At 32.2% G+C, this 66,150-nt stretch overlaps 4 protein-coding genes across 9 annotated transcripts; 2 read left to right on the top strand and 2 right to left on the bottom strand.

Annotated features, from left to right (window-relative positions):
* Window positions 1–16,071: 16,071 nt before the first annotated feature.
* Window positions 16,072–17,977, bottom strand: LOC118030205 (protein MIZU-KUSSEI 1). Its single transcript, XM_035034209.2, has one exon. The coding sequence runs from the start codon at window positions 17,548–17,550 to the stop codon at window positions 16,807–16,809; it is 744 nt and encodes a 247-aa protein (XP_034890100.1). The 5' UTR covers window positions 17,551–17,977; the 3' UTR covers window positions 16,072–16,806.
* A 543-nt stretch (window positions 17,978–18,520) lies between these two features.
* On the bottom strand, window positions 18,521–22,952 carry LOC118030206 (protein Dr1 homolog). 2 transcript variants are annotated; one of them, XM_035034211.2, is made up of 6 exons: window positions 22,687–22,952; window positions 22,531–22,603; window positions 21,664–21,772; window positions 20,011–20,105; window positions 19,370–19,438; window positions 18,521–18,952 (listed from the first exon to the last, which is right to left on the bottom strand). In XM_035034211.2, exons 2-6 carry the CDS (start codon window positions 22,546–22,548, stop codon window positions 18,788–18,790), a joined length of 456 nt encoding a protein of 151 aa, XP_034890102.1. In that variant the 5' UTR covers window positions 22,549–22,603; window positions 22,687–22,952; the 3' UTR covers window positions 18,521–18,787. The 2 variants fall into 2 exon arrangements, with proteins under 2 accessions (XP_034890102.1, XP_034890101.1); XM_035034210.2 differs by having other exon boundaries at window positions 21,664–21,753; window positions 22,687–22,940.
* An 8,055-nt stretch (window positions 22,953–31,007) lies between these two features.
* On the top strand, window positions 31,008–38,558 carry LOC118030204 (G patch domain-containing protein TGH). Of its 3 annotated transcripts, none has more exons than XM_035034205.2 (16): window positions 31,008–31,333; window positions 31,409–31,499; window positions 31,569–31,663; window positions 31,762–31,865; window positions 32,335–32,396; window positions 32,491–32,565; window positions 32,715–32,869; window positions 32,975–33,050; window positions 33,160–33,246; window positions 33,396–33,473; window positions 34,046–34,190; window positions 34,434–34,926; window positions 35,142–35,426; window positions 35,505–35,633; window positions 36,538–36,744; window positions 37,692–38,558. In XM_035034205.2, exons 1-16 carry the CDS (start codon window positions 31,199–31,201, stop codon window positions 38,364–38,366), a joined length of 2,892 nt encoding a protein of 963 aa, XP_034890096.1. In that variant the 5' UTR covers window positions 31,008–31,198; the 3' UTR covers window positions 38,367–38,558. The 3 variants fall into 3 exon arrangements, with proteins under 3 accessions (XP_034890096.1, XP_034890097.1, XP_034890098.1); XM_035034206.2 differs by having other exon boundaries at window positions 31,202–31,333; window positions 31,414–31,499; XM_035034207.2 differs by lacking the exons at window positions 31,008–31,333; window positions 31,409–31,499; window positions 31,569–31,663; window positions 31,762–31,865 and adding an exon at window positions 31,902–32,151.
* Window positions 38,559–49,456: 10,898 nt separating this feature from the next.
* On the top strand, window positions 49,457–58,032 carry LOC118030202 (putative phospholipid-transporting ATPase 9). Of its 3 annotated transcripts, none has more exons than XM_035034202.2 (12): window positions 49,457–49,587; window positions 49,991–50,554; window positions 51,186–52,537; window positions 52,851–52,961; window positions 53,438–53,714; window positions 53,980–54,068; window positions 54,154–54,262; window positions 55,263–55,472; window positions 56,093–56,218; window positions 56,327–56,425; window positions 56,696–56,887; window positions 57,033–58,032. In XM_035034202.2, the coding sequence occupies exons 2-12, from the start codon at window positions 50,162–50,164 to the stop codon at window positions 57,663–57,665; spliced, it is 3,591 nt and encodes a 1,196-aa protein (XP_034890093.1). In that variant the 5' UTR covers window positions 49,457–49,587; window positions 49,991–50,161; the 3' UTR covers window positions 57,666–58,032. The 3 variants fall into 3 exon arrangements, with proteins under 3 accessions (XP_034890093.1, XP_034890092.1, XP_034890091.1); XM_035034201.2 differs by lacking the exon at window positions 49,457–49,587 and adding an exon at window positions 49,608–49,746; XM_035034200.2 differs by lacking the exon at window positions 49,457–49,587 and having other exon boundaries at window positions 49,682–50,554.
* Window positions 58,033–66,150: the final 8,118 nt, after the last annotated feature.

The raw sequence follows: 66,150 nt of genomic DNA, 5'->3' as shown, positions 1-66,150 counted from the left end.
TATCCCTATTTCTTTTAGTTTTTGTGTTATTTCATCATTGTCATCATTTAAAACTTAGTTGTGGCAAAGTTTAAAAGGAAAGATTATTTGTGCTCTTGTTGTCTATAATTAACAACAAAGAAGAAATATCAAAGAAATAACATAGAGGGAAAAGGTAGGGTTTAAGTTGTAAATATAGGTTTTTTTTTTTTTTTTATCAAGTCTTGGATTCAACAACTCAAATATGAGAATTATTGATTCTTGGGAAATCTTAGTGTCGTATCTTGATTTTGAGATTATTTAAACATACTTTGATGGTTTATTTCTAAGAATTATATATATAAAAATATTTCATAATGAGTAGTTTTGTGGAAAAAAAAAACTCTTTTGTTGTTGATTTCGAGTTTGCTACACAGAAATTAGTTTAAAAATAAAGTCTTTAATTAGTTTAGGTTATTTTAGTCTTATTTCATTAGTATTCTTATTCTCGTCAATTTTTTTATGTCTTCGTATCATTCATATTTCGCATAAATTTGTTATTTTGCAATTTCATATTCGTAGGTTTTGTATTGATAGGTTTTGTTTTGTTTTGTTTTTTTTTTAAATTTCTTCTTAAATCTATATATTATTTTGGAATGTGCCGCTAAGTTGTTAAGTTTTTTGATTTGTTATGAATTAGTTCCTTAAAGAACTAAAGTTTTTAAAATTGAGTAGTAAAAGGCAAAGGACGAGCTTATTGTAGTAAAAAGCCAAAACAATTTATATATAACATAAGAGGAGTGATATTTATTAAATATGAGGATATGTGTTCTTAATACATACATGATTTTTAGATCCTGATAATGGCAACCAAAAGTGGATCACCACCACCAAAGGATAAGAATAATCTAAAATGAGTTTATTTGGCTATGGAACAATAATTGGTGATGATAAACATGAGGTTTGGAGAGGTTATGAACAAGATAATAGGATTAAGAACCAATTTAGCTAGCCATTGAGATGGGTTAGTCTGTAAGGATTTCGAGTGTAAAATGCCTATGAGATGAGCGTTTCCACCTTTTGAGTTTATAGCCTAAAATATAGATGAAAAATACAATCTATAATAGAATCTAATTCAGGTTTTATGAAATTTGTTTTGGAATTGAGTGTTTTGTATTAAATTTATGATGGTGACATGAGATAGGTAATAACTAGAGTGAAAACATAGAAATATTAAAAGTGAATTAAAAGGAGAATTACTCATATATGGGATGATGTTGAGGAGAATTGACACGATCAAAGAGTTGATGTCTTATCTCAAATGCAGGAGTGTCAAAGTAATAAATAACCCGGCAAGATCGAAGTCGATCCATAAGGAGGTCAACTATATAAATTATAAATAATATATATATTTTAACAAAGAGTTAAAGAGATCTTTAAGATGTAAGATTAATGTGAGGATTAAACAATGATAAAAATAATTGTCAATGTTAGAGGATCCACTAATAGTATTAGAGATAAATAAAATATAAACTCTTTATAAATTATCAACATGATCATATTAATCGTCTTATTTACGTAACATTATACTTTTAAACTTTATCAGGTATTCATGATGCTAACTTATGTTGACAATAAATCAAGTTTCTCTCATAACAACGATGTTGGCCGAAGGCTATAAAGGATCAAGCACTTGATGTATCAAGTGTTATACAACACAAATATAGATTAACCATTTAACAAGCAAGGTATTAAGAATTGATAAAATAAAAAGATAAGACATGTTAATATTAAATTTTCTTGGATATAAGCATTTAAGTTTATATTGAGTTTATATTATACTTATTTTAATACTATTAGTGAAACCTTTTCACCTTGACATGATAAACTTAGATAAGAACATAATTAACTAAGTATAATAAAGGAAATGAAAAACATAAACAAGAAACTACTATAACATGAAATAAAGCGTAAACACTACAAAAATACAAAGAAAGCAAGAACATGATATTGATCCAAGAACCAAGATGCCTAAATGAATGGAAATTTAGTGGCCAATGACACGACCAAAAGATTGATGTCTTCTCCCAAGTGCAGGAGTGTCGAAGTAATAAATAACCCGGCAAGACCGGGGTCGAACAACAGAGAGGTTAATTGTATAAATTCTAAATAATAAGACAACAACAACAACAACAATAACAACAATAAAGCAGTAGTAGTAGTACTCAGTACGTGGCGTTGTTATATCTGAGAATGATCTAAAAGATCGGGTCACAGGTTTCCAGCCTATATACTGAGTTTATGAAAAGATCAAAAAGATATATTATATAATAATAATAATAATAATAATAATAATAATAATAATAATAATAAAAGAAGAGGAAGAGGAAGAAATTAATGAGAACTTTGAGATGGAAGATTAATGTAAGGATTAAAATAATGATAAAAACAAATGTCATGGTTAGAGGATCCACCAATGGTATTTCAAATAAGTATAGTATAAACTCTTATTACTCAATTTGGAAACCACACACGGAGGAGGTTCCAATCGGATGATTTATCATTAATAGCTCATTATAAATTATTAACATGATCACATTAATTATCTTATTTACATAACACCAAACTTTTAAATATTATCAGGAATTCATGATATTAACTGATGTTAACAACAAATCAAGTTCCTTTCATAGCCCAGGTGTAGGTAATACCATACGGTTGGGCTATGAGAGTGCCAAACATTTGTTGTACCAAGTGTTATACAACACAAATCTAGATTAACCATTTAACAAGCAATGTATTAAGAATTAGTAAGATAAAAAGATAAGACATGTTAATATTAAACATTAAGGTCCATGTTGAGTTTACACCATACTTATTCTTACACCATTAGTGTTACCTTTTCACCTTGACATAATAAACTTAGCTAAACATAATGAAGAAGAGAAACATAAATAAACAAAACAATAACATAAAGAAAATACAAGTTAAATAAGGAAAGGAAAGGAAATGAAAAGCATAAACAAGATATTATTGAAAGCAAAACTTAAGAATTACAAAAAAATATAAAGAGAGAAATAAAGAGCATGAACTTGATCTGAACAACCAAGCCCCCAAATACATGGCAAATGCCTTCTTTTATAGGCCACAATTCAGAATTATTGATTTGATGACTAATTGTTGAGTGGGTGACCAACTTTTGACTTGGTGAAAATCCTTATCTTCTTGTCTAAATAAAACAAAAATGATACCATCAGAACTAGGTCTACTGGAAAACATGAAAGTTGTAGGAAATTGAATCAGCTTTTCAGGAAAAAAAATAGAGGTCATTTGGACTTTTAGAACTCCAGATATGGGCCAAACACTGAACAGTGTTTGGGCTGCAGGACAGATTCAGACTTCTCCGTTGTTGCTATAATTTGGATTGAAAACGGCCTTCTTAGATCTTGATGAAAACATGAAAGTTATAGGCCTATGTCTTACTGAATCTGTGTAAAACTTTGAGGTCATTTGGACATCTAGAACTCGAGATATGACCCAATTACCGAACAGTGTTCCAATTTGGACTGCACCAACATCTCTTTTCTAAGTTTGGCCCTCTCTTTGTCCTTTCAATTTCCATACTTGAACTCATCAATCAATCCTTTATTTTATGTGATAAGCCTGCATTTAAGATGAACATTTACCATATATTAAGGCATTTTATAATATTAGACTTGTTATTATAAAACATGCTTTAATTAAGGAGTTATTGATACTTTAAGTGCAAAATGATGATATAAACCCTTGATAAACATGCACTTTTAAGTACTAATCAACCAACTACTGATTATTGATGTAGTGGCCAACTATTGATTTAGTGGACTTGGTGGACAACAACACTCAAGCACTTTGGTTGGATGCAATGATATTGATGCAATCAGAATTTGGCAAAGTGTTCTTCATGAAAGTTGTTGGAAATCATCTCCTCTTTCCACCCATAATATTTTAGAGTATTTAGATCACTACAAATCAAGATATGGCTAAAAAACTAAGTAGTGCTTCTTGTGGACATGGAGGATAGCCCTAAAGCTCTTTTCTAAATGAAATGTCATTGCTAACATCAGAATTTGAACAGGTGGTCTTCATTAAAGTTGTTGAAATTTGTCTTATCTTTTCACCCACTAAATTTGACATCATTTTGCCTTATGGAACTTCAGTTATGGGTAAACTTCTTAGCAGTGTTTAGGTTGAATTGCAGGACAAATTCTGACTTCTCTTTTATGGCCAAGCTTTGAATTTGAAAACTGTATATTTGGGTCTTCCACTCTTCATGACCATTGTAGGCCTATTTCTTAGCTTTTCTAGCCATTATAAACCAAAACCAAAATCCAAGAACTACAGCTCCAGATATGATCCAATGACTGAACAATGTTCCTATTTGAATTGAATCAGCATCTCTTTTCTAAGCTTGGCCTTTTCTTTGTCCTTTCACTTTCAATAGTTAATCACATCAACCAATATTTTAAATTGTGAGATATGCGTGCATTTAAAATGAGCATTTACCATAAATTAAAGCTATATTATATTATCAGACTTGTTATTATAAAACATGCTCTAGTTAAAGAGTTATTGATACTTCAAGTGCAAAATAATAATATAAAATCTTGATAAAAATACACTTTTAAGTACTAATCAAGAACTTGGTGGGAGATGGAAAATTGTTTTGAATCTTATAATATTGCATGTTTATTTAATGAGTAGGTATGAGAAATTGTGTTTGGGATTTAACTTATGGTTGGTTATGTAGATTACATGTTATATGTGTGTGAGGGGAAAATGTAAACATGGAACCTTGAAAACCTTAAATGTGTATGTATGTATTAGATTGACATGGAATTATAGGTTAAATATATAATGCATGGAAATTAAGAATTGAGAAAATTTTAAAAGTAAGCATGATTACTATATTATGGAAGTAGGAAAAACTATTCTAATTGTATATGAAATTATTAGAATTTTATATGTATAGTGTTTTGATATTAAAGGAAAGATGTATGGATTACAAAATGTGGATATTATGATAAAATTATGAATGTTGTTAACAATTGATCAAAATATTAATTTAGTAAATTTTGAAAAATTTTGAAAATGACCTTGATGGCTTGGTTAAATTAGTTGACCTTTAGGTCACTTATTAATATTTATATATTTTGATGATAACAATTAAATAAAAATAGACTAATAATATGCCTAGTTGAGATTAATTTTAAACAAGTTTATATGAAGAATTAAATAAATAAAAAAAATAAGCAAGTTCAAGATACAAAAAAAATGAAGACTTAGTTCTTGAAGATTCATGTTAGTGCTAATTATGTAAATCTTTATATCTTGCTTGATAACACAAATTAAAATGAATTCACACATTTCACATTGCATGTATTGTAGGACTAATATGCATTAAGTCGATTCAAAATTTTTCAAGTTTAAAACTATCATATCAGGGTTTTAAGTTGAACCAGACGACCGCATAAAAAATGAACACCTAGGAATTTATATGAACAGACCAACTGATTTTCCTGACCAATATAAATCGGTTGGCCATTTTATCAAGGTTATAAAACGACTGGTTTTTGCTATATATATATATATAGCTTGTCTAATTGAAGAATTAGGTATAAAATTTGAATATATATCATATACAAGCTATTTTAAGAGCAAAAACATTTTTGAATCATCAATCCTAAATCATACTCATATTTATACATTAACACCTTTATATTCTTATACAAGAATATAAATTCTCACATTCAATACATTTAAACACCTTCATACATTCTATGTGCTATTGAGTGAGCTATAAAGATATAAGTTTCAATTTTATTGTCCAACTTTAAGAGAGTGTTGCTACATTTCAAATAATTGTAATCGTTCAAAAGTTTGAGTGAAAAACTCTTGGTCATTGGTGAGGTATATAACTAAAATGAAAAACTCTTAAACAGGGTATTTCTTCAAGTTGTGAAAAAAGGTTTAGTGAAGATTCATTAAGGACATTGTAATCTTTGGCTTGGATAATGAAGAATACAATACTTAAGACCGATTTGGTGCTTGAGGTGTGACTATAGGTTTGCCGAACTACGTTAAAAACCGAGTTTGCAATTTCTATCCCTATACTATTTACTTTAAGCACTTTAATTTTATTGTTTGTTAATTGTGTTTATTGTGTTTAATTGAGTTAATTATAATATTGGTTATTATTAGTGGAAACAATATTATTATTGCCTTAATCCTAAAATAACAAAATTATGCTATGTTAATGTTGTATGTGTGAGGTGGTGGTTATGAATAAGATTAGATGAAATTATTATGAAAAAAAAAAAAATTTAAGTGTACAAGTTTGGAAAAATGTACTTGTCAAGTTTAATTGATTTTATGTTAAGCTAAGTTGTTAATCTAGTTAGATTTGAAATAGGTCTTTTTGAGATTTAAATTAAAAAGGATAGCATGGAAGTAAGTTAATATGTTTTGGGAAGCTAGTGATATGAAATGTTAGTATTTATAAGGTGTGTATAAAATAGGTTGATACGTGTTAATATGACATATATGGGGAGATTGTGTATGTTTGGATGGGAATTGGTTATGGTTAAGGTGTAATGACATGCAAAAACTAAGAATCTAGTCATGTGAGATGTGAAGGTTCTATGTTTAAATGTAAATAGGTGACAAAATGACATGCTAAAACTAAGAATCTAGTCATGTGAGATATGAAGGTTCTATATTTAAATGTAAATAGGTGACAATGAATAATTGGATTGATATACATTGATATGAATATGTGAAATTGGATGTATTCAAGCATAATTTGGTGATTTGAGAATATGAAAAATTATATGTTCAGAAGTAAGGATATATCATGGAATATTAATTGTAAGTATAGAAATTTGATAAAAATGTGTGAGTTAAGTTATTGAAAATTAGGATTTATTGTGTAATTGGATAATTATGGCCATGTTTTTGAAAAATATGGAATTTGAAATCATAAGTTTGATATGGTTAAGATGTTTATTAACTAAAGATTTGATTAATATATGTTGTTGCAATGTTTTACATATTTGAATTTGAATGTAAATAGAATATGGTTGATTATTTATATGTGTGGTGGCTAAGAGAAATGGAAAATTTATTGATATAAGTGTGGGAATTTGTGTGATTGAATATAATTAGAAAGTATGGATATTTATATGGTTAAGTTTTAATTAGTGGTGTGAACATTAATAGTTATTGTTTGAGAGTTGTGTTTGGTGTGGGACCTAACTCCTCAAGAGCTTGAGTAGTAGGAATTCAAGGTAAAGATTGCCCCTTTGTCTCTTTAATTCTTTAAATTTATTTCAAAATGTTAGAATGTAATAAAAATTATATGTATGTTGTATAATTGTGTATCATGAGAAAATGTCTTTAGGATGAAAAAATGATATAAGAATACAATTATGTCATTGGAGCGGGAAAATGATATTAGAAAGAAATTATGACTTTGGGGTGGGAAAAAAATAATATCATGTGAATTATAACCTCGAGGCAAGAAAATGATATTAGATAAATTATATCTATAAGGTAGGAAATCAATTTTATGTGAATTACTCCCACCGGACAAGAAATAAATGTTAAGTAAATTATGCTTATAAGATAGGAAAATAATATGATGTGAATTATGCTTTTAGAGCATTAGATTCATATTATATCATTTATGCCTTTAAGGCATGGTAATAACATTAAGTGAAAATACATGTAGGAGGAGGGGGGAATGATTAGAAAAGAAAATAATTTCATGGTAGGAAATTAATATTTTATGAATTAAATGAATCACAACAAAGGAATTTAATATGTAAAGTTAGAATTAACCTCAACGATGAGATTTAATTAATTGCATCGTAACAATGAGATTTAATTAAATGGACCACAAAGGTAGAATTTAATACGTGAAATTAAAATTAATTATAATGTTGAGAATTAATTAAATGGACTACAAGAATAAAATGCAATTGATATTAACCACAATGGTGAAATTTAATTAATTAGATCACAATGGTGGAATTTAATTAAATGGACTACAACAATAGAATGCAATTGATATTAACCATAATGGTGAAATTTAATTAATTAGATCACAATGGTGGAATTTAATTAAACGGACCGCAAAGGTGAAATTTAATACCTAAAATTGAAGTTAACCATAACAGTGAGATTTAATTAAATGGCCCACAACAACAAAATTTTATATGTTTAAATTAATTCAATCACAATGACAAAATTTTATATTGTAAAAATTAAATTGACCACAACAATGAAATTTAATATGTGAGAATTAAGCGGACCGCAATGACAGGATTTAATACATAAAACTGGAACTAACCATAACAATGAGTGTAATTAAATGTACTGCAACGGTGGAATATAAGATTAAAAAAAATTAAATTGATTGCAACAATGGAATAGAAGATAAAAAAAAAAAATTAAATTGAACAATATGTGATCTTTGACCATAACAACGAGATTTAAAATGTAAAAGTTGGAATTGGTCGCAACAACGGGTTGAAACTGAATAAAACAAATATTTGAAGGTACAATAAATGGGCACGGGGAAAATTTAAGATGGAAAAAGAAAATAGATGAGCCAAAATAATTATAAAACATATTGAGAATTGAAGAAATATATGGATAAGCCATATTTGGACCAAAAATATTTTGAGCTTGAAAACAAATATATATATATATATATTGATAAGCCATAATAGGCATGGAAGATGTTGAGATTGAAAATTGATATTGGTGAGCCAAAAATAATATAATAGGCATTAAAATGAATCAACAAAATCAATTGACCAGAAATAACATATTAGACATTTTGAAAGGACTAAATATGATTGATAAACTCAAAGTAGTATTCATAAATATTGAAGGTATTGAATGGATTAATTATAGAATGAGTTAAAAGTATTTGCAATGATTTTATAAAAGTGTTTAAGTTATAACACAAACAAGGACGACTATGATGTTATTATGAATTTGATCAATTCAAAAACACAAGTGATGATTGTAACAAGATGGGTTAAGAAATATATTAGAAATGAGAGAATCATTATGATTATGATGATAATAGCACAATGATTATAAGAAAGAGAAATTTAGGAAGATATAAATGAACTTCCATGTATGAAAGTAGTGGATAAAGGTGATCATTGTATGTTTGTAAAGTAAAAAAAATGGTTAAGTGATATAGGAATTGAAATAAATCATTTGATATTATTAACATATTTATTCTACAATTAGTTTGTGATATGCAGCTACTTCTTATCAGTTGTCGCAATTGTAATTGCTTACTTTATAATTTCCTAGTATAACATTATTTAGTTATAACTCTGAAATAAGTTCTAATATGTATATTCTAGTTGTGTAACCTTCAGTTAAGATAATACAATATTGTATGGAAAGAAATGGTTATCTTGATGTGTGGATAATTTAAGGATCAACTATATGTGATCTTTGTTATTGAAAATATTTGATGTGTGATTGTATTTGGTTGAAATGATGGATGGTGGTGGATTATATGAGCATAAGACGACATAAGCCAAACATGAGTTGTATTGTTGTTTATATTGCAAGTATTAATATGAGACAAATTTTGGTATAGTGTTTATATAGAAGAAACTCTGTTAAATTTTTGTTAAATTGAATGGATTCGTTATTTAAATGGAAAGTCTTACAATGTTAAGATGCGCCCCTTTTATATATATATATATATATATAATTCACCTCATTTTACACATATAGTAGTTGATGCTAATATTATTTTCAAGAAATTTCAAGCCATTACACTAATTAACAAAATTTTCATATACATGATTTAGTATTATTTTCTCATTGTTTTAATTTTCCATTCATAAACCCTAACTTAAAATGTATTGGAAATTCCAAATCACATAGACATTCAACCAAATCTTGACCAAACATCATCCTTCCAACTATACACACTAATTCACATATCCTTAATGAGAATTAAAATCAATTAAAACAACTTCCTTAAAACTACACTAACGGCCGACCTTAAGGTCTTTTTTTTGTTATCATGACTTTTTTAATTATTCTTAATCTCACATCAATCATCAATTATTTCACACCTATTTTATTAAGTTATAACAAACTACACATTTCCCTCATAAACCCTAAGTAAGAAATTTAGGAATTTCTCACTAAATTAATAAGAATTTAATGGTCTAAGATATTTTACCAAGCAACTTTAAAACCAATTTGTCATTTTCTTTGTAAAGTTTTCTTTTTTATCTTCTTTCTTCACCCAAAATTTATATTTCTCTCACTAATTTCTAACTTTCTCTCTCCTAAAATCCTTTCAAATCTCGTATTAAAGTTTTTATTCTCTACTAATCACCCTTATCATACCCTCAAACTCTTATTTTAAAGGAGATTTGAGTAGCAAAGCAAGAAAATAAAAGAATATATATAGAGGGAGACTAGAAGTTTGTGTTTATTTATAGTTTTGCCATTCGAAAAAGCTTTCTTAACTATTTTAAATAAACTTTTCAGCTATTGGTACAACTTACATCGTAAACTCATTAATTAATTATATTTCACACTATCTTCTTAATAATAACTTCTCCCTTAAATTTTGTGAACAATCTATAATCATTCTTCCCAATCTAATACATATTTAAATTCATTATAATATTTTAATCACATTCCCAAAATTTCTATCCCGGAGTTTACAATTGTAAACCTCCGCTTCAAAAATGGTTAAACTGGTGTTATTGGGGAAATCCTCAATTTAAAAATAGTAAATTAAGAAGAAAAATTATTGTGATTTGGGATGAATATTTCCAATAAATTAACTTAAATTTTGGATGAGATAAAGTAATAAATTAATATGCAAAATGTCAACCCAATGACGAATCATGTAAATTCCTCAATCGGGTAAAATAATTATTTAAATAAATTTTTTTTTATAAATTGGGGTAAAAATAGTTAGACGACAACAACAACAACAAGAAGAAAATAAATTTTTTTTTGTTATCATGACTTTTTTAATTATTCTTAATCTCACATCAATCATCAATTATTCCACACCTATTTTATTAAGTTATAACAAACTACACATTTCCCTCATAAACCCTAAGTGAGAAATTTAGAAATTTCTCACTAAATTAATAAGAATTTAATGGTCTAAGATATTTTACCAAGCAACTTTAAAACCAATTTGTCATTTTCTTTGTAAAGTTTTCTTTTTTATCTTCTTTCTTCACCCAAAATTTATATTTCTCTCACTAATTTCTAACTTTCTCTCTCCTAAAATCCTTTCAAATCTCGTATTAAAGTTTTTATTCTCTACTAATCACCCTTATCATATACTCAAACTCTTATTTTAGTGGAGATTTGAGTAGAAAAAACAAGAAAAGAAAAGAATATATAAAGAGGGAGACTAGAAGTTTGTGTTTATTTATGGTTTTGCCATTCGAAAAAGTTTTCTTAACTATTTTAAATAAACTTTTCAACTATTGGAACAACTTACATTGTAAACTCATTAATTAATTATATTTCACACTATCTTCTTAATAATAACTTCTTCCCTAAAGTTTTTGAACAATCTATAATCATTCTTCCCAATCTAATACCTATCTAAATTCATTATAATATTTTAATCACATTCTTAAAATTTCTATCCTGAAGTTTACAATTGTAAACCTTCACTTCAAAAATGGTTAAACTGGTGTTATTAGGGAAATCCTCAATTTAAAAATAGTAAATTAAGAAGAAAAATTATTATGATTTGGGATGAACATTTCCAGTAAATTAACTTAAATTTTGGATGAGATAAAGTAATAAATTAATATGTGAAATGTCAACCCAATGACGAATCACGTAAATTCCTCAATCATGTAAAATAATTATTTAAATGAAACTTTTTTTTATAAATTGGGGTAAAAATAGTTAGACAATAATAAATAATAATAATAATAATAATAATAATAATAATAATAATAATAATAATAATAATAATAATAATAAAGTAGAATTCTAAATAAAATAATGTATGTTTTTACGCGTGATTAACGTTAACTGTTGATGGAAAAAATTTGAGGAAGATTTTATTATGATTATGGATGGAGTCTCCAATGAATTAAGTAATAAAATAGTGTACAAAAATACCAATGGCCGAGTAAAACAGTAGAAAAGAACATAAGAGAAATAAGAAGTGGTAGACCTATAATTTTATCCAAAATTCCTCTCCTTCTATAAATAAATGGCCGACAACCATGGACAAAAGAGAAAGTTTCATTCTCTTCCTGTTTTCTTCAAAAATTCATAATATTCTCTCTAAATGATGAGATTTGGAGAGTATGGAAGTGATTTTTAATGAAAAGAAACTAATAAAAAAGGGATTTAGGAGAGAAAACAAGTTGGGAGCTTAGAGTTCTAGAGAAAGTGAAATAAGAAATTTGAAGAAGGAAGAAGAATTATAGGGGGAATTTGAAAAGAAACCTTGTAGATAATGAATATGTAATTTGTTACCAACCGCAACAACGAACACCCACCGACAAATTATAAATGATTCCAATGTCATAGAGAAATATGTGATTTTGAATTAGACCCTAACAATGAATTTAATAAGGATACATAGTCGACTCTTGTGATGAGAACTATGGACTTAGTTGGTCAAGGATGACAACCATATAAATTTCTCAATAAGGTAAAATAATTATTTAAATGAAACTTTTTTATATAAATTAGGGTCAAAATAGTTAGACAATAATAATAATAATAATAATAAATAAAGTTGAATTCTAAATAAAATAATATATGTTTTTACGCGTAATTAACATTAACTGTTGGTGGAAAAAAATCAAGAAAGATTTTATTGTGATTATGAAAGGAGTCCCTAATGAATTAAATTGAAAATCTCATTGAATTAAGTAATAAAACATTGTGCAAAAATACCAATGGGCGAGTAAAACACTGGAAAAGAACATAAGAGAAATAAGAAGTGGTAGACCTATAATTTTATCCAAAATTCCTCTCCTTCTATAAATAAATAGCTGACAACCATGGACAAAAGAGAAAGTTTCGTTCTCTTCCTGTTTTCTTCAAAAATTCATATTATTCTCTCTAAATGATGAGATTTGGAGAGTGTGGGAGTGATTTTTAATGGAAAGAAACTAATAAAAAAAGGGATTTAGGAGAGAAAACAAGTTGGGAGCTTAGATTTCTAGATATAGAGAAACAAGAAATTTGAAGGAAAAAGAATTATAAGGGAAATTTGCAAAGAAACCTTGTAGTCAATGAATATTTAATCTGTAACCAACAGCAACAACATACACCTACCTACAAATTATAAATAATTGCAATGTCATAGAGAAATGTGTGAATTTAAATTAGACCCTAACAATGAATTTGATAAAGATACATAATCTATTCTTGTGATGGGAACTATGAACTTAGTTGGTCAACGATGACAACTAAAGGATCATTGATTACATAGTCAACCCTTGTGATAGGGATTATGGACTTAGTTGGCTGGAGATGACAACCAAGAGAATATTGATTTCATAGTCGGCCCTTGTGATGATGATTATGGACTTAGTTGTTTGAGGATAGCAACTAATTAGGGATTGGTGATTAAAATTTTCATTGATAATAAGATTTTGTTGGCTTATCCATTCATGTTTAAATCAACGATGAATTTATCAATGGATATAAAATCATCGACACGACACCAACCGACGACATTGTTCCTCCGATAAATCCATCACTGATATTTTAACTGACGGAAACAAAGCTTACACGCAGACGAAATATTTACTGCCACAATTTGGGATTCAAGAAAGCATATCATAAAAGTCATTACTTCCAAGAAACCTTTGGAAACTAATTGAATCTGTCCCCATTGAAGATCAGATTAGTACTTTGCTAGGTGCTTCTTCATGGATGGTAGCAACTTCTTTTTGGACCTCGGTGATTGAGTAAAGAGGTGACAGAAAAATGGCACTCAGTGACCACCTTTCACTTGCTTATGCATGAAAATGTGAGTCACCAGCATCTATGGACCAAAGAATCTGCATTTTTTTTGTCTCGGAAATTGAAGGAAAGTAAGTGCCTTTAACAACATAGGTGCTGTTTCAAAACATTTGAGTTTTTGCAGATAACACACATCTCTTAGCTCACTTTATGCAACTTACTTGTACTGACACTCTGAAATATCCTACATGTATGTATTCAGGTACGTACATCCATGCTTTCGACCTCAGTAAAGATCAGAGCAGGCAAACTTGTTGAATTTTTATTTATTTATTTACTTATCTTGTCAATCTGGATAATGAAGATCACGCGGGCTCCTCTTTCTTGTTCTTGGCTGGGAATAAACCAACGAAATGCAGTTCCAGTTTTAGGTTGCGCAGATCAAACTTGCTGATGCTAGGAAGTCTTTCAGTTCTCGCCATAATACCAAGCACACACCTCTCTTTTTGCCCTTCATTTTAGGGCAGATTCCCTTTTATTTCTGGCCATTATCTAGCTATTAAGTAGCAAACACTGCGAAGTAGGCATGCTATAATAAGCCCCCAAAAACTAGACGTGGCCTACAAGTAGCCCGAGCTCTTGCTGTGGGCTATTTTTTATAGCATAATTAATGGTGTAATACCATATCTAAATACTCAGAAAACGCATTGATGATGTTATAGCATTATTGCATATAATAATGCATTAATCAGAACCATCAATTTCCTCCCCTCCTTTTATCCTACTTATAGGGACAGTCTAGAAATACAAAATAATAAACGCAGTGCAGCCACCCCGAATGGTGGGCTTCGAGCAACTTACGAGCCACCTTTAAACCAAAGTTTTGCAATTCAGTGGAGTTATAATGGCATAAAGCAGCGGTGGGATTGCTTTTGTGCATAGCAAACAACTTTTGAATCTTTTGAAGAATGATGAGTAGATGATGCGAAACATACTTTGATATTCGTGTAAGGTGATCTTAACGGATTGTTTTTGTCCCAGCTGTAACCCACAGCCTCTGCCATGCCCCCCATGGCCCTTCCTTCTCTTTTACTTCTTTCTTTTCTTTTCTTTTTGCAGAGAGAAGGATGTCATAAAGCCTTGAAACTTGCAGAGAGGGCCGTGGGAGACACTGGAACAGTGTCGCAGACTACAAACTAACCTTTTCATGGTGGCCGTATTTTCCCTCAGGTTAAACAGCCAAAATAATGCAGGATGTAACAGTGAAGCTTTAAATCTTGTACGAGAGCATCTTGCAGAAGCCATATGGAAGAGCAAAATGGTTGATATAGCTTCTTGAAAACTGTAAATATGGATTCTTCTTCTTTTCTTATATACATTCCAATAGAAGAAGTCATTTTAACAATTTATTTGTATTTTAATATATTTAATATCAATATTTTTTGCTTTTTGAGAAAAAAATTATTGAAAAAAGTTGAATTGATGTTTACATAATTTATTTTAATGTTTTGGTTTCATTTGATAGATATTTAGGAATGATTTCTCTGCATGTACTTTTCTTTTTTTAAAAAAAAAAAAAAGAGTTATTTTAGCTGCTCTTCCAGGGAAGAAAAGTTAAAAAATGATTTTTTTTAATTTTTAAATCTTTTTTATCTCTCCCATTAGATATGCCTAAGCATAAGGAATCAAAGCGGCAAGGTGAAAAAAGCAGTCAACAAATGACAAAGGCCTAATCATACTGTCAGGGATTGGATTTTTTTTTCTTTTTATATTTTGCTTTTGATGACTTCTATGATTAGGCTTTAATAAAATCTCTTGGAATCAATCCACACAGAATGTAAGCGCTAAGAACAAATGATTGGAATAATGAATTTAAAAAAATAAATTATTATTAGCATAAATTTAAAATAAATTTGGCAAATTAGATATCACGGTTGCTGTGATTTTTTTAAATATATAGTTTTTAATTGTGGTTTTTTAATAGCTGTAATATATATATATTTTTTTTTAAATGGTCTGTGATAGAATTGCTTATAATTGATGTACTCAAATCTCCTTCTCAGAGAGAGAAAAAATACAGTTCTTCAGTGAAACGCCTTCTCTGCCATGAAGGGAGAAGGAAAAACACCAATCTTATTATCTGCAGAGGTTATATATAGTAGCTTAACATGCAAGAAAATGAAATAATATATTAGTCCACTTACTGGTTTCTTGTTTGAGAATCAAATTCCCAATTAAACACACACCAGAAATGCATTTTTCGAAGAAAGAAAGATTATCCAGATGTATTCTGCAGCTCGTCCCTTGAGCTTAAGATTGTCGAATGTAGAGTAGAAGAGGTAAATTGCTTGTGATTTGTAAAACAGATCGATTCAAAGGTGGAAAGGGAACGCATGCGAGCAGCGTAGCTACTGCTGTTCTTAGACAGTCGTTGTTTTTTATAGCGTTCCTTCCTTGGAAATTCCACATCAATACGAGCATGGGATGGCAATAATTGATGAGAGAAGTTAAACAAAATGAGAAGACTGCCATGGTTGCTGCGGTAACCCCTTGTCTCATCACTTGCTAAAAAAGAGAGAAGAAAGACTACACATATACACCATCATTACCCCACCTATCCATATCCATCATGTTATAATGTATTGCCCCCTCCACCTAAAACTAACAAAATACAGGTAAAGCTCACTTTCCCATTTTCTCCCAAGGAGAAAAAACGAACAGAAAAAGAAAAAAAACGAAAAAAAAAAAAAAAACAAAAGTTTGAGAGAGCTAGACCTCCATTTTCTTGCCCAGGAAACCTTAAAAAAAGGGAAGAAAAAATACAAAGAAATATAGATAACCGGACTTTTAGACTCTAAGCAGGTAGATGCTGAGTTCAGGAGCTCCATTGCTATCAGGGTTCATCATGTAGAAAGCCTCAGAGTCTCTAGACCCCACAATTCTTTCAAACTTAGCTCTCATATACATGAGTTCACCATCAGCTCCAGCCTCTGCTGCAGGCAAAACACCTGCACCCATTGAGATTGGCTCTACGGCTTTCAGTACCTTCCACTCTTTATGCCCACATTCCTTCCTCGTGGCAAAACCACATCGCTTTCCATTGCAATAAGTCCTCCACATTGGCTCTTCCAGCAATTTCACAGCTTTCTTTTGATCTTCCTTCTCTTTGTCACATTCCAATGCAATTCTGACTAACCCAGATGCCATCTCTCTAACCAATCCACTTATTGGTGTGGCCAGCTCAATGAGGAAAGTAGGAGGTGAATTGGGATCCCTTTGAAATGCGAAATGGACATGACCCCGGCGATATCCAAAAAGGGTACCAACCACTCGGGATCCAAGCCCCATTGGAAGGCTTGATCGGTTCTTACCAAGGGCTGCAAGAACCGACCGGAGCCTAGCAACTGCTACTGCTGGTAGTCTTTTCTTCGGGGTTGGCATTGCGACATGGCTCTTAACATTTTCATTCTTGTCTTCTTCGTTGGGGTTTGAGGAGGACTTGATGCTTGGAGCTTCAACATCCTCGTTTCCAACCTTTTTGGTCCAGTGGAAGTGTCTCTTGGAGGAGGAGTCTTCAGAGGTTCTAGCCATATAAGTTGTTGATGACTTCAATATGTGAAAGCAGAATCAAGGGGAAGGTTAGTCCTTATAGACGGTGAGGCAGAGGTAGTTGAGGCTTGAGAGAGAGGGGGGGAGGAGGATGATTCTTTCTGGGTTTTGTAGCTTTTATTATTTGTGGGGCTTCCATTGAATTCCTTGTTTCTAGCCCATAGTTGTAGTGCAAGAGAATCCTGACGAAAGAAACACAGGCCGCCCCCACCAAACTGATCTAGGAATGAGAAAGAGATTTTGAAAATAAAAAAAAGAGAGGAATCTGAGGGAACAATGGGGGTGTTATTTCACTTTCTTGTGGGGGCAAGGATTTGGCTTGACTGACTCTTTTGACTTGGAATCCAAAAGCAGCAAATAGGGTGAGACGACGCGAGAACTAACCCAAAAAAATAAAAAAAAACAACCACAGTAAACCAAAGCCAAAGCCATCGTGCTATTCAATCATAGACATGATCTGCGCCAATGTTTTCTAGTGTAAACTCGCTCCAGGGAGATGTTGGGTTCTGAAGAGTAACTCAGGTGAAGTGTCCACGTTTTACCTACCTAGGAACTGACACATCATTGTTTGTGGGACCTCTAAAATACCCCTTCCATTTGTCTGGTTTCGTTTGGCGCAGTGACATGTTTTCGGGTTAATATAAAGCTGCTTTATTTTTATTGTTTAAACCTCTCTCAAATATGGTAAAAATTTAGTTTGAAAGAAATTACAGACATACATTTACACGAAAACCCGGACCAGTTGGGAACCCCCCTCCACTTGTTCAGGTTTCACCACAATATGTCCACGTGGCGCATCCCCATTGGTATCAGATATGGGTTTACCTTTGAGCACAACGGCTGAGATTGAAATTTCAGCTGCCTTCGATCATCCAAGCAGCATGAGAGGCGGAGGGCCTCTTCACAAGTTGTAAAGGCAAAGACCAACATGATTGATTGAAACACAAATGAATAGTGCAAACAAATAATTTGATTATAACTAAACATGATAATCACCGTCGCTGGTACTGAGAAAGGGGGAGATTTGGACGAACTTGCACTAATTACATTTAAGTTGTAAACATGATCCATAAGATAAACAAAGAGTACAAATCGAAGTGGCATATCCACAGAGGTCACTTCTTGCACTTTGACTTTGTACACTGTATATGATAAGACTTGTCGTGCAAAGGGGAGAATTGATGCTTGCCTACGGTTCAAGAAATTAAAGTCCCTAAGGCTAGCTCTCTAAACTTTGGTCAGTCTCTGGTTGCTTGGGGGCACTGACCACACCATTCATTCTTGCACGCGCCTCATCAAACATCCTTTGCTGCGCCGCCGCCGCTTCTTCCTCAGTCATCGCCGCTCCAGTGCTCCATTTACCACCACCTTTTAAAGAGTCATGCTGGAAGAAAAAAAAGATTTTATTAAACTATAATTACGTTGTGCTTTACAAGCCCGACTGTAACAAAAGATAATAAAATATCATTTTGTGCTTTCAAAGCTCAATTCTATGTGGCCAAATCAACTAAAACAGTGAATCTACACAATTCGAAAAAAAATAAAAGATGGAAAGAAGGCTCGATAAAGCTCATAACACCGATGCATTGTGGCAAAAAGAAATAAAAGAAAGCAGAAGTTGAACCGGCTGGAATAATCAGATACACTGCTTTGTCATGTGGAGAAATCTAATTTAAAATAATCTTGCGAACTGGCTACACTATCTTAATTTGTTACATGGCTTTGACACGTGGAGAGATCTGATTTAAGATAATCTTCTTACAGAAAATGAAAGTGCAGTTGGGGGGGGGGTATAAATTACCATAGTCTCCAGCTTGTGTTGCTCATATGCTGTATAAACATCTTCAATGTACTCTCCAAACCCGAGAACCTGTAGATCAGACCATATATCAGATTGTACTTGCAAATAACAATTGTAAGACCTTAAACCCAATCATTCTTTAGTATCAAAATTGCAGAATGACAACCAGAATATCTTGAGAAGGCACATGGATTTCAAATGCTGATTGCCAACCAATTCCATTATAAAATACATTTCCTTCAAAAAAATAAAAACCGAGAGAAAGAGAGTGATGTTGGAGGCATTTACAGCAAAACAGCTTCTCCGAGTTAGAAGGTAACTCAAGGATTATCACATGGGTTAAATGGTCTATGAAACTTCTCAGTATGTGAATTGATAGCGGGAAAGTAAGTTTCACCAATCATTCTGAAAACAACATGAGAGATGAAAGCATAAAGGACAGACGGGTGTTAGTAATGGAAGAAATAAAACTAGGTTAAATTGGCATTGCACAAAAAATCTTGCTACCAGTGAATGTTAAGATAGAAGAGAGAAAACTATATGTTGATACGCAAAAGGTCCTATAAAATAATATAGAAGACACGAGAAATTATGCACGTCAAAAAAGCACACACTAGAGAGAGATTGGATTAATCAAAGACCTGTAAAGCCTTGAGTACATGCTCAGGTGCAATTGTTCGCTTGTCCTCTCTGCTGCATACTTCATTGGACTCTGATGATACAAGGTTTATAAATTCTGCAAAGAAACACATTCCTCAGTAATTGTTAAAACTCTACTCACAAAACCATATTAAAAAGTAGACTATTTGGCAATCAGAGAGAAGAAAAAACAGTGATGCCAAAAGAAATCGCTGAAGTACGAAAAACATTCGACATTTATGTGGATGGAATGACTTGGTTTTAAATGCTATATCAGCAACCATTGGAAATAGTATTGAACAAAGCCAAACTTATAACCAAATAAACATTAGGAACTTGCATGTGATACTATGTTGGTTACATCTAAAATATTCTAATTTTGACATCCTGTATCATATCACAAATATTAAGTTCAAAAATCTCAGACCACAAGTTGGATTAAGGAAATTAAAGAGTGCGGCTTAACACATCATATAGGAAAACAGTTTTTTTTTTTCTTGGACATGCTATCATCAAAAGAAATGGTGCCAGAGGCGACCTTCTAAATGATATTGCAACTTAAGTATTTAAGTAGGCCAGTCTTAGCAACAGTTTCCTGAGAGGTTATCCCATAAAAAGTAAGGGCAAGATACAAAGATGTTGTTCAATATTTATAACTTAAATTTATTATATTTCTGCTTATTATCAAGATCATACCTTACGGCCTAGTAAGGGGAAGTTGTTTTCACCTTTGAAAGGTAGGTTCCAAAAAGTCAGAAACTTACACATATTAACAGTCATTTCCAAAATAAAAAACAGCCTCTCAATAATCCAACCAATGTCAATCCAGTAAGCATTTTGATTAGTGGAAGCTTAAAAGAAACTTTTCATAGGGTTTCTTAGAGAGATTTCCAATACCATCTAGTGAACCACATCTTGGAATAAAAAATTCTAGCCATGAAATGGTTTTTGAAGGCATGTTGTAGCTGCAAACATGCGAATGAAAGATAAATTATTTTAGAAGAAAACAAAAACACAATCCCCCAGATGAGAACATTTTTAATTTTTTGGAATGGACCACTAAGCTTTTGTTAAGGTATTTGCTTTGTTGCAACAGCTCCAAACAATCAATTGATAAAGGTACATCTTTGAAAAATGTCATGTGGAAATGCCTGTAGCAAAATCAAAAGGCCAAAATTGAAATTTAAAAATATTATTATTTAGTGTTTTATCTTAGGCTAAGAATAAGTAATTCATAAATGAAGCTTGCTTCAGAATTCTCATTGGCTTTGGATCTTTAGCTCCAGAGGTCCTGCCTCTCTTTCTATTCATGTTCCCTTATCTTTTCTTTTCTTTACTCTTCCTTTTCTTCCTTCCTTTTCTTTCTGTCCTTTTTAATAAGGTTGTGTGTGTGAAGTGGACAATGACATGGTCTGAAGCGGTTGGCCATTTAGATTTCATCTGATCAAACTAACACAAGTCTCATAAAACAAAGGACCAGAAATGATTTAAAGGACCACACTCATTCACTCTTCAAATACATGATTTTTTTTTTCCGATGAAATTTTTTTCCTAGAGGTGTATTAATGGGGAAAAAATGATAATCTATCAATACCAATAATATGAAAAAAAAAAAATCAAGATAGACAAAAGCCACAAAATTACATTAGTCTCACCTACACAACACTCAATTAAAAGATCTTGAGCATCTCTGGCAACACGAACATCTGGGGGTAACATCTCTTTAATAATTTTCGTCATGGTTGCTGGAAAAAATTTCCATAACTACCATCAGAAAAACAGTCAAATAAAACACAATATGAAGTAATTTTCAGCTACATAGTTTAAGCATCAGAGCTGACTCAAAATCAAGTATAACTCCAAACTCTCACACAGGTGTGCACACCAACATCCATGATTATGTGTAGTGTTTCTGCTATTTGTCCAGTTCAATTGAACAATGATTCAGAACAAGTTAATGTGGACCTCATTAGTTCCAGCTTGATCATAACTGCATCATATTGATCAAACCCCACAAACCTGACCTCACAAGAATAGACCATTTATTGACCATTCATCACCATTTCTAGGACTACGAAGTCACAAGCCCTCAACCCAAAGCGTTTAGAAGTTAAAAACACAGCACCAAACAGATACCACACAGAGAAACGCCTAAATGACTTCAAAACACAGCAACACCAGGTCATTGCTATTCCTACTTGTCCCAAAACCCTTCAATATGCATCGCTATTGCAATTTGCTGCGAATATAGTCATAGATGTCAAAACCCTAACTCATAACTATAATTCTAAAACTCTTAACTCGTAAATTCGATAATCTCTCAGAAGAAACCTAAGATTAACGCTTCAAAAATTCAATCTAAAAATAAAAAAAAAAAAAAAGAAATCAAACTTGCAACATCACAAAATTAATAAAATAACAAGCCAAGAGAAGAAAAAATATAATATAAATAAAACTGACCAAACAACAAACAATTAAAATACGCAAAAATTAAATCTTATTTTTACCATTTTTTTTATTACCTTTAGGAAGCGAAGCATCCTCCTTGGATTTTCCAACTATATCCATCGGTTCCATCGTCAAATCGTTCAAACCCTAAAGAAAAAGCCAAACAGATATATAAACACACAGATCTACAACCATATTAATCAATCAATGAATCGAGAGAGAAAACTCACAGAGTCAAAACACGGAGATAAAATAGCGTGAATCTACCAGCGGAGAAACCGAGTCAACCGATTCAGAACCGTGTTTGCAAGTGCGTGTTATTGCTGTTTTGGTGGAATGAGAGATCAAGAGGAGGAAAGGAGGCATGGCTGCTGCTGCTGCTGTTGTTGTTGATATATGATGGATTTATCAACTAAGGTCATGATTTGATTTTGGTGTTAGTTTCTCTCTTCTTCACGATAAGACTACCAGGTCCTGCTCGCACACGATTTGCTCAACCCTGAAAACTACTGTTCCTCTCTCTTTAAACGCGCGTTTTGGTTCGATTACACGTATAATTTAACGGGAGCCCGGCGAGTCGACCTAATTAAAAAAAGGGGCCTGGGTCAAGCCAGCCTCAACAAAATGTGCCTAGTACGTAGTCTTTTTTTTTTTTTTCCGATTTCTATTTCTTTTTTTTTTTTTTTTTATATGTTGACCTTGATATATAATTCTATGTTTCATTTTTTTCATCCAATAAACTATAAATAGAAATTAAATCCTACTTAAAAATAGATATTAGCCTCGGAGTATGGAAATTCCGAACCTTGAACATTAGAAAAGTTACAGGTTTTCAAAGAAGGAAAACAAAGTGTTTAAAAAAGAAATAAAATAAAAGTGTTGAGACTTAAAGAAAAAGTGGTAAAAAAAGCAATAAAATAAGGAAAGAAAGATAAATTGAATAAATGAAATCGCACACCAATTATTTGCATATTTATTTTTTTAATGTAAACAAGGTAAAAAAAAAAAAAGAGTAAGGACACTAAAATTGAATATAAAACTTGGATCTCATGTCTATTAGAACCTAGGTAATGCTCATTCATCGGTCAAATGAATGCTAAAATAATGTCTTTTTGCACATAACCAAAAAGAATTTAGCTTATAAATATTTATTATCTCTTAATTAGTGATAGGCCACGAATATATGATTAAACAATAAAGAAAAATTATAATTATATAGATTGAGTGCAAAATATAAAAATAGAGTAGCTTGAGTGAAGTCATAGTAGACATGTGAGATAAACAACTCCAATCCTAACAAAAATTTACACAACCACCATTGATCAATCGATCTCAATTTACTTTATTCATTCTAATGATATCCAATACAACGTCCCGGTAAAGCACTTGGCGTGGGAAGAAATGCAAAAACAAAAAAAAACAAAACAAAACAAAAAGCTCAAAGTTTATGCTTTAATTGTGATGACAAATTTATTGTGGGTCATAAGTGCAAAAGGCCACAACTCTTATTGCTTGAAAGGAGTACCAACACCAATAATATTAAATGTGAAAAGGTTATTAATGAACTATTAGAGGAGAACGTACCTAAACCCCAACATGAACCTGAGATCTCCTTGCATGCCGTGACTGGATGGTCAACTCCTAAGACCATGATTTTCATATTCAAAGTCGGGCAACATGAATTTGTGGTGCTTATTGACAATGAATAGGCTAATAATTTCATTGGTGATAAAATAGTCAATTCACTTCATTTACACATAGTTCCTACTAAGCCATTTATTGTACGAGTTACCAATGGGAATAAATTGCATTGCCAATAAAGGTTTGAGCGTGTGCATATCATGCTCTAGGGTATTTACTTTTCTTTTACCCTTTATTTGTTGTATCTAACTAGATTGGACTTGGTATTTGGAGTATAATGGTTAGAACAATAAGGCTTAGTGGTTTGCAATTGAAAGACAATGATAATAGGGTTTATATGGGAAAATCAAGTAAGGACATTACAAGGCACGGAAGTCAATTATATTCAATCCACATCTTTAAAAGTTGTAGCCAAATAATAATAATAAAAAAAAAAAAAAGGAACTCCATGTTTGCAATCTGTATTCACTCATTTGAGGAAGTGCCACAGCAAGAAAATCACATGGATATATAACAACTATTGAAAAATTATATTGACATTTTTCAGGAGCTTACAAAATTACCACTAACTAGAGAGGTTGAGCATTGTATCCCTCTTAAAAAAGGGACTGAACTGGTCAATATCAACCCTACAAGTATGCCTATTTTCAAAAAGCTTAAATTGAAAAGCAAGTTTAAGACATGTTAAAATTGAGGCTTATTCGTCTAATTACCAATCATTTTTTCTTCACCTTTTCTTTTAGTTAAAAAGAAAGATGGTACATGGCACTTTTTGTGTTGATTATCAAACCCTTAATACTATTATAATCAAATATTGGTTTCCCTTTCCTACAATAAATGACATGTTAGATGAATTTTATGGGACATTTTATTTTACAAAATTGGACTTAAGGGCTAGCTATCATCAAGTATGAGTACACCTACAAGATATTCTTAAAACTACTTTTTGTACCCATGATGGTCATTATGAGTATTTAGTTATGCCCTTTGACCTTTGTAATACTCCCTCTATTTTTCAGGCAATTATGAATTCTATTTTTCGTCCTTATCTTCATAAATTTATGCTAGTATTTTATGATATTTTAATCTATAGCCCTAATTGGACTATGCATCTTGAACATGTTTAGAAAGTTTTTGAAATTTTAAGGCATCATCAAGTTTTTTTTTTTTTGGTCAAAATTAGCAAATGTGTCTTTGGCTAATAACAATTGCAATACATGGGTCACATATTGGTATTGAGGCGGTTTTAACTCAACAAAGCAGGCATGTTGCCTTCATGAGTTGGGCTTTGGGAACTTCTAAGTTTTCTTGGTCTATATATGTTAATGAGATGTTAGCTATCATTGAAGCAATACGAACTTGATGTCTATACTTGCTGGGTTAGAAATTTTATATTCAAACAAATCAATGTAGCCTCAAGTACCTATTAGATTAACACATGGTCACACCTGAACAACAAAAATAGATGGAAAAATTATTGGGTTTTGGATATAAAATTATTGGGTTTTGGCTAAAATCATTAAGCCTTTTACTAGGGGTATAATGGCCTTTTTCAAATGGCCAAAAGTTATTTTTTAATTAAATAGACATGGAGGTCTTTTCACATTTTGTCAGCATAGTAAAATGACTTAATCATCCTTAAAAGTAATTTTTTAAAACCTCCCTCTAGGAGATTTTTGTTTGGTTTTTGGCTTTTCAAAGAACATTAAATTACTCATTTTCCCTTAAAAGAAAAAAAAATTGAACCAATATCTAGGGGCTTTTACATCTTGTCATCATGATTTTGTTTTTTGCAATAAACAAGTGATTAAGGGCGCCTTAGTAATTGAATAAATAGAAATATTATTAAAAAAGATGGTTGAGGCGTTTATTCCATGAGTCAACAGGTGGGTTGAGGCAACGCCATTTCTAAAACTATATTTTATTTAATTATATGATAATAAAGATAAACACTTGTAGAAAGTAACCAATTTTTATTAAAACAAAAACAATACTAAATATGATGGGTTGTACTAAAAGAATGCTTGCTAATTTTTTTTTAAAAAGACAATTATAATTTTAATAAAAAAAAAAACAAACTAAACTTTTAATGGCATTTAAAAAAATAATAACTCAAATATATTTTGAATAAATAAATAAAGTAACATATATAATATATATTTAGTTATTTAATTTCAAATAAAATAAACTTAAACTAAAAAAAATAATGAAAAAGGACCGTGTTACTAAAAATATAAAAACAAAAGTGTGGAGGAGGTCCGATAACTCACTCTTTTTTCTCATTAGCTCAAGTTGTGAAACATAAAATTAAATGAAATTTTGCAAAAAAAAAAAAAATACAAAACTATTATAAATACATGGATTAAAAATGAAAAAAAAATTACAACGACCAAAAACATAAAAAATGTATCTTGTTTTACTAGAGACAACACCCATAGCTCAGTTACCCTATAGAATGGCTTCATCTGAGTTAGTCGAGTTAACAGTGCAATTATAAGAGTTGATGGACAAGGGATTCATTCACCTAAGTAATTCACCTTGAGGAGCTCCGATATTATTTATGAAAGAGAAGGATGACACCCTTACATTTTGTATCAATTACCAATAATTGCATAGGGTAGCTGTGAAGAATAGGTATTGTTTACCTCGATTAGATGATTTGTTTAATCAACTAAAGGGAGCGATATTATTTTCTAATATCGACCTGAGGTATAGGTATCATCAACCAAGTATTAAAGAGTAGGATGTCTAAAAGACTGTGTTTAGGACTTAGTACGGTCATTATAAGTTCCTAGTAATGCCTTTTAGGTTGACAAATGCTCTTTTAATGTTTATGGATCTAATGAACAGCGTATTTATATTGTTTTTGGACAAGTTTATAGAAGTGTTTATAAATTATATTCTAATTTATTAAAGTTCGCCTAAGAAACATGAGGTATACATAAGAAGAGTGTTGCAAGTGTTAAATGGGGAACCAGTCGTATGCCAAATTCGACAAGTGTTAGTCTTGGCTAAAATAAATAGTTTTCTTATGACATGTTATCTCAACAGAAGAAATTTTAGTAAGTCCAAGGAAAGTGGAAGCAATTTTAAAATGAGAAAGGCCTATAACTGTGACTGAAATTTGAAGCTTCTTGGGCTTAGTTAAGTGCTATCAAAGATTCATAGAAATATGCTTTATTATTGTTTCCTTTCTCACTTGATTGATTTGGAAAAGAGTGGAATTTGAATGGATCAAGGAATGTGAAATGAGTTTTTAGGAGTTAAAAAAAAAGGCTTAAAACTACCTCAATATTGACCCTTTCTTCAATGACTAAGGGGTTTGTGGTTTATAATGATGCATCAAGAAAGGGTTTATGATGTGTGTTGATGCAACATAAGAAAGTCATATAATATGCATCAAGACAATTAAAAACTTACGAGGAGAATTATCCTATGTATGATCTAGAACTGGCAGCAACAATGTGTGCTTTAAGGGTTTAGATGCATTATTTGTATGGCAATCTAATACAAAATTTTACTTACCATAAAAGCTTGAGATATCTAATATCACAAAGGGAATTGAAAATGTGATAAAGATATTGGGTTGAATTGATAAAATATTATGATTGTGTAATTGAGTCTTATCTTAAAAAAACAAATGTTGTAACCGATATACAAAGTGGGAAGATCACTTACCTTAATGTATTTCATGTGTCATTACTTCAAAAGTCTATGGTAGATTCCTCACGAGTATTGCCATGAGTTTCAAAGAAGATTGAAGAGGATTTAACAGTGAAAATAAAGTCGATAAGTATTGTGGATAAAACAAAAAGGAGTTAAGGAACAAGAAAGTTCTTTTGGTAAGGGTGTTATGGAGGAAGTCTCAAGTTGAGAAAAAAAACATGGGAGAGAGAAGATGAGATGAAAAGAAAACATCCAAGTTTATTTAATAACTTAGAAAAAATAAATAAGTTTTGGGATGAAATTTATGTTAGGAGAGGAGAATGTAAAACCCCAAGCTTTTATTATATGGAGAAAAAAGTAAAGTAAATTATAGTTTGTTTAGAAGGCCTAAAATAATAATAAAAAAAAAAAACTGAAATTGTTAAGGAAAAAAAAGATATTAGGGTTGAATGTGAGATGCAAATTAAAAGAAAGGAATAAATGAATTTTAAAAAAGTAAGAGGTTAATAATAAATAATAATAATAAAAGGAAACAGTCTCTCTATTAGGGGAGAAGAGGAGCCACCACTTTAAATAAAAGAAAGAAGGGAAGGGAGAGCTTTTTGTGAGTTTTTAACTCTAAAAGAGAACACTTCAATAGAGGGAATTAAGAGAAACATAAAAAGACATTGACATTAAAAGCATACATATACAAGAGTCAAGAAACAACAACAAGAACAAAAGAGGGGTTGGGGTTCTTTGATTTCTTCTTCTCATTTTTAATGAAATATTCACCAAAAGTTTGAAGTTCATTGAATTCAACAACTATTGAAGCTTTAATTTGCTGCCAAAATTGGATTCACTCTTTTTTAAAACCAAAAGATCTTTTACAAATGTTAAATGATATTGAAAAGTTTAAAAAACTAAAATAAGAAAAAGAATTTACTAGTTTAGCTATTTTATTATTAGATTGAAAAACTTATTAAGCTATAATTTACAAAGTTATTTTATTATCTTTCTATTCTTTCAGAGCTTATTGATTAAGCTACAAGGGTTGAATAGTAAAGAGTGATTGTTGACAATATAAGATGTGAGTATTTTGTTAAACAATTTCCTTTTGAGTTTTTATCATTAAGTAATTATTATCAATTTAAGTTCAAACAATTAGCTTTTTTTTTTTTTAGTTTTCTAGACTCTACCAACACACTTTCTTTTGATGGTGATATGTGTTTTTTGGTACTTTGATATCACTTTAACTTCTTCTTTTTTTTTTTTCTTTTTTTTTTCCTACTCTTAGGACTTAATATCATTGATATTGTAGACTCATTTGGCCCTTTGCAATTCAAGTAGGACTTAATATTATTTAATTTCCATGCATGTAAAAGAACTCCATTTCCTTAACTTATTTTGTTTGTTCAAACTATTTGAGTGAACTTTTTTGTTAAACAAATATTTTTGCTTAATGAAAATAGTATGTTGAATAAACGTATTTTGTTAATTGTATTAAGTTTATAATGTTGATATTAAGTAGTGTGTTGTATTATTAAATGTATGAAGTTTGTAAACAAATCTAATATTATTAAGATCCTATTACAACCTTAAGTGTATGTGTTTGATGAATATATTCAAATATTTTGGATCTAAATATTTTTGGGTTAATTTGTTGTTTGGATGGATGAAGGATTAGTAGTACATATAATGTCTTGATGCTGTGAAAATTAATTCAATACTATTATATTTCAAATTATTTGTATTTGGACAAATTCTCACCTCATATATTCTAGACAACTTGTATTTCAATATTTGCATATTTCAACAACTCTCTTTCTTCTCTTCTATTTTGCAAATATTAGAACAAGAATGAATTGAGAATGTCTTAAACTTTTGTTAAGTTTGAGCCTTGATATTTTTTATTTGTAATCATTATAGTAGTTAGAATTGCCCGGATTTATTATAGAGATCTATAGAACAATGTGAATAATGACTGTATTATTTTATAGTTTGTGAACATTAGAACATTAAACAAAGTTAATCTTGGATTAATATGTAAATATTTGTAATATTCATAAAAATATTAGTCAAATATATTTAATCATTTGAATCTAATTTTTTTTAAAATTAAGTTTAAAATTTAAAAAAAATAAAAAGTTAAGGTAGATATTAAGTAATACTCTAAAATGTGTTACAATGCTTTCCTTTTTTTTTTCCTGGTATTTTAGTTTTTCTTTTCCAAATTTTCTTTTATTTTTTTCACAATTTTTTTTTTGTTTTTGTTTATCCTAATTTTTTTTCACAAAATTATCTTTGTCAATTTTATTTTTTAATATTGAGTTAGTTAATAATTTAGCTTTGTATTTTTTTTTAAATACTATGAATTGCTATAGTGTTTCCTCATATAGTTTTTTTTGTTATGATTTTTTTTAAAAAAATTATTTGTCAGTTTTATTTTTTTGTTTTTTGGTTTTTTTATGGTTCCCCCTCCCCAATTTTTTTCATTTATTTTTTGTTTTTTTTGAACAAAAATGTTTTTGTCAATTTTTTTTTTAAATACTGAGCTAGTTAAGAATTTAGCTTTGTAATTGTTTTATTTAAAACACTGTAAATTGCTACATTGTTTTTCCACCTAGCTTTTTTTTTTAAAAAAATTATTTGTCAATTTAATTTTTTTAATATTGAGTTAGTTGAGAATTACAGCTATAACTTTTCCCATAAAATACGCTGGATTGCTACAACATTTTCTCACATGTTTTTTATTATTATTATTTAAAATTGTATTTGTCAATTTTTTTTTTTAATATGAAGTTGGTTGAGCATTTGGTTTGTAATTTTTTTTTCTTTAAAACATTGTGGATTACTAGTGTTTCTCTATATAGAAAGCATTATAGCTTTCCTCACAAATTATTGTGGATTATTACAGTGTTTTTTTTCACATAGTTTTTTTTTTCTTTATATTTTTTTTCTAGAATTATCTTTGTTAATTTTATATTTTTTAATATTAAACTGGTTGAGAATTATAATTATAAGTAATTGCAAATAAGACTAAATTATATGGGGTAAGCACTGTAGCTTTTCTCATAAAACACTGTGGATTACTATAATGTTTTTCTATATGTATTTTTTTTTGTTATATATATTTTTTTAAAATTATATTTATTAATTATATTTTTTTAATATTGATTTATAATTATAAAATTATTAAATATATTTATTTCATAAACTCGGAGCTCGGATTATTGATTAAAACTCGACGAAATATATGTATGAACATCCCTACTAATGAAAGGTCGAGGCGACCAAGTACAATGATTTTACAAGTAGAACGACATGTTGCTTGTAAACGGAAACGGGTTGACGTTTGAGCGAACAGTCCAGTAGTCGTGTGCCGGTGAAATTTCATCTCTCTCCCGACAAATCCCAGGAAAATTCACTCTCAAAAAACCTAACCTCAACCTAAGCATGGATATAGACGAAGATGATTTCGTCTTCTACGGTACACCGATAGAGCGTGAGGAAGAGCTCAACAGTCGCAAGAAAAAAGCCGTCGCTGAAGCTTCCGGTCACCTCCGTACGCTTCCTTCTTGGAAGCAAGAGGTCATTTTGTTTGTTTATTTTTAAATATTTTTTTAAAATATAAATTTATTGATTTTAAAATTTAATTTAATTTAGGTTAGAGATGAAGAAGGAAGGAGAAGATTTCATGGAGCATTTACTGGTGGATTCTCAGCTGGTTATTACAATACAGCTGGTTCAAAAGAAGGTAAATCAGTGTTTTCTTTCTTTGTTTTTTTTTTTTTTAAACATAATTTTATTTATAATTTGTGTGTAGGATGGACTCCTCAGTCGTTCACGTCTTCTCGGAAAAATAGAGCTGAATTTAAACAGCAGAGCATGCTCAACTTCTTAGACGAAGATGAGAAAGAGGTAAGCTTGCACGCGTTTGTGTGCTATTTTTAATTTATTTCCTTAATGACTTTTTTTTTATAATGATTATGAAAGCATAATTATTGTTTGCATTTTAGGAATTGGAAGGTCGATCTTTGGGGACGGCGTCCCAGTTTGATACGTTTGGGTTTACAGCTGCTGAAATTGCTCGCAAACAAGCCGAGAAGGAACAGCAGCAGAGGTTTCCTAAGTGCTTGTGATAGTTTTTATTTTTATTTTTTATTGGTGATTATTTGTTGAAATAGATATTCAGTTTGTTTCTGCTATTAGTGCATATTGTGAATTCTGAACACACATATTTTAGTCTCTTTTCATGCTAATAACTTCATCAAATGAATAGCATTTCAAGGATTTTTTTTTTCCAAGCTTTGTGAATAGAGCTGCAGTCTAATTTTGTGAAATTTGGAAAGTTTCCAACAGGTGGATTCATAGATTTCTTTTTCTACTTCTTCTGCAAATAGAATTTGGTAGGTTTATTTAGTGAATGTTTGTTCCATTTTGTTGTTTTCATGTGTATTGTTGTAGTTACCTCATCTGATGATTTAACTTACGTGCGTGCACATACATGTGGACATTTCAACCATTTGCTACTTTTTTCTTCATTTTCAATTTCACAGTGTGAAATTCTATTTCTGGATTGCCAATTACAGGCCTTCTGCTGTTCCTGGACCTGCTCCTGATGAAATAGTTCTTCCAGCCACTGAGTCTATTGGTTAGTTTTAGCTCATCTTCAATCCTGTTTTCAGTAGAATTACTTCTGATTGCAAATCGAGTAATCCTGAATCCACTTTGCTGTTCTTGCTTAGGTGTAAAATTGCTTCTGAAGATGGGATGGAGACATGGTCACTCAATCAAGGATTCACACGCAAATTCACTTTACAGTATGCTCTCTTCACATCTTATTCCCAGTGTGACCTTGTCACTTAACAACTATGGGATGCCTTTAGTCAATTTGGCATCATTAATCATTAATGCTCAGTACAGTAAGGTCTAATGTTTTGTTTTTTTGCAACCTTTATATTTTACTTAGAGGCTCGTAGAGAAGCAAGAAAAGCTTTCCTAGCATTTTCGTCTGATGATGCAAAATCACAGCCTGAAGACTCTGAGCCTGGTGATGAAGACCACAAAAGCATTTTAGATCACCAGCCTGTTGATGATGGTTTCCCCTCTTCTCAAAGCACACCTGTGAGGATTTCTCCTGTATTATGTACCATAAGATAATTTGTTTATCTAAGCTGTTGTTAGAGTAGTCTTTCAAAGTTTTATAAAATGGCGTGTCTCATCTTGTAGGTGTATATAATAAACCCAAAGGAGGACACACATGGTTTAGGGTATGATCCTTACAAGCATGCTCCTGAGTTCAGAGGTATCTAAGCTGAACTAGACTAGTTTATATTTAATGATTTCATTTCTATGAATCTTGTTGTATTATAGCAGGGGTTTTCTTTCTGTTTTTGTTTCTTTATTACTTACAGAAAAGAAAAGAACACGTGTATCTGGAAAAAGAGGGTCTGGGAATAAACAAGCTTTATCTATCAAAGATAGTCTTTTTGGCTTGAAGTGTAAGAAATGTTTTTTGATGAACCACTTTTCATGTCCTTATTTGTAATTCTATTCCTTGCTTTGTGCCTCTGTTTTAACTATTTATTTTAGGTTTCCTTGCTCTGCTTATTTTGAAGGTTGATTTAAATAGTTACTTTTGGTCCATCAGCAGGAAGGGCTGCGCCTGGTTTTGGCATTGGAGCACTTGAAGATTATGACGCCGAAGATGAAGATGTATATGCCTCTGGTTAGTATACATTATTTGATTTGAGTAATAGGATCACCTTTGCTGTGTGCCTGTCATGTTAGTTGCTACGAGGATTAAACTACCTATTGGTGGATTAGGGACTGATCTACACCTTCAGTCTTTGGTTATTCATGTTTTGCTTTATTGTTTCTACTTCATCTTTTACAGTGCACTGATAAGTAGTTTAGACTTTTTTGCTTTGTAAGAATTGCATTTCCTTTTTTATTTTTTTTTATGTTTGAAATACATCGGGTTCTATTTTTCTATTTCACCTTATTTGCTGATCAATTTAGCATTGGGGTATACATATAATACGGTGCAATTCTGGTGTTGTTTTATTTCCTACTAACTCCATAAATAGAAAGTTTGGAAGTTCCTTTTTCATTCATTCTCACAAGTTCACTTTTCCAATTATGCTTACCTGCATTCATGAGAGATTGGCTCTATTATCATGCATAAATTCACCATTTCTTTATTCACTTGTTATTCATCTCATCAGATGTCAATTTCTATTTTAATTTTTTTTGGTACAAAGGTTAGTTTTAGTTTTATTCACTGTACTTCTTGATCAGCTTATGACATTGAAGATACATATATCCAAGAAGATGAAGAGCCCTTGAGATCCAACACTGAAAATAATCCAAAATTGGTTTGGAAAGAGCAGGGTGTTCTACCTGGCTTTAAAGTTGCATCGAATTCTGACTACCAGTTGGAGAGGTAATTGGGAAATCATAGGTTTATAAGGCATACAAATTTGTACATCTATTTCATATTATTTAGTGATTTTGAGGATAAGGAAAATCTGAACTTGAGTTAACTTTTTGATCATAACCATCATCAAGTTAATTATCCTTACTATGTTGTAATAGTATTGCTGGAGAAAACAATGGACATCTCATGCACTGACTTTTCTATTTGGGTGTTCCCTTTTCTGTGTTTCAAAATTGAATTTTTCTTCAGATTTGATCCTCCAGTAATTCCAAAGGATTTTTTGCCGCACCATAAATTTCCCAGTCCTCTTGAGTTTGACAAGAAGCCTGCCACTCCCTCTCCCCCTCCCCCGGAGGTTCCTCCTCCCAAGGATGATAATTTGAAAGTCTTAATTGAGGGGGTTGCAACTTTAGTTGCTCGATGTGGTAAATTATTTGAAGATCTTTCTAGAGAGAAGAATCAATCAAATCCTTTATTTAGTTTTCTTATTGGAGGAAATGGTCATGACTATTATTCAAGAAAGTTGTGGGAGGAGCAACAGAAACATAATGGTCAAAAGAAGATCGCTTTGGATGGGAAATTATCTTCAAGTGTGGACAAGATGACTGTAGAGAGCCGCGGCAAAATTTTAGGGGAAATGCCTTTGGAAAGAAGCTCAAGAGATTTAAGTTCATCCATTGCATCTGTAAATGTCAATCTCCCGTTCAATCTTTCAGATACATTTACAAAGCCTGAATCTTTTGTAAGTGGTTTAATTTCTTCTGCATTCACATTCCTTTTTCAAATTCACACACTTTTTACAGTAACAAAGTTTCTTGCAAGCATAAATTGGTAAACTCTTATTTCTTTGGATCAATACTTTGCTTGATGAAGTAGGCTATTTCTACAATTGAGTAGAGATTTTTTTTCCTTCTCTTTTTTTTGTTTTCCTGTTTCTTAATTACTGTCCTTTTTAAGAGTGAGTTCCCAGAAGTAGCAAAACCATTCCAAGATGATCCTGGAAAGCAAGAAAGATTTGAGCAGTTTCTCAAGGAAAAATACCAAGGAGGGATTCGATCGACAGCTTCTGCTGGAGCTAGCAATATGTCAGAAGCAGCTCGTGCACGCGAGAGATTAGATTTTGAGGCTGCAGTTGAGGCAATAGAAAAAGGGAAACTCAACAAGGAAAACAAACTTTATAGTCAGCAGATCGTGGGGTTTCCTGCCAGTGGAGGGATGCAATTCACTTCTGGTGGACTACAGGTATTTCAAGTGCAATAATTTTAGTATATGAGGTAACTGCTTTGGACAATTTGTCTAAACTAAAAGTTTCTGGAACAGCAAGGTAAAGATACTCAGGATGAAGATTTAGCAACAAAGAAAATTTACCCCAGAAGGGAAGAATTTCAATGGCGTCCTTCATCCATCCTGTGCAAGCGCTTTGATCTAATTGACCCTTTTATGGGGAAGGTAATCTTACATGCTGGCTTTCTGGTGGGCAATTCATGTATTTAATCCTTAAATGTTAGAATGCAAATGAAAATTTGGATCTTCAATTTCATCGACTCAAATTTAGAAAAGAAATATCGTTAACATGCTTGTTTGTGTAGCACAATAAAGCAGGCCTCTTTGGATAACAGTCTTATGTTACCATTACATTTTCAACCATTTTCTTACATGTTATGGATACGTGCCTTGTTTAGTTCAATGATTAAAGGGTTGGGCTTGCAGCTAAGAATGTTGCCAGCGTGAGAGAAGTCACTTTTTGTGAAAATGCTGAAGTGGATCGTTTGATTCCCCCTTTGATGACCCTACTTTGATAGTATTGTAACTGAGTAATGAAATTTTTTTTCTTCTTGCTTTAGATATTATGATTTGTTTTAAGGGCTAGGAACATGATATAAACAACTAAAATGCTGAAGTGGATTGTTTGATTTCCCTTTCCATGACACCCTGCTTTGATGGCATTGTAATTGAGTAATGAGCAATTTTTTTTCCTTGTTTTAGATATTATGATTCCTTTGAAGGGCTAGGAACATGATATAAACAACTATAAATTTTTTTCGAAGTTCTCTTGTTCTTTGTTTATTGATTATCTTTTTTGTTTTTGCTGGAATTTTGCCCTTTTTTGGTGGGTTGGCATAGTGTAGTTTGGGTGGTGAGAGCAATTTTAGCTTTGCATTCACTAGGTGCAAGTCATTTTCCTTTCTCTGCCTCGGCATTGGATCCTATTGATTCACAAGCTTTTTTTTTCATGGTAGATCCATATTGAGTCCAAAATGCATGGTTTGGTTATTGAAGCTGTCAGACTGGGGAATTTTATTTTTTCCACAACTGTGCATTAACTGAGGAGGTATTGTGTTTCTATTTACAGCCGCCACCACCTCCACGGATGAGAAGCAAGATGGATTCTCTAATAGTTACATCAGATTTAAAAGCAATGAAAATGGAGGAAGCTTTTAGTGCAGATAGAAATCAACCTTTGGCTCTTCAATTTTCACCTCAAGAAGTAAGCAAAGATGTAGTTGATAGGGAAACTGTTCAAGTTGAAAATGTGGAGAGGCCGGTTGACCTCTATAAGGTATAGTTTTTCTGCTGAATTATACTTCCTTATGTCTGTTGACATGTTCAAGGCTTTGCATCAGGAATGGATACGTGCATGGTAGTCCTTTTTAGCTGTGTGGAGCACTTGTCACTGGACTTGAAAATGGAATACACTTGCAATCCAAATTACTATTCACTGAACACTCTACAGCATGCATTTCTCTTCTCTGCTTGACTTGCAACTTTGACCTAAATATTTCAAATGTCCTAAAAATTATCATTTCATTTCTCTCTTCCCCAAGCATCTGCATCCAAGTGTATGGGAATCGTTTTCCTTATCTTCATAGGGCCTTCATTATGTCCCAGTTCCTTGCTTGTGCACTAAAAAAGCATCTCATATAGCTCTTAATATTGTCTTCTATTTAAGCTCTGTATATTGATATTGTGTTCAATTTGCCCATCTCAACTTTACTCTATACTTGCTGTATCTGTTGACCTCTTTTTTCATCCTTAGATGTTCATCCATCTAATAAGAAAGCAGGATAAAAGCCTTCACTTTACCCTGTATTGAGTGATTCTCATAAATGAGTTAACCAAGATAAGAAAAAAAAAAGTGTTTTGAGCACTTTTCATAGTATTATGTTCATACTGTGAGCATAATATGCTGACAATCAGGCAAATGTGCCCCATCATGTAGAGGTAATGTTAAAGATTTTAGTTCTTTCGACAAAATAAACTTCTGGTCTTTTTTTCCTGCTCTTAGTTGAGTATATGCTTTCACAGAATACTTGAATTGGCATACATTGAACTTGCCACTTATTGTGATTGAGACCTGCTTTTGTGTGGATACTTGTATTAATGTGCTTTCTCTTGTTTTCCGGACAATCTTACACCAGCAGCCAATTCAGATGTTCTTTCATTGATGAGCATGCTAAAGAGGACGTGCTGCACTTTTTTCTGGCAATAACGTTCATTTTGGTGCAGGCTATTTTCTCTGATGATTCTGATGATGAGATTGAAGCCTCAAATTTCAACACAAAAGAGGATCCAGAAAAGAAGATTGAGGTGGCTCACTCAACATTAAATCGCTTGATGGCCGGTGACTTTCTAGAATCACTGGGGAAAGAACTGGGATTAGAGGTCCCTCCTAATCCACCTTACTCAACAAATATTGCCAGGTCTTCTCATCAAAAAGAATCTGCAATTGCCAATGCTGGTAACGATAATATCCAGTCAGTTGAAGAAAAATCGTTTTCCATTCCTATTGCCCACGGTGTGTTCCAAGAAGAAAGGATGGCTAATGATGAAAAGACTGCTAAAAAGGGTGAGTTCCGAAAGGATGAACAGCCTAGGCCATCTGAAGACAAATCTGACAAGGTTTATTCAGGAAAGATAGCCCAAGAAGATAAGAAGAAAGCTAAATTGCCTCGTAGTCTCCATAGAAAAAGGAGCAGTACATCATCAGAAGATGAAAGTAGTAGGAAACGGTCTAGGCGACATCGTTACAGTAGTAGTGATTCGTATAGTGATTCATCTAATGATCGTCGAGACCGACACCGTTCTAGGTCAAAAGGAAGAAAGAAAAGGTCCTCTCGGGAAAAGAAAAGCAGCAAAAAATATTCTAAACAACATAAGCATGGAAGCAGGGACTCCCAGTAGATCTTGCTATGGTGCTGAAAAAGAAAATTCGGAAGCCAAGAGAGAGAAGAAAAATTTGAGGGATTGAACAGTAAACTTCTTTTTCAGTACAATCAAATTAGAACAACCTGCTGGAAAAATCTGTGGTTTGATACTTCTGTAAAAGAATCACCTCCTAATAGGAAGTTCATATTTCGTAGCCTTTTTGGGGCATCCCTCCCGTAGTACATCGCCTCCATGCTTGTTCTGAGGCTTCATATAAAAAACCAGATCTTTTTGCTGGGAGGTATGATATGGGAGTTAATTTATTGCAAATTGCAATATTGAAGCTAAAATATAAGCACACATCTTTTTTATGCTTACAAGGTGCTTAACAGCTTGTCAGTGTATATTCTTTGCTGCGGGAGGTTTAAAAAATGCATTGAAATATAACTAAAACAAATCAGTGTTTTACTGTGGACTGTTCCACAGTAAAACACTGATCAAATTGTATTTCTTTTTTTTATTATTATTTTTTTTTTCTTCTTTTTTTTTTTAACTGTGCTGATTTTTTTTGTTTTTGTTTTCTTTTTTACTTTTTGCTTTTTTTTTTTAGGTTTTTTTTTCTTTTTTTTTCTTTGTTTTTTTTTTTTTATGGATATTTTTTTTTAATTTTTTTTTGTTAATGTTAAATTTTTTTGTATTTCAAACTTTTATAACATGTATTCTGGACTTAACGGGTTAATTCAAAATTTTTTTTTTTATGGTTTTTTTTTTAATTAATTTTTTTGTTTAATTAATTATCGGTTAACCCTTTTTTACTTTTTGCTTTTCTTTTTCTTCATTTTTATTCGTTTTTTTTAATGGATATTTTTTTAAAAAATGTTTTTTGTTAATGTTAAATTTTTTTTCTATCTCAAACTTTTATAACACGCATTCCAAGTTTAACGGGTTAACTTAAATTTTTTTTTTCTGGTTTTTATTTTTAATTAATTTTTTTATTTTACAGTAAAACATTGATTTCTTAGGCGTTTTTTTTTTTTTTTAAGTTGTCTTGGTTTTTTTAGCTGTTTTTTTTATGTTTTTCAGGATTTGTTTTTTGCTTCTTCCTTTGTTTTTTTTTTTAACAAAATTTTTTTGTTTAATTTAGTTTATTAATGTTTAATTTTTTTTATTTAGTTGTCAGATTTTTATGACACATTTACGGGATTTAACGGGTTAACTTGGTTTGACAAGTTAAAATAGAATTTTTTTTTGCTTTTTATTCTTTTTAATTTTTTTTCGTTTAGTTTAGTTTATTAATGTTAAATTTCTTTCTATTTAGTTATTAAACTTTCATGACACATATCCCGAGTTTTACGGGTGAACCCAGTTAATTCTGGTTGACCCGTCAATTTTTATTATTATTATTTTCATAAATGTTTTTTGTTTAATTTAGTTTGTTAATGTTAAATTTTTTTATTTAGTTATGAGACTTTCATGACACAGATCCTGGGTTTAACGGGTTAGCATTGTTTGACGAGTTAACCCGGATTTTTTTTCTTTTTAATTAAGTAATTTTTATTTTGTTTAGTTTGTTAATGTTCACTTTTTTTTTTATTTAGTTACCAGACATTCATGACAAAGATCCCGGGTTAGCTTGGTTTGACAAGTTAACCTGAAATGTTTTTTGCTTTTTTTTTTTAATTTTTTTTCGTTTAGTTTAGTTTGTTAATGTTAAATTTCTTTGTATTTAGTTTTTTTTTTCTTCTTAAAGGTTTTTTTTTATTTTCTTTTTTTTTAATTAATTTTATTTAATTAATTTAGTTTATTAATATTAAATTTTTTTCTAAGTAGTTTTCGGCTGATGTCTTTAGTTTTTTTTGTTTTTTTATGCCTTTAACTGTGGACTGCATAGTGCAGTTCACAGTGAAAAGGCTGATGCCTTTTTTTTTTAATTAGTTTTTTTCATTTAATTTAAATTGTTAATGTTAAATTTTTTTCTATTTAGTTATCAAACTTTCATTACATGGATTCCGGGTTTGACATGTTAACCTGGTTTGACGAGTTAGCCTAGTTAATTCTGGGTTAACCCATTAATTTTTTATTTTTTTTAATTAAAAAAAATTCAAAGAATGCAAGAAATACAAAAAATAATTAACTATTCCCAAACAGTGAAGAAACCTGTTTGAGAATGCAGCCGACCACGCGGTAGGTCGCACCCAAAGCATTAAAAGCATCAAAATGATTATTTGAGTGCGGCCGACAGCATTGCCCATGTCTAGTATGTATTAACACTTCTGTATGGTCAGCCTACTGAGGATTTGCCATGTTATGTAGAATGATTTGTTTTAGTGTCACAGTCAATTAAAGGACATGTTTTTAATTATGCTTTGTTTTTTAACTCCTATGTGCATTGTCACCAAGTATTTTCTGCGTGTGGGGGTGTATTTTTTGGATAAAGATTAAAGGGAAGAAATTGTACAGAGAACGAGTGGCACCCCTTAAAAAGTACAAAAGTTTGTTTATCTTGGTTCTTCCGATCAAAACTAACAAGGAAAAGATGCAAAAATTAAGAAGCAAGTGTTTTTTCTTTTTAAAAAAAAAAAGAAAAAAATACAAAGCAAACTTTGAAGTCAAATAACAAATGATCCGGTTGACGGGCTTCTAAAAATTTCAGGTTGATTGGCTAATTACATATCAAAATGAGAGTAATAGTATTTCAAGACTATTAGATGCGTTAAATGAATCTGAAAATAGTTGGGATGTAAAATCTTGGTTCGAGATTTATCAAATAGGGTTGGATCAAATAAAAAATGTTTTTGTAAATAGCTTGATGAAATTCATAAATCTAATGAAAAACTCGATTATTTCTCTCATATCATATAAAAATAAACCGAGGTTGAGATGGATAATCAAGCAAGTATATATACATAAATTTTTTTTAAGTGCATATATATACCAATTAAAGTAGGTGACATCATGTCAAAGAAAGCCAATCCATAAAGGTCATATTAGTGATAACATCCCAAATTGTAGTAGAAAAAAGACACTAAAAGAATAAATATTTATGTGTTTTAATCTACGACTTACAAAAAATACATGTTAAAAAAAAAATGATCTGAAAAGCATATAATTTGTTTATAATATTAAGACGGTCTATAGAGGCAATCTAAAAGAAAAAAAATAAAAAAGTGTCTCGGGTTGAAACCTAAAAATAAAAGAAGATGATATATAAAGTTTTATGAATATGAAATCTCTACGAATCTTCAATGCCGAGTAACGAAGAACCTCCCCAGTGAGTGAGAAGATGGTGGGTGCATATTCCATGTGTTGATTTAGGCAAATTCTGTTTACCCTTGCTCACCTAGGAGGTGCCCCAACCTCCTGGTCCATAGGTTGCCTCCTTTCTGTTCAAGTCTATGGTTCCCTTGACAGCAGTTAATATATGTGCAAGCTTGTATCCTTTTTGGAATCGATTAGCAGGTTTTCGTCTAATTGTGCTGTTCTATCCCTTCTTCTTGCATCCATTACATTTGCAGAGGCAGAAGCCAATGCTTGCAATTTTTCATCTAACATGAAGATGATTCAAGGACAGATTCTCTCAAAGCAAAAAGCGTGACAGAACAAGGTTCTCAAGAACCCTTATGGTCAATATGGCTCAGGGGTGACCATTAATGGCTATTCCGAGCTCCTGGACATGAAGAAGCCTCGCACAAAAAGGTTTAACACGTTGATTCCAGATGCAAGGATGAAAGGGCTACTCATTTGGAGTTGCGTCTTGGCCTCGGAGGGAATTAAACTGGACACCTGCCATTGGTGGGGTGGATGGGATCTTATCCATTTGGTGACAGCCTCCCTCACAGGTCAAGAAAGCAACGAATTGCAGGTCTCCTTCACGAGCAAAATATCTTGAAATTTAGAAAATTGAACGATGGGCTACATTCCACAGTTGCCATGCAACAACCTCATGGGTGCTTTTCAATCTGTGTTATAAAGAGGGCATGACTTTGTACAAAGTAGGAGTCAGGTGAGGTCCATAGCCGACAAAGACCTTGGTCCCCCACAATTGAAATACAAGTAGCGGGCTATCAAAATAACGTGTCCAGTGGTGGTTGGGCAATTGAAACTGACATCTTGTCTTGTCTTGGCTTGGCTTGGTCGATACCAAACTGTTATGGTTGGTGTTTCGTGTCATGTATATCTCGAGTGTTAATGAATCCACCGGTGCCTGCCGATTCCAAATGCCATGAACAGGGAGGATGTTTTTGGCTTCCAGAATCTCTCCTCGAGCACATCCACTTTGGAGTTGTTACGTCAAGAAAAAATTGTGAATTTTTTTTTTTGATTTACGTGGGTATCCAGGCCAGCTTGCGCGTACCATGACTAATCCCACGGCTCACTGAACATCCTGCAAACCCAGTGAGCATGTAAGACATCGCGGGGGTGACAGGCGTGCATAATAAAATTTAAACTCAGAATATAAAAAAAAGAATAAATCCCTTCAACCGCTAAGCTAAAATCTCAATTGCGTGAATTTGTGAATGTTAAAGGTTTGTGCCAGTGATTCTTCGGGAAAGAAGAAGAAGAAAAGGGTTTTTTTTTTTTTTTTTGACAGTGGGACCGATTCTTAAAGGGGATCGACGGGGTCCAAGGAGGGAATAATTTTGAGTTTCATTTTCAATTATGCGGTCGCCAGCGTCTGGCGCAATGTTATAAAAATATATTTTTTTAAAAAATTAATATTTTTTTAATATTTTAAATTATTTTGATATATTTAAATAAAAAATACTTTAAAATACAATCATAACTATACTTCCAGTGTCAAAAGAAATCCTATGAGATGAATCTATTAATTAAAGTATTGAATTTACGACTTGGAAAATTGGAAATTGTTAGGAAGCTAAAGCACATGAAACGACAAGTAATCTTTGTTTCTTTATGCTGGTTCGGAGGTTTTGCAATTCTATTTTATTGTAATATTCAAACAATTGTTTGAGAAGTATGGATCCATTCAATAAAAGACAACTGTATTTAATGCATATTTCAAATATATTCGAATCGCTTACTCGAGACTTTAATTAGGCATTTTAGCATCTACAAATGTGAAAATAAGGTTAATAGGTTATTTCTTGTATTAACCTGGAGTCGGATGGAAATCTTTATAAATATAAAAAATAATGTTAAAATCATGAAAAATTATTGACATTATTATTAAACAAGGTGCAACTAGATTTTAAAAAACTTTTTTATCTAACTTTGTTTATTTATAAACAATTTTTATTTATTTAATCTTATGTTGAACAAACATTTAGTATGTTAAATCGTTTTGGTTTGGCTTAGTTGCCACACTCATGATATTAGGGCCTAACATGCTTCATTATTTGTCTACATTTTAATTGTTAGGAGAGAGAGAAACAAATATAAACAATTATTATCGGTAGCAATCTAACAATTATCTGTCTACACGCGTTACATCATATGGAAGAGGGCAAAACCGTGTATCCAATTAGACAATGAATAACCAAATTTGACTGTCGGAAAGTGTCACATGCGCCTCTTTAATGATGCGAGTGTGACTCACTTGTTGGGACGTGAGAAACATGCCCCGCAACCTTTCAATAAAAAAATAACAAATAGATTATGAAAGTACTAAAATGCCCTAAGGTCCTCTTAATTACATAAAATATTTTCAAAGAAAAAGCTTTTTTTTTTAAAAAAAAAAATCTTTTCTAAGACTAAAAACATTATTTAATTATACTTGAAAATTAAAAAAAAAAAAACCTTGATATCTTTAATGAAAAAAAATTAAAAAAACACTTATCCACTCGAGTAAAAAATCTGGAACACCATTTAACTTTTTATTATGTTTATACACAAAAATATCGTCATCCTCGCAGCCGGTGCCATAGGGTACTTTCGCATAAAAAATAGGAAAGTCCATAATGGATTAATAAGACAAGAACAACTAGCATTACGGGAGAGTTGATGGGTTTTCGTATTTTTGTCCAGATTAGATGATGAACAAGTGACTTTCTATCCTCCCCATCCTAGAAAGTCATGTCTCATGGCATTTCCGATTATTCAACATCAGACCGTCAATAAACACAACTGCGTGGAGAGGTCTTCCTTGTAAGAAATAATTCAAGGGCTTTTTTTTGCATCCATAAATGTATATATTATAATGGGATAATATATAATATGAATTACCCTCTCCCATCCAAGAAATATACTTTTTCATTCTATAATTTGCTCTTCAATTGTTTTCCTTTTTTTTTTGGTAATTAAAAAACACCACTTGTAACTAATTTTGCTTTTTTAAACAATTAATTTTGCAAAAGATTCTCTAACATCACATTTTCATTTGAATTCTTAACTATAGTTTTCAAACCCAGTTCAAGATCTAGGTTACGAGTTTTGACCGGATCATTTAGTCGCCCGGATTAATTATTTTTTTAAATAAAAAAAATATTATTTTAGTTATAAAAAACAAAAATCAATGGGTTACAACCAAGTTTTTAATTGGGTTTTGCCAAGTCACTTTTCTCTATTTTTTCTTCAACCCGATCTAGTTTCAACTTTGGATTGGCTGGGTCTCATATCGACCCACCAAACCGAGCCAGATTTCAAAACTATATTATATATTATGAACTAAGACAAGGAAAATTTATTCAAGCAAATACCATAACTACAAGTCCTTCCGAAAATCATATCTACAAGTCCCTCTCGAGAACGGACTTACCAAAACTTCCTCCCTCGAGATAAAGGCGGTGGCCCCAATTCTAGGCTAGATACCATGTGCGAAAACTCATGTGCCAAATATTAACAATTATTAACAAAAACATCAAAAGATAGATGCTGTTTATATTAACACCTCAAATCCTTTTATTTTCATTCATACCCTTCTTCTTTTATGTTTTTGATTATGCCATCCCTTTTTCATTTGCATTTTTTTTTTTCACTGAGTCATTTTGCTTCTTATTTAATAATTGTAGTTTGATTTTATAAAATTAATACCATGTAAATCGTGAAATGATGTTTAAGTTATCAATAATGAATCACCATAATTTTTTTTCATTCACATTATTTTTTTTGCTTGGATCATTTTTTTTCTTCAATTTGCATACATCTTTTTGTTTTACCATGTACTTTTACTTTTCATTTAACAATTTTAGTTTAGCTTCCTAAAATTTACGATCGATAAACCATGAAATAATATTTAAAATTATTAAAACACAAGGCAATGAAAAATAAATAAATATTTTTTAAAAAAATTGAAATGCAACAAGAAAGAAAGATAAAATCCACTGTAGATTTACAATAATTACCTACAATTTAATATTTTCATATTAAATTAAGCTAACTTAATTGTGAAGATTCCATTTATGTTGCGTACAACAAATTAACAACTATAACATTTCCAGTCAAAGAGTATTTTTAGATCAAATGTAATCAATCTTTGTTTTCTCAAATCCAGATTTGAAAAAAGAAACGCGTCCACGCCCATGTTATATTCTAAGAAAATGAAATTTTAATACATCGTTATTTAATATTTTTGTTTTTTAAATGATAGAATAAAAAATACACACCACCAACCAAAAAGGAGGGCTTCAAAGCTAGTGAAACGATAAGATGTTAATTACCAAGCAATGATAAAAAGGAGTCCTAGTCAAATCTTTCAGGCATATATGATCTGCGCGTTAAGACCCCAACTAGGTCATATCCTTGCATCTAAATTTAGGGCAACGACTTATGAACAGGGAGAATCTACCATGAAAGTCAAAGAGATTTTATATTTGGGAAAACAACATGAAAACGCTCCAAATCACTTGAACATTTCCGAGGAAATTTCTTGGGATTTCGCCTAAGTTTAGGTCTTCTTTCGGTAGCTAAACCGTGATGTGAACTAAGAACATTGTGGACGTAGACAGAGAGGTTAGTTTTGGCTCCACGAGAACACAAATTGTAAATTGAGTTTGACATTGTCAATGTGAGTGAGCAAGTGCCCAACTTAAACGTTGAAGTGGTCACACGCCTGCTGAAGACGTACCTCTTGCTTCGAGAGAATCCATGAGATGAGCCATGACACACCAATCTAAAATAAAAAATACATTATTTTTATCTCTTCTTAAATTCGTGTGTTTGTTTGTATGTGGTCTGTTTATTGGCGTGGGTGGATAGAATCACGAGTAAAAAACATCAAGGTAAAATATAGAATTAAGACAAGATATTTTGATATATAATTTTATTGTTGAATATTTTTTTTTTAATAATTTATATTTATAAGAGGAATATAACTCTTTAAATAAATTTAATATCTAATCTGATAAGGATTACTCTTCTTACAGTCTACTAGGCTTCTCACCTCCACCAACTAATAGGTTAATTTTGTAATTATGTCTTTGTATATTTTCTATCAAATTTTTTTGAACAACTTCTTTCAATTATGCAGTTTGTAGATAAAAACAAAATCAAAACACACATCAAACAAAATAATCTGGGATTGCTGAACACAACAAGCAATAATTTAGGGTTATTGAGCTTCATAGATAAAAACATAAATAAAAAGACAATAAACTAAAAAGATAGAATTGAAGTCAAATAGGGTTGTTCCACATACTCCAAATTTTATAATTGTATTATTAAATATTTTTCTCTAAGTAGTCTATCTCTTTAAAAAAGCTTACAATTCCTTAAATAAACCTAAAAACTTGCCTAAACTAATAAGGAAAAATTAATAAAAGTCCAAAAGAAACTAGAAAAATACATCTTAAATAAAGTTGAAAAGATAACAAGAGTTATAATCCATATATAAAAAAAATCTCAAATCAACAAGAAAAATATAACAAATAATGAAAAGTAACTTATGGATTGTATTTAAAAATGTTTTCAAATTTTAATGTGTATGGAATTTTAATTTTAAAGGAAATAAAAAATCTAAAATCTTCAATTAAAACTCAATCCAACAACCATAATGAAAGTATATTCATTAATATAAAACTAATTATTAAAAAAAAATCCCACACATCACCTACCCTTTAAATACTTTTCTTTAACTTATTATATCTTTCTTAATTAAACAACCTTTAATTTTAATTCATACCGCACCAATAGTTTTTAGGCGCAACTTCTATTAGTATTTCTAAATGCCAAACGGTAGAATTCATAAATACTGAAATTATATCGAAATTAGAAATTACAGCATCAACATCGAAAAGTTATGAAATTATTATACAGTCCTTTTAACTTAATTTGCCGTTAACAGGAGATCCCAGCAGCAAACAGAAAACTTGAACATAAACGTGTCATCTCTGTTTGGTCTTTGTTAGTAGTTAGTTTTTGTGGTTGTAGTTTTTTAAAAATAAATTTTAAAAAAATATAATTATGTGTTTTTAGTTGGGTTTAGATATTTGTTTAATAAAAATTATAGTTAAAATTTACGTGTAATAAAAAAAAATATAAAATATTTGGTTATGGTTGCTTTTTAAAAATGTTTTTTTACTTGAAAATGCATCAAAATAATTTTTTTATTTTTTAAAAATTATTTTTAATATTAGCACATCAAAATGATATGAAAATAAAAAAATTAATTTAAAATAAAAAAAATAAAAAATTTTCAAATTTAAAAAAATTCTATTGAAACGCAAAACCAAACAAAATTTTATAAAATTCAATTAAAAAAATATATAAACTTCTTCATAAAAACTGTATTTTAAACTTAATTTTTTAATAAATCTCTTAATATAAAACGTAATTTAATATGTTATCAAATACTTAACTGCACATTTTTATACACAAACACAAAAAAAACAACTAAACAAACGGACCCAAAGTCAATCTTTTGTTCCAGTGCCAGCCAGCCAGCCTATTAGTGTTTTATATTCCTATTTTATATTCGCACGTAAAAAAAAAAAAGAGGAAGGAAATAAAATGGTGTCATGTGGGGCCAACCAGCAGTCAAATCCATATATATAAAAACTCGAACTTAGATCCCAAAACAAAAACCAAGTTATTCTATACGTGCGCAAATCACAGAAGGGAGACAAACCAAAAAACAAAATAATAATAAAATCACAGAAGGTAGAAAAACCATAATAATAATAATAATAAAATCACAGAGGGTAGAATCCATATCTGAAGCATGAAATGCAATCTAACACTTTTAGTATGTACCATCCTTATCCTCTTCCTTTTTCTTTCTGTGTGCATCTTCTACCAATAATGTGGTTGGATATCTTTCTTCTTCTTCTTCTTCTTCTTCCTTTTGTTTTTGGATACCATAAGCTTGAAACTCACTTTCAAATGATGTTAATATTTTAAACAGAAAAATCCCATGTAAAAAACGAAAAAAAAGTCGAACATTACGCCATAATACATTAAAATAAATGCAAGAAAAATAAAAATAGAAGAAAGATTAATAAAGGCAAGGACATGTAAAGGGTCGTGGTTTGACCCTTCAAACAAGGAGCCTGATCCTCAGCACCACTGCCTAAATTCTATTAGATTAATAGCAGAAAACAGGAATCCTCTCTCTCAAATCAACTGTCTTTTTTATATATATATATATATGTATGTATATATATATATATAAAATTAATTAATTAATTAATCAATCTCTAACTGCACTTGGCTTGTGTCATCTCTTCCGTAATCTTGTATCTCCGTGTCTGTCTGCCAGTTCATAAATCATTTAAATGATAAATGTGTTCACTGTAAATGCCTTCGAACGTATTGTTATGAGTATAATTCGAATACACTCTGGTTTGTAAATCTTGAAGCTTTTACTGCACCACCTATATAATTAATCTTTCTACGGCAGCAGCTCTGTTGAGTTAAGTTTCTCAGAAAAATCTGTCAACAAGCAACAAGGTTTCTGGTGGTGACCCAGAAAACCAATCATACTGGCTATTCCGTAAGCTTTACCACTCGTTCTTTATTTATTAATTTCTTAGTATGTGTCCATCTTTTCAGCCTTTTACTTTTCATGTTGACCTGCGGGAAGACTTTGCGTGGCAGTCCTTGGAAATTTGTCTCGACTAATTGGGATGTTTATAAACCTTAATAACTTGGTAATTAACAGCTGTGTAAGTTTCTAATTTTCTCTTATGTGCTGGTCTAAGCTTAGATTTGAAGGGGGTTAATGGGTTTAAGCTTCTGTCTTTAAAGATATCTGTCTTTTGTACAGTTTGCAGGGTTAAAAACAAGAAGTTGGGTTTTGATGGGAAACCCCAATGTGCACGTTTATGGTTTGGTGTTCCCTTCTAGGCTCTAGCGACAAGTCAAAGTAAGACATGGCTGGCTTCTTTCTTGGACCGCCAGCTTCTTGAACACTAGAAAGAAATATAAATAATCTGAAACTTGTAAAATACAAACTCCTTCCTTTTTTCTTGTTTTTCTCATGTTTACTATTCTCTGGTCAATACATCGCCAGGAAACTTTCTAGGTTTTTATTAGTAACTTCTTCTCTTCTTCTTATTTTTTTTAGGTTCTTTAATTATTTAATTCTGGGCTTCCATATTTAAGAATTCTAAGTTTAGCTGAAATCTGCAGTTGTATTTTCCGTACCTAGATTTTATTATTTTATACCACTTTTTTGGTTTTCAGTGAGCTTTTGTACCAGACCCCCTTTTGTCTTTTTAGTATTTGTTTTGATCTTGTGTTGTCAAAATTTCTTTGGTGATTTGCAGCTATTTGGGTCTTGGTTTCTACCCAGCTGCTGCAATTTTGGAATCTGGCTCTCTAAATTATTTGTTGATAGACCGAGCTTCTAAATCTTCTCCCTCGAGAAGCAAATCTGTGACAGTTTGAAGGTTTTGTGTGTTTGACCGGTTTAGGAATAGAGCTGTGGTTTGCATAGAATGGCTGGTGGTAGAAGAAAGAAGCAGCGTTTTAGTAGAATCCATGCCTTCCCATGTGGAAGAGCATCATTCAGAAGTGAGCATTCACTGATCGGAGGACCTGGCTTCTCTAGGATAGTTTATTGCAATGAACCTGAATGCTTTGAGGCTGGTCTGCAAAATTATGCTAGCAACTATGTCAGTACTACCAAGTACACACTCGCAACATTTCTCCCAAAGTCACTATTCGAGCAGTTCCGGCGGGTTGCTAACTTTTATTTCCTCCTCTGTGCAATATTGTCGTTCACTGCACTTTCTCCTTACTCGTCCGTCAGCAATGTTGTTCCTCTAGTTGTTGTTATTGGTGCTACAATGGGGAAAGAGGTGATTGAAGATTGGAGGAGAAAAAAGCAGGTATGCTTCATGTTACCACTTACCAGTAGCAAATTTAATACACCTTGCTGGTCTTTATTTTCACTCCTCTGACGTACAGCTTTTAAATTTATGTTAAGATGCAAACTAGAGCAGGATTTAGTGGCATGATTCATCAAGGGATGTTAGAAGCGTTGTGAGTAAAAGAGAGATCCGTGAAATTCGTTTTTCATGATTTGCAGCAATAAAGAGTGGACTGTTGAAAACTGTGTAATTTTCTGTTTTGCTGAAAATGATTTTGAAAGAAGATTTATATTTACCTCTTTACTGTTTAAAAGCTTTCAATTGGATACTGTTATTGGTTTTCTAGGTTGTAAAGGAAAAGGGAGGGGAGAGGGGAGGGGATGGAGTAACTTAATCTATTGTGATTAATTTGCTTATTTGCATATGTGGTTACCGAGTTTCTCATCTCCAATCAGAGTAAAATCCAAACCAACACCTTCGATCTTATCATTGATAAAATTTTCTCTGTTCAGGTGAAAATTTAGAGTTGGCATTAGACCTGCACTTCATTTCTTGTTTTCAACTGCAATATCTATATTTTCGATCTTAGTCATTAACTGATTAAACTCATCTCTCTGGGGTCATAATGTATTCTTTAAACTGCTGTCAGGATATTGAAATGAACAATCGAAAAGTAAAAGTGCATTATGGTGAAGGTGTTTTTGATCATGCCAAATGGATGGATTTGAAAGTCGGGGACATAGTAAGGGTGGAAAAGGATGAATATTTTCCTGCTGATCTCATATTGCTGTCTTCAAGTTATGATGAAGCAATTTGCTATGTTGAGACCACAAACCTTGACGGAGAAACCAATCTGAAAATGAAACAAGCACCAGATGTGACTTCAAACTTGCATGAGGACTCTGGCTTCCAAGATTTTAAGGCTATAATTAGATGTGAAGATCCCAACGCAAATCTGTATTCTTTTGTAGGCAGTTTGGATCTTGGAGAGGACCAGCATGCTCTTATGCCTCAGCAGCTTCTACTTAGGGACTCAAAGCTGCGAAATACTGATTACATTTACGGAGTGGTTATCTTCACAGGTCATGATACAAAGGTTATGCAAAATTCAACAGCACCCCCTTCTAAGAGAAGCAAAATTGAGAAGAGGATGGATAAGGTTATCTACCTCTTATTCTTCATTTTGGTTTTAATTTCGTTTATTGGGTCAATTTTCTTTGGAATTTCAACGAAGGAAGATCTTGAGGATGGAAGGATGACAAGATGGTATCTCAGACCTGATAAGACGACAGTTTATTATGACCCAGATAGAGCACCAGTTGCAGCAATGTTGCATTTTGTTACAGCTCTTATGCTGTATGGTTATTTGATTCCCATTTCCTTGTATGTATCAATCGAAATTGTCAAAGTTCTTCAGAGCATTTTCATCAACCAAGATCTGCATATGTATCATGAGGAAACTGATAAGCCAGCACGGGCACGCACCTCAAATTTGAATGAAGAACTTGGCCAAGTTGACACTATACTTTCTGATAAAACAGGAACATTGACTTGCAACTCGATGGAATTTATCAAGTGTTCTGTGGCTGGCACATCATATGGTCGTGGAGTAACAGAAGTTGAGAGGGATATGGCTAGAAGAAAGGGGTCACCTTTGCCTCAAGAGGAGATAGAGGAAGAAGCCATTGTGGAGGGAGTGGCTGAAGGAAAGCCATCCGTAAAAGGATTCAATTTTGTAGATGAAAGGATCACAAATGGTCAATGGGTAAATGAACCTCATGCAGATGTAGTCCAAAAGTTCTTAAAATTGCTCGCTATCTGCCATACTGCAATACCTGAAATTGATGAAGAAACTGGAAGAATATCGTATGAAGCTGAATCACCAGATGAGGCAGCATTTGTCATTGCAGCAAGGGAGCTTGGCTTTAAATTCTATGAAAGAACACAAACAAGCATCTTACTGCATGAGTTGGATCTGGTCTCTGGCACAAAAGTTGAAAGGTCAGTTTCTTTTCGTTAGGTATTCTTTGAGAACATATAGTTACTTTGATTGATTGGCCTTAGCACAAATATTTGTTGTTGTATATTTTCTGTCACTTGCCTCAAAAGTCAAAACATAAGATTAAACAGCTCATACATTCTATTGTTCATAGAAAAACCTTTTTTGTTTCTTCTTAGCTCTTTAACATTTGTGTTCTAAACTTTCTGTTCATTTAGAAACTCTTTCAGCTTTTAGTGGGAGGATGGTAATTTAATTTTCTTTTCTTACTTTCCCCTCCTGATGGTAGCTTAATTGAATTCCCATTTTCTGCAGATCCTATCAACTTTTAAACATCATCGAGTTCAATAGCTCTAGAAAGAGGATGTCGGTTATTGTGAGGAATGAGGAGGGAAAGCTGCTTCTACTTTGTAAAGGGGCTGACAGGTCAGTATTTTGAAATAACATTTGAAGTTTGTAGAATACTGGGAATAATTCAGTGATCTTATGGACTTGATTTTGAAGACAAGGAGTGGTGACTTCAATCCATGCATGCATACAGGAAATTGCTCACAGAAGTGTTTCTTGCTATGCTTGTTTTGCTTACTGTACATATTTCTTGAGCAGAAAAACTTGCAGGAAATATGAATTAATTTCTGATTTTTCATGAATGAATTGCATAGGTTGTAAACTGCTGTTTCTGAATAAGACAACTAGATATATCACATCTCTCCCCAGAAAATGGAATGCCTTTCCCGTAGTAATTATTAATTATTGGAAGCCCGTGATGGAACCTCTATTTATCATATTTAAATAAATATAGTTGTAATACTGTGCGGTTAATTTTATGCTACTTCATGATTTCAATTTTTTTTAGTTATTTACTTTCATTAATATCTTTATGTGCATTCTTTTGTAAACAGTGTCATGTTTGAAAGACTTGCAAGGGATGGAAGAGAGTTTGAAGAGCCCACCAGAGAGCACATTGGCGAGTATGCTGATGCTGGCTTGAGGACTTTGGTTCTTGCATATCGTGAACTTGATGGGGAAGAATATGATGAGTTCAATCATGAATTTACTGAGGCAAAAAACTCATTAAGTGCAGATCGTGAGGATATGATTGAGGAAGCAGCTGAAAAGATTGAGAGGGATTTGATTCTTCTTGGTGCTACAGCTGTTGAGGACAAACTTCAGAATGGGGTGGGTCTAAAAAAATTCTAGGAATGTTGATTTTTAGTATAGTTGCTAATAAATCATTTGGCTTGCTATTCCGTAGCTCATGGAGTGTCATCATTCAAAGAGCTCTATTCTTCATCTAAACTAATAAACGTTCATCAGTATTATTTCTCTTTAGAATCCTAAACAAATTGTTTTGTTCTATTCTGAACTAAAAATGGTAATGTCTATTTAGTTACTTTCAAAATTAGCTGAAGTGTTTGAAATTGAATGTTCTTTTTCTGAACAGGTTCCTGAGTGTATTGACAAGCTTGCACAAGCGGGAATAAAAATATGGGTTTTAACAGGAGATAAGATGGAGACAGCCATCAATATTGGGTATGTTTGAGTGGACGTCATTTTCTGTCTAACAGATGTTTAATCCTGTACACTAATACATCATAATTGATGTTGAATCTTGCAGCTTTGCCTGTAGTTTACTCAGACAAGGGATGAAGCAAATAATAATCAGTTCAGATACTCCAGAAAACAAAGCTCTAGAGAAAATGGAGGACAAAGCTGCTGCTGTTAGGGTAATTTCTGATTTCATCTGCTGTTCTCTTTCAGTTACTCTTTAGATCAATAGAAAGTTCAGTTAATGATGCATAGAAGCAATGTAGTGATATATGTTTGATAATGGGAGGAAGAGGAAATCATCCTAACTCTTCGCAGCTAGTGCTGCAATCTCAGATGCAAATAACAGAACCACAATGAGGGACCAAGTCTTAGAGAGGATGGCCCATTAGTATCTTTTCTATGTGGACTACTTGAATGTGAATGGAGTACATTCTAAAGAGTTTTAGGAAATCCCTTACTGTATTAACAATTTCCATCACATAGATGTTCCAGAAATCTTGATCTCCTCTATGCAAAATACAAAATAAAAATTGACTTTTCCAGTCTAGTAATTTCAAAAAAGCTCCGTTGTGTCACCAGACACTGAGACTGTTTATCGTTTCTAGTTTTTACTGGCATAGTAGTCTTCCCACCACTCATCCAATGTCTACATCTAAGCTATTTCATTTCCTTTTTTTCCTTTAGCTACATCTGGTCCAACTCTAGCTGCTGGTCAATATAAATTTCCCCTTAGTCTAACTGAACATGTCCAAAACCTTGAAAGCACATATATCCTCACGTCATCTTGGTCTAACAGTTTGCAGGAGAAAGTTCCAAATGTGATTTCTCTGAGATCTCCCTCTTATCTATTAATTCATATGCCTGAATGTATGATCCCCTCACTTCCAAGCTGAGAAATATCCTTCTCATTTTGTTAGCTGAAATGAATTAAGAATAGTGATATGATATTAATTAGAAAATTGTATAGAGCTATAATTATCATGCGGAGAAGATTGGATTAGCTTGTTTCCATCGTGCCAGTAAAGTAGTTTCGCAGTTGCAGTGATGACATCAATATAATTTGTCTACAGGATGTGTTCTAAAAGAAATAGTATGACAGAGATTTCATTTCATTTCTGGTCAGAATAACTCTTATTTTGCAATAAAAAAGTTCATTGGACCTTGCCAACTATGCAGGCTCTCAAGGCAAGTGTTGTCCAACAGATGAATGAAGGGAAGGCGCTGCTTACTGCATCAAGTGAAACTTCTGAGGCACTGGCTTTGATAATTGATGGCAAATCACTCACTTATGCTATCAAAGATGATGTCAAGAACCTGTTTCTGGAGCTTGCTATTGGATGTGCATCTGTCATTTGCTGCCGATCATCTCCTAAACAGAAAGCTCTTGTAAGTTATTATGTTCTTTCAACCTCTGTTTTTCATTCTCTATAACAGAAAGGACGTAGTATGTAAGTGGTGCATAGACCTTTCTTCTATCAGAAGTGCTCTACTGGTGTCACATTTTCATATAAAAGTTTTGGCCAGACCTGCTATTAATCAAAATTACTTACTACCAATTCTCAGTATACATAATTTCATTTCCTTCATTGGCCAAAAAGTAAATGATTAGCCCTCAATTGTTTATTATAATTAATTTTTCTTTGTATTTATCCAATACTGGTGATTGAAAAGAGGTCCTTTCCCATAGAAGCCCACAGGAATTGTTAAGCATACAAGTATTTGTGTTTTCTTTTAAATTTCTTCTCTTTAATTATTCAGCAAAGATGGTGAAAGAAGAAGCCTTATGGTATGTCAGGGGAAAAAAGAGTCCTAGAGCCAGCCTTCACGAAAATAATTTGGTTCTTTGAATAATTGTAGCATTATTTAAAGAGTGGGTGAGAGAGAGAGAGAGAGAGAGAGAGAGAGAGAGAGAGAGAGAGAGAGAGAGAAATGAATATGGACACTGACTTATCTGAAGCAACTTCACTAAAAAATTAAACTAACTGGTGTCATATTAATAAATGCAGGTTACAAGACTGGTTAAAAGTAAGACAGGTAAAACAACTTTAGCAATTGGTGATGGGGCAAATGATGTTGGGATGCTTCAAGAAGCAGATATTGGTGTTGGTATCAGTGGGGTTGAAGGAATGCAGGTAAGTTCTAACTTCTAAGCAAAAGCTTCATCAGTGCATCGAGTTTGCTGGTCACTTTCCCGGAATGGATTCTCAATTCTCCTTTTTGTTGACTTCCCAAAATCTCAGGCAGTCATGTCAAGCGATATTGCAATTGCACAATTCCGATATTTGGAGCGCTTGCTACTTGTTCATGGACATTGGTGCTACAGAAGGATCTCATCAATGGTACTACTTAGTCTTACTATATCACATCACAAGCTTTTTTTGAAGCCTCTTCCTTTAATTTACCTTGAACTGTGGAAATTGTTTTCTCATGCTTGACGATGCTCAAGACTATTGCTATATATCTGCCAAGCTGGTTAAAATTTTGGAAAAGCCTCAAGAAGAAAATCACATGCTTCTGTTTAAATTCATATGCTGTTTCTTGAAAATTAACAGTGATTTATCAGCGAATGAAATTGAGATGGTTGACATAATTCTCTTGCTGTTCCACAGATATGCTACTTCTTTTACAAGAACATTGCATTTGGGTTCACTCTCTTCTTCTACGAGGCATATGCATCATTCTCAGGCCAACCAGCTTATAATGATTGGTTTCTATCTCTTTATAACGTCTTCTTCACATCACTTCCTGTGATTGCACTTGGAGTGTTTGACCAGGATGTATCTGCCCGATTTTGCCTCAAGGTAGGTTTAATGTTTCGATGCATTTTCTTGTCTAACATGTGATGCACAATGGCTTAAATCTAGAAAAATTAGTTATGGAGGTTTATCTCTCAGAAATCTAACAGTAAATGGTTTGTGGTGATGCTTTGTTCTTTGTGTATCACAGTTCCCTCTACTGTACCAAGAAGGTGTACAAAATGTCTTATTTAGCTGGATCCGAATCTTTGGCTGGGCATTTAATGGTGTATCGAGCTCTGTCATAATCTTCTTCTTCTGCATCCGTGCAATGGAGCATCAAGCCTTTCGCAAAGGTGGAGAAGTTGTTGGCTTGGAGATCCTCGGTGCCACCTTGTATACATGCGTTGTGTGGGTGGTTAACTGCCAGATGGCACTATCTATCAACTATTTCACTTATATACAGCATCTCTTCATCTGGGGTGGAATTGTATTCTGGTACATTTTCCTCATGGTCTATGGAGCAATGGATCCATACCTATCAACAACTGCCTATAAAGTTTTCGTGGAAGCCTGTGCACCAGCCCCGTCTTACTGGCTCATCACGCTCCTGGTGTTGTTATCCTCACTCATCCCATATTTTGTTTACTCAGCCATACAAATGCGTTTCTTTCCCTTGTATCATCAGATGATACACTGGTTAAGAAATGATGGGCAAACGGAGGACCCTGAGTACTGTAATATGGTACGGCAAAGGTCATTGCGGCCAACGACAGTAGGTTTTACAGCCCGCTATGTAGCAAGATCAAAACGTTTAAAAGATAAGAAGCACCAGGGTAGTTGATGGATATATCTCTGTAGATTGTTGTCAAAACTGTAGATTTTCTTGCAAAAGGTACGTTGTTTTGTATGTAAATATGCAACGCAGAGACAGGTTGTTTGGTGGCACCGCGTGGGAAAAGTGAATGTCTGGTAGACGACATTATCAAGTGACCTGATGAGAAGCAGCCATGCCCTCCAAAAAATCTGTGAGGATAAAATTGTTTCATAAGCTCCAAATCTGTAATTTGGATGTTTTGGCGGCGTTGAGGTCAAAACAAATGTTTTAGTTGGAGTTGGAGTTGGATTTTGTATAATACTACTATCAAATCTTGATATTCTTGTGCGTTGTATAAATATCAGTGGCTCTGCTGCTGCCCTTTCTAGTCCAATCCATCAGGTTGGCTAACGAGATCTTAATTACATGTTATAAGAGAAGATCAAAGCACGTTAGCTTTACTCATCTCATATGTTTCCACTGCTTGCATGAAATTTTGATGGCCAAGTTTCCATATCAATCCATGCATAGCGACCACTCAAATGTACATATTTACACTGCCAACAACGTGCAAGGAACATGATTGCGAATTGTTTAATCATCTATATTCAGGAGGTGAAAAATAACCATCTTGAATTTGGGACTGCTATTCAAAATCTTACATGGTCAGTCTCACCTTATAGATTCCATTTTAGCAGCCATCCCACCAGCACTTTATTGGTATGTGCATTTCTTGTGACACAAACCTTGTGATTATATGATTATGCAATTCACAACGAAGATGATAACTTCTCTAGAAAAACTGAATAATCAGGTTGGTTGAATATTAATTTAAAATTAACTTGTATCAAAGAAAAGGTATTTAATGATTGTAAATGATGCCACAAGATCAGTTATACATTGATAAGTTGGATTTACTCTGTCTCAACAAAAAAAATTTTGTTCAAGTAGAACTGAATTTCATTAATGTCTAAAAATTACCAAAACTTGTAGCAAAACAAAACATAATATAGTCATACGATAATAACCCTAATAATCCCATATTAAGCTGCTAACCAATGGGCCTTAACTAAAAACTCAGCTAAGTACAAACCTAATACCTGAAACAAGCCTAAGCATTGATTTTGAGCTAAAACAAACCCAACAAGAAAAGTTCTAAAATTGAAATATAATTATCCCAAATAGTAATTAAAATAATAAATAAACCTTAAGAAATATTCAAATTAATACAAGTTATCAAAACATCTCTAAAATTGTATCTCTTTGCATTGGATCCCTTGTAAACGAATATGAAACTTATAGAAGAAAGAGTGTCCCTTTGTGTTGTTTATTAATCATTTTTCCTTACTTGAAAGATGTTGTCTTAAATGTTAAAGTTTCTTTCCTTTTCCAACCATTATAAAAAATAGGAAGAAAAGTGGTTGAAATATCTCCTTTAAATTGTCTCTCATAATCTTCTTTTTGAATAAGAAAATCTTGTAAAATAAGAAAAAGAACAATAAAAGAATCACAAGCCTCATTGCTACCACATACATTATATAATGGATATGTAATTCTTGCAAACTATGAATATTAGTTGTTGTCATAAATGTCTAATTGTTTGACAGGGAATCTAGGATAAGTAAGCTAATAATTGTCACGCACGCTTTCAAAAGGATTAAGGAATCCTTGTATAGACTAGAATCCATAATACACAAGGAAACAATGTTTCTCTAATTTTTGCACAGTCTTGACAGATTTTAGTTTTGATTTCAAACACGTTGTTCTTCCTTGTATGTATGAATTAACAGAACTACCATAAATCACTAAAAATGTATGAATGTCTACTTTCCAAAACAATTGGAATCTTAGCAAAATTTCTTATGTGGCTCCAGATATATTCCAAGTAGTAAACGAAGATCCAGAGAGACAAATTTGACACGATTCATTTGGTAACTTCAACCTTCTGAAATAATCCCTTACCAACTCTGATTTACTTGACATTTTAACCTAATATATAAAAAATTATCCACAAACTCATGTAAGATTTTCAGTCCGATCAAACAGTCTAATTGAAAGTTATAATTGATAGTGTAAAACTTGGCAATGAAAGATTTTACACCAAAATATGAATCTGACCTTGCTTGGATTGTATTATCTTGTTAAAATAAGGCTTACAAGGACAACATATTCTTCTCAATGCCTTTCCTTCAAACTAATTGTTATCATATATATATATATATATATATATATATATATATATGTTAATCCCAAATACAAGACTATTCATCAATGGTCGTGAACTGTAAACCCTCGAATATAATAATCTTATCTTGATTTAGTAAAATAAAATAAAATACAAAGGATGTGGCGAAATGATTAAATTAAACAAATTAATTGAATTAAAAGAGAAGTTATTTAATGAGAGGGGTGAAATTGAAAACAATAATAAAGGAGTAAGGAGTTAGAAAAGAGAAAGAGAAGTAGTGGGGATTAATGGATTGATAAAAGGAATGATGGGGTTAATGTGAAAATAGAAGTAAATATAGGGGGCAAGATGCAAATAAGGAAAGAACATAAATATAAATAATAAGAAATCTTTAGAAATCCTTAAAGTAATGGCTGGTCAAGGAGAGGAAGAAAGAGAAGAAAAGAAAAATTAAGAGGAAACCTTGTAAATTCATCCTTTGAATCCAAAGGAAAGTGAGAGTAAGTGAACTGAGATCAATCAAGATTTATGAAGAAAACTTGGAAAAATTTACTAGTGGGAAGGGAAGGGTTAGAAGAAGGAAGGAAATAGAATAGGAAAAGGGGTTGTTCTCAATCTCTTGACTCATTGCTTTGTAATAAAAGGTAACAAGCTCTCTTATTAAGTCACTTGAATTTGTTTGTGTTTTTTCATGAATAATTGAGATTTTAGAATACCTTAGTATAGGTTTAAGAAGTTTGTTAAATAATGATAGGTGGATGGAAATGATAAAAAAAAATGCATGAGAAATGAATTTATACTTGTTGAACTTAGAAATTAAAACTGGACAGGTTGTCTCTCAACTTCTCTACTAAGATTTGGACCCTAAAATGACAAACTTTGAGATACTTTTCTTCATGAAAGTTGTAAACTGATATTATAGTGTTCCAAAATAACAAACCACGAATAAACCTAAGGTCTATAGCTCCGGTTATACTCAAAATACTAAATAGTGTTTAGATAGTAAAAGTTGGATAGTAACAATCCAATGTTTGTTGATGAGCAATTTTGACTGTTTTGGGGGCAAAACTAGGTTCTCCTTCCTACATATAACTTGTAGCCTCGTGTATTAGCTTTCCAACGAGACCAATCTTGCTTGAACCAGAGTTCTATAACTTAAGATATAGTTAAAAATATAAGGAGATTTCGGACAGTAATAGTTCAATTTGTAGACAGTAACAGTTGGATAGTAACAATTCAATGTTCGTTGATGAGCAATTTTAACTGTCTTGGGGGCAAAACTAGGCTCTCCTTCCTACATAGAACTTGTAGCCTCGTGTCTTAGCTTTTCAATAAGACCAATCTTGCTTGAAAGAGAGTTCTATAACTCCAGATATAGTTAAAAATATGAAGAGATATCGGATAGTAACAATTCAATTTCTAGACAATAACAGTTGGACAATCCGTGGAATTATAAAGGTATTATATATGTGTGTGTGTGTATGGTCAAGACTTGAAATTTAAATTAGTGTAACTATTGGTACATGTGAAATTGTGGAAAATAGACGGGAGGACTAGCAGATAATAGTTTTCAGGTAGGTGGCTGACACTTAGATTTCTAATTTAAAGCCTTGTGTAATTCTCTAACTCAGTCCCTAATAAGATGTAATTCAAATTTTTGTATTTATATGTAGTGTATGAATGATGAATGGACCAGTGTCCTGGTTTAGAACTGGTGCCCTGTGAATGGGCTGATGGTTGGACCGATATTTTGGTTTGGAACTGGTACCATGTGAAAGGGTGATCAATAGAATTAATTATTATTAGACAAGATTGGTGTGTTGAGAGGTGAGAAACTATAGAAATTGATGATAAATGAATTAAAACGCAAATTGTTAGTGCAATTAAAAATATACTAGATCATCTTAATTAATTTAATTATGTTTATGCAAATTACTATGCAGGTTCATCTCAGCAGTGTAACCCTTAGTTGATGCTTGGTTATTCCGTTTGTATAATCACTTAAGTAAATAGAAAGATAGAAGAATTTTTCTTTTCGGTTGTATATAACAATACTTCTAAATTATATGTTTAAAGTTATGTAGTGTTATTTTTGTTAAAACTATAAGTAGTAAATTGAAATTTAAAATCTTTATTATGCTAACATATGAATGCAATTACGATGGTTAATTAATGGTTACCTCTGAAATCCTAGGATTCTTCTCATTTTTGTAGCTTGATAATTGTGTGAATTTTATCTTAAAAGTTTACAATTTGAGACCTGGAATGATTGGATTGTGTATGAGCAATGAATATAAAATCTGTATAAATGATTTGTCAATAACTTGGGACCTCCCAACATAGGGGAAACTCTGCTAAAATTTTGGTAGAAATTTCAATAAACTATGTATGAGTTCAATAGAAAAAAAATTACCATGCTTTTATTATTATTATTATGGTTGATGCATTGGTTTCGGTACGAAGATGTTACATTTGGTATTAGAACGAGGTTAGGGTTCAGGATATTGAAATGAAAACCTTATGATTGTTGGATTATTTCAGGATGGTACAAATAAGAAAAGGTGTGGCTATTGATCCTTTTTTAGTGAGTGGGAGAGATCAAGATACTGGATTTGCTGATAGGCAGTGTGAGGATCCTTTAGAGGACACTGCTTTGCTTGTATCGCCAGCATCTCATCAGCCAATAGTTGAGGAGTCATCTAGACTCCAGGCTGGGTTTGGTTATATTCAAGCTGGGGATTTACCACCTGAGAAAGTCAAATTACAAGAACAAAGAGCAGCACTAGTAGCACCGGTAGTAGCCCCTACTTTTATTATGGACCCCATCTTAATTTCCTAGATAGTTAGAACCGTGATCAAGTCTATGCCTAATACAGTAGCTCCAACAGCCACAGTTGTGCTAGCAGTTCAGTACCACTGACAACTCTGGTTGTCCCACTATTATTGATTCTGACAATGTAATTGCTCTAGTACAGACGGTAAAGAGTATGAGGGAGTTGGGATATGAGCCCTTTTTAGATGAACATGATGTAAAGATTGCAGGTAGATGGATGCGAAGAGTAGAGAACACTATGACTCGAATGACAATACCCGAGGATTGGCCGGTGAATTATGGTACACAGTTGCTGATGGATAGAGCCCAGTGATGGTGGGAGGTGATATAATCCAGGAGAGTGAATTCAAGAGACAGTTTGAGATGTAATTTTGCTATTCTTATTAGTGTGGGATTAAAGAGCAAGAGTTCCTGGCGTTGAAACAAGGAGACATGTCAGTACTAGAGTATAAGAGGAGGTTCCATAATCTCTCTATGTTTGCTTCATAGTTCATCGCTATTGAACAACATATGATTGATAGACTGTTTGATTGATTACGTCAAGAGTTGAGATATGGATTGATTGCTTTACGGTTTGAGTCTACTAGGGAGCTTATAGAGGCAACTCAGACTTTAGAAGCATGTATAACAGAGGGCCACCAGAGCCAGACAATATTGGGTAAGAGGAAAGATGTTGATGTTTCCTCAGGTAGACCTTCTTATTTTAGAAAGGGGAAGCCTCAGTTCAATCAGTTCAAGAGAAAAGAAGGGATAATAATTAGGATTGTTCAAAGTTCTAGTATTGGACCTATTAAAGGACAACAAGGCAATAGGAGTTGATCCGGAATGGTTAGAGGGATGTCAGAACAGAGGCCAATTATTTATCCTCTATTTATTTGTTGTGGACATAAGCATCCTGGAGACTATTCCACCACACCAGGGCGGTGTTATGTATGTTGAGGAAAGCATAGATGGAGAGATTGTCCATATTTAGGCAAATGATGTTATTACTACCATGTGCATAGACATGTTAGAAAGGACTGCCCTCGAAAATTAGAGTTTATTTAGACACAACGACAGATACAGAGCCATCAATAGTCGGATACAATGGATCGACCGGCTAGACAAACTCAATCTAGGGCTAGTGATAACAGAGCTCGTGTTAGAGTACAAGGGGATTGGACCTAGGGTAGGGTGTTCGCCATGACGTAAAAGGAGGCTCGGGTTACCCCTTATGTTGTTGCAGGTACCTTGATGTTAAATCATTTGCCTATCTATGTGTTATTTGATCCTGGAGCTACCTACTCGCTTGTTGCATATAAGGGAGTAGAAAAATTAGGAAGGAGTCCAAGTCGAGTTGGGAAAGGGTTTATCATAGTACTTCTTTAGGGAAACATTTAGACATTGATATAATCTATATAGGTATTAAACTTGAAATCATGGGGTGTCAGACGCATGTAGATTTGATTCTTTTGGGGATACATGATTTTGATATTATATTAGAAATGGATTGATTGGGTAAGTATAGGGCCTAAATGGACTGCTTTGCAAAAATAATAAAATTTTCTGGATTTATAGGTGAGAGAGTAGTATTTTAAGGAAAAAAAAATGTCATACCTAATTGTCTTATTTTCACTATGACGACACAAAAAATGATGAGAGAAGGATGCGAGGTTTACCTCGCTTTAGTGGTAGAGTCCATAAAAGAAAAGGTGAGTTGGCCAGCATCCCCGTAGTGAGAGAGTTCTCGGATGTGTTTCTGAAAGAACTACCAGGATTATCCCCAAAGAGAGAAGTAGAAGTTTCAATTGATACACTGCTGAGTACATCCCCTATAGCCCAAGTGCCATATAGAATGGCATCGACGAAGCTGGCTGAACTAAAAATACAGTTACGAGAATTATTAGAAAAAGAGTTTCATACTTCCAAGTAATTCACCTTGGGGAGCCCCTATGTTATTTGTAAAAAAGAAGGATGAAACTTTTTAACTTTGTATTGATTATAGACAGTTGAATAAGATAACTGTAAAAAATAAATATCCACTTTCATGAATATATGATTTATTTGATCAACTTAAGGGAGCTAGGGTAATTTCGAAGATAGATTTGAGATCAGGGTATTACCAATTAAGAATAAAAACAAAGATGTAGCAAAGACCACTTTTAGAACCCGTTATGGACATTATGAGTTCTTAGTGATGCCTTTTGGGTTGACAAATGCTCCTGCAGTATTTATAGATTTGATGAATCGAGTATTTCGACCTTACTTGGATAAGTCTGTGGTGGTTTTTATAGATGACATATTGGTGTATTTCAATACATATTTGGAACATGAACAACATTTGAGGGAGGTTTTGCAAACTTTGAGAGAACATTAGTTGTATGTCAAGTTGAGTAAATGTGAATTTTGGTTAAAGGAGGTGACTTTCTTAAAGCATGTTATATCGGCTGATGGGATATTTGTTGATCCAAGAAAAGTAAAGGCGGTGTTAAAATGGGAGAGGCCCACTAATGTGATTAAAATTCATAGTTTTCTTGGTTTGGCTAGTTATTATAGAAGATTTATTAAGAGATTTTTTATTATAACAACCCTGATGACCCAATTGACTCGGAAGGAAATAAAGTAGGAATGGACACCTGAATGTGAAAAGAGTTTTCAAGAACTAAAAAAAAGGCTTACCACTGCACCGATGTTAGCTTTACCCTCAGGGACGGAAGGTTTTGTGGTATATAGTGATGCATCCAAAAAGGGTTTAGGGTGCATATTGATGCAACATAGAAGGGTGATTGATTATGCCTCTAGACAGTTGAAGCCCCATGAGGTCAACTATCCAGTTCATGATTTAGAATTGGTCGCTGTAGTACTTGCTTTACGAGTGTGGAGACACTACTTGTATGGGTCTCGGGTTCAAATTTTTACCAATAATAAAAGTTTAAAATATTTAATGACTCAAAAGGAGTTAAACATACGGCAAAGACGATGAGTTGAACTGATTAAAGATTATGATTGTGTGATAAATTATCACCTAGGAAGAGCAAATGTTATGGCAGATACTCTTGGTCGTAAAAATAGGATATCAACTTTGGAATTAGATGATTGTGATGAAAAAAAATTGTTAGAGTTAAGAAAAATTAATGCGAAAGTGGAGATTGGACCCAAGGGTTCTTTGTTAGCTTAATTGAAAGTGAGATTGGTATTTTGGGAAAAAATATTAGGGGCTCAACAAAATGATATCAAATTTAGTAAGACAAAATATAAGATTGAATTCAGGGTTGAAACTCCTTTTCAAATCTTAAATGATGGAATGGTGGTAATGGGAAAAAGAATGTATGTACCGGAAGATATAACTTTGAAAGATGAATTGTTGAAAAAGGCGTATGAGACCAAACTTAATATGTTTCCTGGAAGTATTAAGATGTATAAAGATTTGAAAGAGTTGTATTGGTGGCCTAATGTGAAAAAACAAATAGCTAAATACGTGACTAGTTATGCTATCTGCCAACAAGTAAAGG

This window comes from Populus alba, chromosome 12 (assembly GCF_005239225.2).
Source record: "Populus alba chromosome 12, ASM523922v2, whole genome shotgun sequence".
NCBI lineage: Eukaryota > Viridiplantae > Streptophyta > Magnoliopsida > Malpighiales > Salicaceae > Populus > Populus alba.
The sequence above is the reverse complement of the archived record's forward strand: the minus strand, read 5'-3'. Positions and strand labels throughout refer to the sequence as shown.

What these genes read in the sequence shown, in the direction of transcription:
- LOC118030205 (XM_035034209.2), bottom strand. Translation starts at nt 17,550, where the DNA reads ATGGCTAGAACCTCTGAAGACTCCTCCTCCAAGAGACACTTCCACTGG.
- LOC118030206 (XM_035034210.2), bottom strand. Translation starts at nt 22,585, where the DNA reads ATGGAACCGATGGATATAGTTGGAAAATCCAAGGAGGATGCTTCGCTT. An exon ending in GGATGCTTCGCTTCCTAAAG is followed by an intron (nt 21,754 to 22,530) that starts GTAATAAAAAAA and finishes AATTTTTTCCAG; the next exon opens with CAACCATGACGAAAATTATT. An exon ending in TTTAATTGAGTGTTGTGTAG is followed by an intron (nt 20,106 to 21,663) that starts GTGAGACTAATG and finishes GTTTCTTTGCAG; the next exon opens with AATTTATAAACCTTGTATCA.
- LOC118030204 (XM_035034205.2), top strand. Translation starts at nt 31,199, where the DNA reads ATGGATATAGACGAAGATGATTTCGTCTTCTACGGTACACCGATAGAG. An exon ending in CCTCTTCTCAAAGCACACCT is followed by an intron (nt 32,870 to 32,974) that starts GTGAGGATTTCT and finishes CTCATCTTGTAG; the next exon opens with GTGTATATAATAAACCCAAA. An exon ending in TCACTTCTGGTGGACTACAG is followed by an intron (nt 35,427 to 35,504) that starts GTATTTCAAGTG and finishes TTTCTGGAACAG; the next exon opens with CAAGGTAAAGATACTCAGGA.
- LOC118030202 (XM_035034202.2), top strand. Translation starts at nt 50,162, where the DNA reads ATGGCTGGTGGTAGAAGAAAGAAGCAGCGTTTTAGTAGAATCCATGCC. An exon ending in TCTGGCACAAAAGTTGAAAG is followed by an intron (nt 52,538 to 52,850) that starts GTCAGTTTCTTT and finishes CATTTTCTGCAG; the next exon opens with ATCCTATCAACTTTTAAACA. An exon ending in CTTTGTAAAGGGGCTGACAG is followed by an intron (nt 52,962 to 53,437) that starts GTCAGTATTTTG and finishes TTTTGTAAACAG; the next exon opens with TGTCATGTTTGAAAGACTTG.